Source organism: Coregonus clupeaformis, chromosome 17 (genome assembly GCF_020615455.1).
Source record: "Coregonus clupeaformis isolate EN_2021a chromosome 17, ASM2061545v1, whole genome shotgun sequence".
Taxonomy (NCBI): Eukaryota; Metazoa; Chordata; class Actinopteri; order Salmoniformes; family Salmonidae; genus Coregonus; species Coregonus clupeaformis.
In genome coordinates this window covers 55983737-56055543 of record NC_059208.1, presented here as the reverse complement: position 1 = coordinate 56055543, position 71807 = coordinate 55983737, and the positions used below count along the sequence as shown (strand labels likewise).

Sequence of the window (71807 nt, the reverse complement as noted above, 5' to 3'; positions counted from 1 at the left end):
CCCGTTCTGGGACCCAGGGATGTATGTGATTTTAAACACAAACCGGGCTAGAAACATAGTCCAGCGAGCCTGGCGAGGATTCAGTCTCCTAGCTGCCCGGATGTACTCCAGGTTACGATGGTCAGTTAGAATGAGGAAAGGGTGTTGAGCCCCCTCGAGCCAATGCCGCCACACCTTTAGGGCCTGGACCACGGCTAACAGCTCCCTGTCTCCTACGTCATAATTCCGCTCCGCCGGACTGAGCTTCTTACTGTAAAACGCACAGGGACGGAGTTTAGGTGGAGTGCCAGAACGCTGGGAAAGAACGGCCCCTATCCCGGCCTCTGACGCGTCCACCTCTACTTGGAACGGTAAAGAGGGGATCCGGATGCGCCAACACCGGCGCCGAGGTAAACAGGTCCTTCAGTCTCCCAAATGCCCTGTCCGCCTCAGCTGACCACCGCAAGCGCACCGGACCCCCCTTTAACAGAGACGTTATGGGAGCTGCCACCTGTCCAAAACCCCGGATAAACCTCCGGTAATAATTTGCAAAACCCAAGAACCGTTGCACCTCCTTCACAGTGGTTGGGGTCTGCCAATTATGCACAGCTGACACCCGGTCTACCTCCATCTTCACCCCTGACGCAGACAACTGGTAACCCAGAAAGGAGACCGACTTCTGGAAAAACAGACATTTCTCTGCCTTGACATATAGGTCATGCTCCAACAGCCGCCTCAATACTCGGCGCACCAGGGCTACATGCTCAGCACGGGTAGGACTATACACCAGAATGTCGTCGATGTACACCACTACTCCCTGTCCCTGCATGTCCCGGAAAATCTCATCGACGAAGGATTGGAAGACTGAGGGAGCATTCATCAACCCATATGGCATGACTAGATACTCGTAGTGTCCGGAAGTCGTGCTAAACGCTGTCTTCCATTCATCGCCCTCTCGAATGCGCACCAAGTTATATGCGCTCCTAAGATCCAATTTTGTAAAGAACCGCGCACCGTGCAGTGACTCCGTCATAGTCGCAATCAGAGGAAGTGGATAGCTGTACTTCACTGTGATCTGATTGAGACCGCGGTAATCAATACACGGGCGCAGACCTCCATCCTTTTTCTTTACAAAAAAGAAACTTGAGGAAGCGGGTGAAACGGAGGCCCGTATGTATCCCTGTCTAAGAGACTCAGAGATGTACGTCTCCATAGCCTTTCTCTCCTCTTGAGACAAGGGATACACATGGCTCGCGGGAGAGCTGCTCCTGACTGGAGATCTATCGCACAATCCCCCGCCTATGAGGCGGCAGCTGCGCCGCCCGAGTCTTACTGAACGCCAGTGCCAAATCCTCATACTCGGGGGGAATCTGCAGTGCTGGCATTAGATTCGGACTCTCCACCGAGGTCGCCCCTATGGAAACACCCAGACACCGCCCCTCACATTGAGCAGACCACCCTTTAAGAGCCTTCTCTCGCCACCTAATAATAGGGTCATGAGTCATCAACCAGGGAAGACCCAGCACTACCGGATACGCAGGAGAGTCAATCAGATAGAGCTGAATTCTCTCCTCATGACCCTCCTGCGCCATCATCTGAAGGGGTGCTGTGACCTCCCTAATCAACCCAGACCCTAACGGATGGCTATCTAGGGCATGGACGGGGAAAGGCTTATCCACTGGAAGGAGGGGAATCCCTAACTCTATACAGAACTGGCGATCTACAAAATTCCCAGCTGCGCCTGAATCTACCAGCGCCTTATGCTGGGAACGAGGTGCAACCTGTGGGAAACAAACAGGCAAGGTTAGGTGCACGACAGAAAGCTCTGGGTAAGCAGGGCGCCTACTCACCTGGGTGGACCCCCAATGCGTGACCTGCCTTCTCCCTCACTGGAGGACCCGCCCCCAACACCTAGCCGCGGTGTGCCCTCCACGACCACAGTTGGTGCAAGGGCCGGGTCCCTCGGGCTCCTCCTCCTCCGTTCCCTAGCGCCAGCACCTCCGAGCTCCATAGGGCTCGGCTCGGAGGTGCTGGAGAGTGGAATGGGCAACCCCCTCCCGGAACGTCCACGGGTGGCGAGCAGGGTATCCAGCCGGATGGCCATGTCGACAAGCTGGTCGAAAGTCAACGAGTGTCCCTGCACGCCAACTCTCGCTGGACGTCCTCCCGGAGGCTGCAGCGGAAATGGTCGATATGGGCCCGCTCATTCCACCCTGCATCAGCCGCTAGGGTCCGAAACTCCAAGGCAAAGTCCTGGGCGCTCCTCATCCCCTGTCGGAGGTAGAATAGACGCTCCCCCGCCGCCTTCCCTTCTGGTGGATGGTCGAACACAGCACGGAAGCGGCGGGAGAACTCCGCATAGTTCGTGGTAGCGGCGTCCATTCTCCTCCACTCGGCGTTGGCCCACTCCAACGCCTTGCCGGTGAGACAGGAGATGAGGGCTGAGACGCTCTCGTGTCCCGAGGGCGCCGGGTGTCACGGTGGCGAGGTAGAGCTCCACCTGCAGCAGGAACCCTTGACACCCGGCAGTGGAGCCGTCGTACGCCCTCGGGAGCGAGAGCCGAATCCCACTAGGTTCCGGAGATGAGACAGGAGGGCTGACCGATGGGGCTGGTTCGGTTCGTGGAGGTGTGGGAACCCCGCTGGTCTCCCATCGGTGCAGAGTATTCATCACCCCCTCCAGGGCATGACAGACCTGGTTGATGCGGTCCTCCTGGCCACGAAGACGTTCAGCCATCTCGGCTGTCGGCTCGGTCGCTCCTGCTGATTCCATGGATATGATGCGTGATTCTGTCAGAATGGTGTGTGTAGATGAGTGGAAGGAATCAAGCGCAGGAACCAGGATGACTACAACCGTCTTTTATAGTACTGTTCAACACGTGAACAAAAATAGTCGCCTACCCAACCGGGTGGCGCAAACAATAACGCACAAAACACAGTGCGAAAAATACACAGGAAAAGCGCACGCAGTGCGAACTCTCGGGACACGCCAACAACGAGAGAAATAAACCATCAGAGGCAGTCTGACAACAAACAATCACGCATAACACCTGACCCACACACACGAAACTAAATAGGGAAACAATTAAGACACAAATAAGGGACAGGTGTTATGAACAGACAAAACCAAATGAACATGAAACATAGAACGGTGGCAGCTAGTACTCCGGAGACGACGACCGCCAAAGCCTGCCCGAACAAGGAAGAGGAGCAGCCTCGGCCGAAACCGTGACAATGAGGCAATACCAACGGTTACAGACCGAGAGGATTCCAATGAGGCAATACCAACGGTTACAGACCAAGAGGATTCCAATGAGGGAATACCAACGGTTACAGACAGAGAGGATTCCAATGAGGCAATACCAACGGTTACAGACAGAGAGGATTCCAATGAGGCAATACCAACGGTTACAGACCGAGAGGATTCCAATGAGGCAATACTAAAAAAAGGAGAGAGGTTTGGAGTAGTGTACAATACACCCATACTGCACTACTACTACTTATTCCCTATATAGTGCACTACTACTACTTATTTCCGATATAGTGCACTACTACTACTTATTTCCTATATAGTGCACTACTACTACTTATTCCCTATATAGTGCACTACTACTACTTATTTCCTATATAGTGCACTACTACTACTTATTCCCTATATAGTGCACTACTACTACTTATTTCCTATATAGTGCACTACTACTAATTATTTCCTATATAATGCACTACTACTACTTATTCCCTATATAGTGCACTACTACTACTACTTATTCCCTATATAGTGCACTACTACTACTTATTTCCTATATAGTGCACTACTACTACTTATTCCCTATATAGTGCACTACTACTACTTATTCCCTATATAGTGCACTACTACTACTTATTCCCTATATAGTGCACTACTACTACTTATTCCCTATATAGTGCACTACTACTACTACTTATTTCCTATATAGTGCACTACTACTACTTATTTCCTATATACTGCACTACTACTACTTATTCCCTATATAGTGCACTACTACTACTTATTTCCTATATAGTGCACTACTACTACTTATTTCCTATATAGTGCACTACTACTACTTATTTCCTATATAGTGCACTACTACTACTTATTTCCTATATACTGCACTACTACTACTTATTCCCTATATACTGCACTACTACTACTTATTCCCTATATAGTGCACTACTACTACTTATTTCCTATATAGTGCACTACTACTACTTATTTCCTATATAGTGCGCTACTACTACTTATTCCCTATATAGTGCACTACTACTACTTATTCCCTATATAGTGCACTACTACTACTTATTTCCTATATAGTGCACTACTACTACTTATTCCCTATATAGTGCACTACTACTACTTATTTCCTATATAGTGCACTACTACTACTTATTCCCTATATAGTGCACTACTACTACTTATTTCCTATATAGTGCACTACTACTACTTATTCCCATATAGTGCACTACTACTACTTATTTCCTATATAGTGCACTACTACTACTTATTCCCTATATAGTGCACTACTACTACTTATTTCCTATATAGTGCACTACTACTACTTATTCCCTATATAGTGCACTACTACTACTTATTTCCTATATAGTGCACTACTACTACTTATTTCCTATATAGTGCGCTACTACTACTTATTCCCTATATAGTGCACTACTACTACTTATTCCCTATATAGTGCACTACTACTACTTATTTCCTATATAGTGCACTACTACTACTTATTCCCTATATAGTGCACTACTACTACTTATTCCCTATATAGTGCACTACTACTACTACTTATTCCCTATATAGTGCACTACTACTACTTATTCCCTATATAGTGCACTACTACTACTTATTTCCTATATAGTGCACTACTACTACTTATTCCCTATATAGTGCACTACTACTACTTATTCCCTATATAGTGCACTACTACTACTTATTTCCTATATAGTGCACTACTACTACTTATTTCCTATATAGTGCACTACTACTACTTATTCCCTATATAGTGCACTACTACTACTTATTTCCTATATAGTGCACTACTACTACTTATTCCCTATATAGTGCACTACTACTACTTATTTCCTATATAGTGCACTACTACTACTTATTCCCTTTATAGTGCACTACTACTACTTATTTCCTATATAGTGCACTACTACTACTACTTATTCCCTATATAGTGCACTACTACTACTTATTCCCTATACTGCCGATCTCATTCTCATCACTCCTGTCTTGTCAATCACACACACCTGGTGCTCATTCCCCTAATTAGTATGTGTATAAGTGTTCCTTCTGTTCCCCTTGTCTTTGTGAGTGATTATTGTGAGAGCATGTTACTCGGTTGAGCTACTCAACATTGTATTTATACCAAGGTGGATGTTTTCCCTTGAGCTTGTTCCTTTTGACGCTTGGGGCGTTTGATATATGTGAATGCATTAAACTCTGGACTTCGGTATTTTACCTCCTGCGCCTGACTCCTTCAATCACTCACCCGATATGGAGCCAGCAGGAGAAGACCGCATGCCTGGAGTTGTAGCAAGGGTTCAGGAGCATTCATCGATGCTAGCCAGCTTGGGAGAAGCGATGGATCGGGTCCTTCAGGCAGTTCAACACCTGGAGAGAGGAGGACCCGATCTCTCGAGACCAGCTGGTCAACCGCATCCCGCTACCTACACCCCAGCCCCTGAACGGATCCAGATATCCCGGCCACCAGCGTTTGATGGGACGACGGTGCTATGTAAGGGATTTTTACTCCAGCTGGAGTTATACTTCTCCAGCATCAGACCGGCACCCCTGGAGCGGGAGAAGGTATCTGTCCTCGTTTCCTGCCTTTGTGGGAAAGCCCTGGAGTGGGCCAATGCGGTGTGGAATGAGGGAGGTTCCGCGCTGGAGGACTACGGGGAGTTTGCTCGCCTCTTTCGGGCAGTTTTTGATCACCCGCCTGAGGGTCGAGAGGCGGGCGAACGAAGGCAGGGGACGAGGACCGCACAGGACTACGCACTGGAGTTCCGGACGCTGGCAGCGGGGTCTGGGTGGAACGAGCAGGCCCTAATCAACCATTTCCAGTGCCACTTAAGAGAGGACGTCCGACGGGAGCTAGCCTGCTGGGATGCCATGCTATCATTCTCCCAACTGGTAGACATGGCCATCCGGCTGGATAATCTGCTGGCAGCCAGAGGACGTCCTTGTAGGGGTCTGCCCGTTCTCACTACGGCGCTAGTCGATTAAGGTGCAGCTGGGAACTTCATGGACAGTGCACTTGCACGCCGTCACAGCATTTCATTGGTTCCCCTATCCATTCCACTCCCCATCAGAGCACTTGATAGTCGACCATTAGGGTCCGGATTGGTTAAGGAGGTTATGGGTTCAGACACCATGATTACGCAGGAGACGCATGCTGAGCAGATCAACTTTATGATTATTGAGTCTCCTGCTTACCCTGTAGTCTTTGGTATCCCGTGGTTAGCCCTTCACAACTCCAAGTTCTCATGGCTGCAGAGGGTTCTTACGGGGTGGTCGCGTGAGTGCCAGGGTAGGTGTCTAGGTGTTTCCGTTGGTGCAACTACGGTGGAATACCATGATCTGGCGCTTGCATTTTCCAAGACGCAAGCGACTAAATTACCACCTCATTGTGAGGGGGATTGCGCGATAAACCTTCGGGTAGACGCTGTACCTCCCAGGAGTCATGTGTATCCCCTGTCGCAGGCTGAAACGGAGGCTATGGAAACATACGTCACCGAGTCCCTGCGCCAGGGATATATAGGTCCCTCCACTTCACCTGCCTCCTCAAGCTTCTTCTTTGTGAAAAAGAAAGATGGCGGTTTATACCCGTGCATTGATTATCGACCACTCAATAATGTGATGGTACGATTCAGTTATCCTCTTCACCTCATTCCTTCAGTGATTGAGTCAATGCATGGGGCCCATTTTTTCACAAAATTAGACCTCAGGAGTGCCTACAACCTGGTGCGTATTCGGGAAGGGGATGAGTGGAAAACAGCATTCAGCACAACCTCAGGGCATTATGAATACCTGGTGATGCCCTACGGTTTGATGAATGCGCCATCCGTTTTCCAGTCCTTTGTGAACGAGGTGTTTCGGGACATGCTTGGTCGCGGTGTCGTGGTCTACATCGATGACATCTTGGTGTATTACGCTACGCGCGCCGAGCATGTGTCCCTGGTTCGCAAGGTACTGGTCCGACTGCTGGAGAATTATCTTTATGCCAAGGCAGAAAAGTGTGAGTTTTTCCAGCAGTCAATCTCCTTCCTCGGATACCGCATTACTACCACAGGTGTGAAGATGGAGGGAGACCGCATTTCAGGCGTGCGTAATTGGCCGACTCCAACCACGGTAAAGAAGGTGCAGCGCTTCCTTGGCTTTGCCAACTACTATCGAAGGTTTATTCGAGGCTTTGGCAAGGTCGCAGCTCCCATTACCTCCATTTGAAGGGTGGGCCGTCCCGGCTCTGCTGGTCTGCTGAGGCAGATTTGGCCTTCAATACATTGCGGGATCTGTTCACCTCAGCCCCGGTACTGGCACACCCCGATCCATCACTACCGTTCGTAGTGGAGGTGGATGCGTCTGAGGTAGGGATATCCGCTGTACTATCCCAACGTTCGGGCACGCCACCCAAGCTCCGCCCCTGTGCCTTCTTTTCTAAGAAGCTCAGCTCGGTGGAGCAGAACTACGGCGTTGGTGATCGTGAGCTGCTGGCTGTTGTCCGAGCTTTGACGGTGTGGAGACATTGACTCGAAGGGGCGAAACACCCTTTCCTCGTCTGGACAGACCACCGTAACCTGGAGTACATTCGGGCAGCGAGGAGGCTGAATCCTCGCCAGGCCAGGTGGGCCCTCTTCTTCACCCGGTTTGATTTCACACTCTCATACATTCGTGGGTACAAAGAACGTGAAGGCAGACGCACTGTCTCGGCTGTGTGATACAGAGGAGAGGCCCAGAGACAACACCCCCATACTCCCGGCCTCATGCATTGTGGCACCTGTAGTATGGGTGATGGACGCGGATATAGTGCAGGCATTACGCACAGATCCATCTGCACCGCAGTGTCCAGCTGGGCTGCAGTACGTGCCTGTGCTTATCCGTGATCGTTCAATCTACTGGGCACACACGTCACCCTCCTCTGGTCTACAGTTATAGGTCGTACAATGCACTGCCTGACCGAGGAGTACTGGTGGCCTACCTTGGCTAAGGACGTGAGGATGTATGTGTCTTCCTGCTCAGTGTGCGGCCAGAGTAAGGCACCTAGGCGTCTCCCAGCGGGTAAGCTACAACCTTTACCAGTTCCACAACGACCATGGTCTCATTTAAGTATTGATTTCCTCACTGATTTCCACCCTCACAAGGTAACACCACTATCCTGGTCGTTGTGGACCGCTTTTCAAAGTCCTGCCGCCTCCTTCCTCTGCCCGGTCTCCCCACGGCCCTGCAGACTGCGGGGGCTCTGTTTACTCATGTCTTCTGGCACTACGGGGTACCAGAGGATATAGTGTCTGACCGGGGTCCGCAGTTCACGTCTAGAGTCTGGAAGGCGTTCATGGAACGTCTGGGGGTCTCGGTCAGCCTGATCTCTGGATTTCACCCCGAGAGTAATGGGCAGGTGGAAAGGGTGAATCAGGATGTGGGTAGGTTCCTGCGGACCTACTGTCAGGACCGGCCCGGGGGAGTGGTCGGTGTTCCTGCCATGGGCAGAATATGCTCAGAACTCTCTCCGCCACTCCTCCACTAACCTAACACCCTTCCAATGTGTTTTAGGTTACCAAACGGTTCTGGCACCGTGGCACCTGAGCCAGACCGAGGCTCCTGCGGTGGATGACTGGTTTCAGCGCGCGGAGGAGACTTGGGACGCTGCCCACGTTCACCTCCAGCGCACCGTGCGTAGTCAGAAAGCCAATGCTGACCGCCACCGCAGGGAGGCCCCGGTGTTCGTACCGGGGGATCGGGTCTGGTTCTCGACCCGGAATCTGCCCCTCCGCCTGCCCTGCCGGAAGCTGATCCCGTGGTTTGTGGGGCCGTTTAAAGTCCTGAGGAGAATTAATGAGGTGACATACAGGTTGTTACTCCCCCCTGATTACCGTATTAACCCCTCATTTCGTGTCTCTCCTCAGGCCAGTGGTAGCTGGTCCGCTCCAGGAGTCTGAGGTGCGGGAGGTGCCTCCACCTCCTCTGGACATTGAGGGGGCCCCGGCGTACTCGGTCCGTTCCATCCTGGATTCGAGGTGTCGGGTGGGGGGCCTTCAGTATCTCATGGAGTGGGAGGGGTACGGTCCGGAGGAACGGTGCTGGGTCCCAAGGCGGGACATCCTTGATCCCTCCCTGTTGAGGGATTTCCACCGTCGCCATCCGACTCGCCCTGCTCCGCGTCATCCTGGCTGTCCCCGAGGCCGGGGTCGGTGCACTGCTGGAGCCGCGCGTCAAGTGGGGGGTACTGTCGCGATGTCCACCAAGGGTGCCCCTCCTCCTTGTTCGGGCCGGCGTTCGTCGTCACCGGAGTACTAGCTACTGCCGATCTCATTCTCATCACTCCACTTGTCATGTCTTGTCAATCACACACACCTGGTGCTCATTCCCCTAATTAGTATGTTGTATTTTACCTCCTGCGCCTGACTCCTTCATTTCACCTCGTCACACCGTGGGAAGGGCAGACTACTTTCCTAAACAAGCTTTCAAATTTCACCCAATAAAGGAACAATTCCCACTGTCAGTAAGCCTAGAGGTTTTTCAGATGTTCAACTGCTTTTGTACTCAATCTGCTTCAATGCTCAAGATTTCATAGATTTGAACTGCCTAGAACACAGCTGCTGTACACGTGACAATTACTTCTATAGTGAATGTGGGGCAAAAAACAGCTACTGAAATGATTAGTCTGTCTAGTTATGTCACTACATTATGGCGGTGTGTGTTATCCATTTAATAAGGGAGGTTTTGGTGATCATATCACACATTTTGGAGGTTCCTAGTACTTTCCCTGTTCCACGACAATAATAAAATGTGTGAAAAATGTACATTTTCCAAAGGTTTAGCATTGTATATATGCCAAATATTTAGTCCGTCATTCTCATCATCGTGTTGTTTTGATTCTGAATTGCAGGGAGGGTAAAGCAAAGTCGCTGTGCGAAAAACGCAATAGAATAGAACCCAGGAGAGATGCCAAGTGAGTGTCTCCATTGTAAAGGTCATCGTCACCAGTATGTCCACTCCTCTGCCAATGACCTTTTAAATCAGGAACAACCCTGATCTAGCCCGTAGAAAGAGTAGAGTACTAATAGCAATACCACCAATTCTATTCCTATCATCTACCCCCGTTACCCACTTGTCCATGTCACACCCTGGCTCTGGGACTCTTTATTTTGAGCCAGGGTGTGTGCATTCTATGTGTTCTGTTTCTTTGTTTGGGTATTCTAGTTGTTCGATGTCTATGTTTGCCTGTGTGACTCCCAATCAGAGGCAACGAGTGTCAGCTGTCGGCTGGTTGTCTCTGATTGGGAGCCATATTTATACCGTATGTTTTCCCTTGGGTGTTGTGGGTTTTTGTTCCTTTACGGTCATTGTTACTGTGGACTTCACGAGTCGTCATTTGTTTTGGTTTTTGTGCGTTATTATAATAAAGTATGATGTTCGCTCAACACGCTGCGCATTGGTCTACTCCTTTTGAAGACGATCGTGACAGAAAAACCCACCATACCAAGACCAAGCAGCGTGTCCAGACGGAGGCAGACTGGACATGGGAGGAAGCGCCGGGAAAGGAGATGGAGAGGCTGGCGATGGCCCAGGTGGGCAAAGTGTGGTCCTGGGAGGACATGCTCGGGGGCAAGGGACCTTGGGGTAGGATCAAGGCCCTGGCGAGAGAGGAGCAGCGGCGTCAGCAGTGCCATCGTCAGACGGACGAGAGGCACCCCCAATAATTTTTTAGGGGGGGGCACAGGGCATGGACGAAGGGGCTGACGGAGGCAGAGAAGGGGCGTATTCAAAAGGCCACCAGGTTACGGGGGCCACTGGTCAAAGTAGGGAAAGGAGGTTTAGAGGCACGGCGAGAGGTACTGGGGTGTGTTACCAGTCCGGTCCGACCCGTTCCAGTTCCCGGAGTAGAGCCAGTGGTGTGTGTCCCCAGTACGGTCCGGCCTGTTACGGCCCCTCGCACCAAATGGACGGTGCGCGTCTCCAGCCCGGTCCGGCCTGTTCCTGCCTCTCGCACCAAGCCTACGGTGTGCGTCGACAGCCCTGCCCGGCCTGTTCCTGCTCCACGCACCAAACCTACGGTGTGCGTCGACAGCCCTGCCCGGCCTATTCCTGCTCCACGCACCAAGTCTACGGTGTGCGTCGACAGCCCAGCCCGGCCTGTTCCTGCTCCACGCACCAAGCCTACGGTGTGCGTCGACAGCCCTGCCCGGCCTGTTCCTGCTCCACGCACCAAACCTACGGTGTGCGTCGACAGCCCTGCCCGGCCTATTCCTGCTCCACGCACCAAGTCTACGGTGTGCGTCGACAGCCCAGCCCGGCCTGTTCCTGCTCCACGCACCAAGCCTACGGGGTGCGTCGTCAGCCCAGCCCGGCCTGTTCCTGCTCCACGCACCAAGCCTACGGGGTGCGTCGTCAGCCCAGCCCGGCCTGTTCCTGCTCCACGCACCAAACCTACGGTGTGCGTCGCCAGCCCAGCCCGGCCTGTCCCTGCTCCACGCACCAAGCCTACGGGGTGCGTCGCCAGCCCAGCCCGGCCTGTTCCTGCTCCACGCACCAAGCCTACGGGGTGCGTCGTCAGCCCAGCCCGGCCTGTTCCTGCTCCACGCACCAAGCCTACGGGGTGCGTCGTCAGCCCAGCCCGGCCTGTTCCTGCTCCACGCACCAAACCTACGGTGTGCGTCGCCAGCCCAGCCCGGCCTGTCCCTGCTCCACGCACCAAACCTACGGGGTGCGTCGCCAGCCCAGCCCGGCCTGTCCCTGCTCCACGCACCAAACCTACGGTGTGCGTCGCCAGCCCGGCCCGGCCTGTTCCTGCCACTCGCACCAAACCTACGGTGCGCGTCGCCAGCCCGGCCCGGCCTGTTCCTGCCACTCGCACCAAGCCAGGGGTGCGAGTCGCCAGCCTGGTCCAGCCTGTTCCTGCTACTCGCACCAAGCCAGGGGTGCGAGTCGCCAGCCTGGTCCAGCCTGTTCCTGCCACTCGCACCAAGCCAGGGGTGCGAGTCGCCAGCCTGGTCCAGCCTGTTCCTGCCACTCGCATCAAGCCAGGGGTGCGAGTCGTCAGCCTGGTCCAGCCCGTTCCTCCTACTCGCACCAAGCCAGGGGTGCGAGTCGTCAGCCTGGTTCAGCCCGTTCCTGCTACTCGCACCAAGCCTGGGGTGCGAGTCGTCAGCCTGGTAAGACCGGTCAGCTGCTCCACAACGGAGCGTAAGCAATCCGCTCCGTCAATGTCCAGTCCAGATCCAGCCAGCGGGGTCAGACCGGACCAGGGGCGCTACGGGGGAGTTATGGAGGGGTGGTGGTCGGAGCCGGAGCCGGAGCCGCCTCCGAGGAGGAATGCCCACCCAGCCCTCCCCTGTTTGGGGTTTTGTTAAGACGCGGTCGCAGTCCGCGCCTTTAGGGGGGGGTACTGTCACACCCTGGCTCTGGGACTCTTTATTTTGAGCCAGGGTGTGTGCATTCTATGTGTTCTGTTTCTTTGTTTGGGTATTCTAGTTGTTCGATGTCTATGTTTGCCTGTGTGACTCCCAATCAGAGGCAACGAGTGTCAGCTGTCGGCTGGTTGTCTCTGATTGGGAGCCATATTTATACCGTATGTTTTCCCTTGGGTGTTGTGGGTTTTTGTTCCTTTACGGTCATTGTTACTGTGGACTTCACGAGTCGTCATTTGTTTTGGTTTTTGTGCGTTATTATAATAAAGTATGATGTTCGCTCAACACCCTGCGCATTGGTCTACTCCTTTTGAAGACGATCGTGACAGTCCACTGAACTACTGCTGTATCCAGTTAGAATGAGGATAGTATTGCATCTCTACATCTCTGTAGCTGTTTCTTAATATGTAGCCTGAAAATAGATTTCAACTGCATGTTAAAGGGGCAATCAGCAGTTGCTACATCCATTTTTTGACTTATAAAGTAATGATATCTACCCATTGATTCCTGAAGAAAATAACTTACAATGTCTCATGAGCTTATTTCAACTGTCATACCCCTTCAGAACCCATAATATAGGCTTGTTTTACTCCAATATGTGTAAACAAAACGTAAACAAACAGTAGATAGCCTCAAAACAAAATCATACAACTACAATGTTAATATCATGGATAGTCAGTCCTTGTATCCAGAGCTCTGTCTATGTATTTGAGAGTGGTTATATTTCTCCAGGCCCATCCCTCAGCTTTATACCAAACCAGGGGCGGGGAGAGGGCTTTGTTATTGTTTCTAATGCTGATTGTTGCTTTAAAGAAGCAGGGTGGGAGTCATCCTGCTACTATGTCCTATCACGGTGTCACGGTATATAATATACAAATAATATGCTTACATGAGGAAACAATCCTACTGCAGCCCTTGGTTCAGTCTATCATCATCAGTAACCAATTCCAGTTGGAGTAAGTTGTTACCTTTGTCCTTTCACTAGGGCTGCCTCCTAACTCCAGTAGCCTGTCTACTACAGAGAGGCAGTTCTCCCTCATGGAACTCATCAGGAGACTCAAGCCAGACTCCTGGAGAAGAGAAGAATCAAACATATCTATCTATCTCATTAGCATATCTATCTATCTCATTAGCTGCCTCAATAGAATGGAATAGCTATCCATCAACATTTCATAATTCGAATCAATTATTTGATATGCTTGAAATCAAATGTTTATTAAAAAAAATATATATATATTGTTGCTGTTGGCAAATTCTGTTGTTTTGGTATAGCCCACAAATATGTGTACACTATCAATTTGAGAAAAAATATTTCTGTAATGAATAGCGCAAATATACACTGAGTATACAAAACACTAGGAACACCTTCATAGTATTGAGTTGCACCCCCCACCACCACCCCCTGTATTTTTGCCCTCAGAACAGCCTCAATTCATCGGGGCATGGACGCTACAAACTGTAGAAAGTGTTCCACAGGGTTGCTGGCCCATGTTGACTCCAATGCTTCCCACAGTTGTGTCAAGTTGGCTGGATGTCCTTGGTGGTGAACCATTCTTGATACACACGGAAAACTGTTGAGTGTAAAAAACCCAGCAGCGTTGAAGTTCTTGACACAAACCGGTGCGCCTGGCACCTACTACCCCTTTCAAAGGCACTTAAATCTTTCGTCCTGCCCATTCACCCTCTGAATGGCACACATATACAATCCATGTCTCAATTGTCTCAAAGCTTCTTTAACCTGTCACCTCCTCTTCATCTACACTGATTGAAGTGGATTTAACAAGTGACATCAATAAGGGATCATAGCTTTCACCTGGATTCACCTGGTCAAGAGCCGCTGGCTGGACCCAGAGTCTCAGACATCTTTTACATACCATTCGTTTTAAACTGCAAAATGTACATTACCACATCTCATGAGAATATATATATATATATATATAATTTATTTTTTGTGCGTGGCTATAAACTCTGTCCTCGTGGCAGGTGGAATTCCGAAAGTAGCATTCTGATTGTAGAATTTGTGCTTCAAGTTTACCCGTCTTTGTAGAAGGTAGAATAAGGTGCATATCCACCGCCCCTATCCGCACCACTAGTAAAACTTTTCGAACTCCGCCTTTGTGCTCTTGTTACCTTGGATTCGTCTGTGTATTAGCCAAAAAGCCCACTTTTCCCGCCAAACCACGAGCTCTATTTTGTTGGCTAAACATGATGATGATGTGGTTCTCTGTAGCTCAGCTGGTAGAGCACGGCGCTTGTAACGCCAAGGTAGTGGGTTCAATTCCCCGGGACCACCCATACACAAAAAAAAAATGTATGCACACATGACTGTAAGTCGCTTTGGATAAAAGCGTCTGCTAAATGGCATATTATTATTATATTATGATCATGGAGCTCTGATAGGGCTCTATCCTCTTCCTCCTCCATCTCCTCCTCATCTTGTGTGTGTTTGTGTTATTAGAACAATTTTAACCTTTATCTGGGATTAGAATAAATCATTTGTTTTATTTTATATCTAATCAAAAACACAATAAGCACTTTGATGAAACGGAAGAGTTAATTCAAATGTTGCAAAAATATTTTGGGACTGACACAGTGTTACACTGTTGCAGTTATGTTTTTAGACAATGGCATGGTGTTATAATGTTGCAGACCCTCATGACAGACAACCATGCCGGAGATATTAGAGATAGGAGGAGATAGGAATTCTATTGGGCAATTCATTGGGAATTTATAGACCCCTTTCCAGTACACAACACACTGACGTCAGGTACAGATGTGCGCGACTCTTGGCGGCAGTAAGAAAGCCATCGCCATCTGCGCCCATTCAACATAGCCTAGATTCACGTTTTTATTACTTCTAAACAAAATATATTTTTTGTTTTCTCATACGCTTGCAATTATGTTTTGATTCTTGCTGAACAGTCGCTAAGATTATATTTGGTTGTGATCTTTGTAAAATAACTATTTTGGATGCAGGAGTTGTTTGCTACAGTGCAAACGCTCATTGACATAGGCTGTAGCAAAAGCTAGCCAAATAGCCATTTTACTGGTTGAAGTTAGTGTTTTTTAAGTATAAGGCAGTTGATTTGCCATGATGACACAAACATTATATTAAGCAGGACATTCATACGAGCCTTAAAATACAATTATAATCCAAACGTAGTGTGAAATGCACTCATAAAGAACATGTAAATAGAGGCTTTTTTTTTGCTGGCTTTCTATAAGAACTCCCCCATGTTCTGCCACCAATTTACGCGCATCGTCCTCTTAGCAAACACAGAAAGGGCTCCACAGGTTACCTATATTGAGTTTCCCATCTCCTCAAAAGTGTCTCTGGCACCGCTAAAGCTTTGTGTTACCATGGTAGCTGATATGCGTCAACAATGAAGTCCGCAGTGATAAGGGGGCCGCGTTACATTTTATTGCAACTTAAAAATACAAAAGGGGAGACGGCAAGCAAGTGCATGGTTTATATTACCGGTACAGACAGTGGTGCTGGACGGCAATACTTTAGCAAAATTTAGGTTTTTCTGAAGTTCCTTTTCATAGAAGACGCGTATCTTTTTGGACATTTTGCGAGGCAGAACGAAGGACCATTATTTTGTGCCACACGGAACTTGGAGTTGAAGCACAAGCTAAATCAATTAGCTAAACTAAAGTAACGTTAGCAACAAGTAACAACACATGCGCATGAGACGGTGTTATAAACGCGCAGAACATGTTCAAAAACACATTTCAAAGTGGATTCCTATCGATCTTGTATAGCATTGGGAGCAAACCTCTTCAGATATGGGATAAAAAGGTAAGCAACGATTTACACAAGTTTACGGAGGAATTTGCTTGCTAGTTTGCTAATTTGACAAGGCTAGCTACAGTAGGCAACGTTAGCTAAAGCTCTATTGCAGGGCTTGGTATGGTGCTAAGCTCCAGAGAGCAAGGAGCTAACTTTAGCCATATAGCTAGCTAGAAAACCAGTTTGCGCATGACAATGCAGTAGAAATCTAGAAGCTAGCTATTAGTAGCTAGCTGATTTGTGGTCCTGATAAACTGTCCTGTGTCTAGTTAGCACTAGGTCATTTCATGCTGTAAGATTGGTTTTAGCTCAAATTTGACAGCTACTGTGTTGTCATTGTACTCCTCGTGCCACTGTCATAATCAAGCCTTAGCTAGCTAACTAACGTCAGTTTATTAGCTAGGTTAGATACCCATTAGTTAATCAGGGTTTGCCTAATCGTCCTGGGTTCACATTCAATAAAACACATTTCTTAAAAGTAGAAGTACACGCGAGCTTACCCATTTCAAAATGTTGTTATAGGTCAGGAACGGCCACATAAAGCGGATTACAGACAATGACATCCAGTCGCTGGTGCTTGAAGTGGAGGGAACAAATGTCAGGTAAGCTTGTTCCATGTTCACTAGCCTGTTTTGTCACTTCCTCAGGCAACCACATCTAACTATTTGTCCTCAAATTCAACAGCACAACCTACATAACATGTCCGGCAGACCCAAAGAAGACACTTGGCATCAAACTACCATTCTTGGTTATGATCATAAAGAACTTGAAGAAGTATTTCACCTTTGAAGTCCAGGTAGGTTATCATCCAAGTCAACAATCAGATCCATTGTGTGTGTATATATATATATATATATATACAAAGAAAGCTATACGTTATTGTAAAAAATGTAAAGCAATTCCTTATAGACAAGAATGTCTGACACTATAGGGCTAACCCGTTCTGCGCTGGCTCGGTTAAAGGTTGTTCTATTTATATTATTATTTACAGTACGGTTCCAGCTATTATGGTGGATGCGTAACCAGGCCAGTCCAGTACAGCTCGCTTCGGTTTGGCTTAGTGGTGTGAAAAGGGTACAAGTGATCAGTTTGACTGAGCTCTCCCTTTCCAATCTCAGGTGTTGGATGACAAGAATGTGAGGAGGAGGTTCCGGGCCAGTAACTACCAGAGCACCACGCGGGTAAAGCCCTTCATTTGCACCATGCCCATGAGGCTGGATGACGGCTGGAACCAGATCCAGTTCAACCTGTCCGACTTCACACGGCGGGCCTACGGCACCAACTACATCGAGACACTCCGTGTACAGGTCAGTCAGAAAGGCTCATGGACCAGGGTCATGGTCCAAGATACATTATACAGATCTCTTACCTAGCCTGGTCCCAGATCGGTTTGTGCTGCATTGCCAACTCTTATGGTCATTGTCATGCCAAGTTTGGTGACCATAGGAGTTGGCAAGACGGCACAAACAGACCTGGGACCAGGCTATCTCTTATGTCAAACTTTTAAATATCAGTTAGGCTATGTTTGGGACAAGATTAAATGGCACATTGCAATACCTTGCCTGTATTTTTGTTCCAGATCCATGCAAACTGCCGCATCCGGAGAGTGTACTTCTCTGACAGACTGTACTCAGAAGATGAGCTCCCTGCAGAGTTCAAACTGTATTTACCCGTACAGAACAAATCAAAGGTGAGCACAAATGATGTCAATTTCAAGTTGTGAAAGGTGTCCATTTTGTCATAATGTAGGCCTACAGCCAATGTTTCCTCCAATATTTTTCCGGCACTGAGCAGATTTTTGGTCTGCTGAGCGCAAACTTTAGCAAAAATTATATTCCAACCTCTGAGGCTGTACCTGCTTAAGTTACAGTTAACAAGTATGCTACTGTGGCTATTTGATCATAATGAAGGCCTACCATCCCCCCCAAAAAATGGAGAAAATGCATCCCATAACATTTTAACATGGAACTAACTATTGAAATAGTGAATAATAGTTATGATACAGCCTACAGTAGCAGTGTGGTGCTATTGGCTTCCTATCTTATTTATGCCTGTCTAAAAATACAGCACTGCCCCTTTAAGACATAAAAAAGCTCTTTACCTGACTCGTTTTTCAAAGATGGCTAGAAATGTACACGTTTTGTGCCCTTTTAGGAAGCAATCACAACCCCATTGCTAACCATAAATTAGCTATAACTGGGCTAATAACGCAATAACTAGCAAATAATATCTTGCTTTGATCTCAAAACAAGCACATCTACTCGCGACCGCTCGTGCCTGTCAATGCAATAGAATCCTCTGACGATGCGCTCTGCCTAAAACTAAATCTGACTGAGTCGTGCATAGTTAGTTTTGTTTCGGTATGTTGCATGGAAAGGGGTTAATATTATGTTGACTCGAACACAGTAGAGGGAAACGTTGATAGTGTAAACTAATGGGGAAAACTAGTGAAGTTCAGTGAAGTTCAATCTCGTGCGTCTTCGCGGGCTGGTATTTTTTCTGCACTGTGCACGGACAGGGAACATTGACTTATACTGGCTACACCCCAAATAGAAAAGTACAATATGGATTGCAGTTCTTGTAGCTAATTGACATGTTTGTCTTCTGTATTTTTATAGCAGTAGGGCAGCTGAATCGATTCTCCTCCCCCATACCAGATGTGAATTTTATCTGCGGATTGTCTGATGAATTTGTTGTAATGTTTGTTTTTCTTTTTCATATTTTGGAACCTTGCGATTGTTTCCTAAAGTCTTGTTTTTCTGCACAATAAACATTTTATATGCACAATACATGCAAATTGTTTAGCATAAAAATTGGCAATTCCAATTGGAACCCTCAATTATTGTGCAACAAATGAATGTAATTGACAAGAGCACTGGACATTATAAGCTCATGGTTATTACTATACGTTTAAGAAAACAAATAGCCAGGTTACAGTTCCACAGGCAGGATTTTATTTCACTGGTGCAGTTGCTGCCAATGAGAAGAGCTCAGAGCAGTGACAGCAGCTGAGGACTGTATCTAAAGTTACAAAAACTGTTGTAGCACAGGGAAGAAGAGAAAGAAAAACATGCCCTGTTCTGGGACAGTCTCCCAAGGAATGGGAGCAGCACAGAAAACATGCCCTGTTCTGGGACAGTCTCCCAAGGAATGGGAGCAGCACAGAAAACAATCTGCCCTCTCTCACCTACATACGCAATCCTATCTGACTTCACACTGGTATTCAAGGTTCTGGAAACGTATCACCCACTAGATTTGGGTGCTTAAAATGGATCTGAAGTTGAGTTACTACAGTATAAACAAACCTTTATCAAATATCACATTTTGTCAAAGGGGAGGCTTTGAAAATACCTCTTACCTGCCTAACAAATATACACTATGCTTGAAATTGTAAATGAAAAACCTTCCTGAATAAAAAAAAAAGTGAAATGAAAGATGCATAATAGCGAACTCAACCAATATTTATTTCCTACAATACATGACAATAGAAACTGAAAGGAAAAAGAAAACGAAGCACTTCAGAGTAAATCAAACTAAAGTGAGAATACAGGCTGGATTTGGTTTATGTGGCTCAAGTAGAGATGTCAGGTACACGGGCATGAATGAGTAGGCTATTGGCTGAAGAAAAGGCATGTATATAGTGTCATACTGAAACCATGAGGGGTTTAGGGGGCAGAACTAGACTACAGCTCCAGAATACTAGTGGCAAAGCAAAGGTTCACTGAAGTGCAAAAGGTCTGGAATGGAATAAAGGGAGAAACGCATACTGTATGTTTGGTACAACACAATCAATATTGTTTTTCTATGGTTATTACTGTTTGGATCACCAGCATCTATTCATGATAGGATGGCAATAATTGGCATACAACATCCAACTTATTTGACAATACACTGTACTTTAGATTATATATTCAAAGAGCATCAACAGAGCTTAAAAGAGCACTCGTCTATTTAGTTTATTATTATTTTGTATTTTTTTTTTTTTGGGGGGGGGTAGATCAGCTTTAATACTGCAGATTGTGGCTTCCATCAATGTAATTGTCTGCATCATTTCCAATCCCCCATATATTTTTTGGGGTAAATATACATCAAATATATAAATATTTTCCCCCTAACCCTACCACCCCTTCCCTAATTGGAGTAAACGAATGGACAACAACATTTAGGCTTCTACTTCCAGTTTATACATACTATATACATTTTACGGACACAGTATAATTTACAATAGTTATCTTTTGTTTTTAGTCCCACCCTTCAGCTACACTCAACCCCTCCCATTTATCTCTGAACACCATCCAGTTTTGATTTCTATTTGCCATATTTTTCAACTGTGCTGTTTCATAAAAGTTCTGAACCTTTCTATTCTCAGTTTCTACAGATAGTAATTTAAAGATAACATTTTTTGCTAAGAGTATTTATATTATTGATCGATTGACTATGACTTTTTAAATCACCCAGCAGTGCTATTTGCAAAGTTAACTCCAGGTAAATGTTGCAATTCTTCAGCCATTCCTGAACCTGCGACCAAAAACAAGCTACATATGGACAGTACCAAAACAAATGATTGTCTCTTTGCAGCAAAATCTGCAGATATGGTTGGTTGTATCCCCCATATATAACATTCTATTGGTTGCAAGAATTTTGTATAATAATTTGAATTGAAAAACTAAGTTTTGAATCCGGCGTTGTTTTGTGTATCAGTTCATAAACTATGTGCCATGGAATCAGCACATCAAAAATCTCTTACGAACTATTTTGCAATCTATATGGCACAGCTGTACATTTTTTGGTCCTTAAATGAAACTGGTAAAAAATTTTATTTATCACAATTTTCTTTAGCCAATGTTGGTCTTTAATGCAGGGCCGACAGACAAGTTCCTTACTTTCTCCCCCTTCTTCTTGCCTCTTCCATTTTTGCAGTAATGCGGCAGTTAGTTGGTTGTAATTTAGTTGGTTGTAACATTTCCATATTTTTGTTAGCTGCATGTGTGACAACTCCACCAGTCCTATTTATGATATCATTTACAAAGATTATAGCGTTTTAAAACATATTTTCAGAAAATATTGTTTTTTCGTCCATTTATTAGCAAACAGCATGCATTGTAGTGCAAACACATTAGTTTCACAAATCACATGTAAAAACAGATTTTGCTTGACTTATGTACAATACATGTGTTCACACAACTTCAAATAAAATACTCAGATCATTAAATAATCAAAGGCAAGAAAGACGTGTCAAACGCATGAGAAAAAGCAGCACACCGATAGTAAGATTTATCTACAGGGATGTCTGCATTGATCTTCATAGTTGTAGACTAAGAAACAGAGAAAAGGCGTACACATTTTCTCTAGTTGTCAGGGCAGTGTTTCACAGCAATGGTAGGACGGGAGCCAAGTCTCTCTGTGGTGTAGAAGTGCATTAGAGAAATGGTGCCTGGAGGCCAAAATATTTACATGGTGTAACATTCTTACTATTCAGTCAAGCTTCATATAATATATTTCTCTTTCAAAGTAAACATTTTACATTCAATTAGTCCTTTAGTATAATGTATTGCTCCTCTGCTTGCGACCAACTGTTCATGATGGTGACATGTAATGTATTACGTAGTAGTCGTGGACGTACATCAGCACGACGACGGGCTGGCCAATGATGAGCGAGATCCAGACTGCAGCGTTGCCATGGTTACCTCTCAGGAAGCGGCCAACAAACCAGGCGAGTGGAATCTGAAAGGTCAGTTTAGGGGGAAACCGTCCTTTAACACTAAACTCTAAAACCAAGTACTTTAAAATGTGTGTGTAACCATTAACAGAGGACCATGTCGTCCAAATCCACTGTTGGATGATGAAAATTAATTTTGTTTTTGAAAGAAAAAAAGTTGTCTGACCTGAGACATCATGCCCATGAACGCCCACAGTCGGAACATTTTCAGTGGAACGCTCACCAAGTACTGAAAGAGAGGGAGGAGGATTATATGATGCAGCCTTTAACACCGACATGTACAATCAGGTAAGTCAGTGTGTTAGATGGCATCACAATCACAGCCACCCACACGAACCTCGTGAAAGAAGGCGGAGACCAGGAAGACTGCCGTCTGGGCGACCCACTTATTCGCACCTCTCCTCATGATGGGTTTGTAAAAGTGGCTGTGGAGAACAACGTATGATGAAAATAAATAATGTATTAGTTGGGAACTGTAGACAGTAACCAAGAGCGTACTTTACAGTACATCTTAAAACCATCCATTATAATGTCACAGAAGGTTACGGCATTTAGTGCACACACACACACCACGATGCGCACGTCTACTGCCATAAAGTTAGTGCTGTAGGTGGTGGTATTGTTCCAATCACAATGTTATTTCTTCAACTCCTACTCACCGGAGGCACCACTTGTGCACAGGAATGTTCCAGTTAGCCCAGAAGTAAGTGACCGTCTCAGAGTTCCTACAAAACAACAAGTGACTGGTTCAGAGGTCCTACAAAACAACAAGTGACTGGCTCAGAGAGACGGTTGCAGTTCAACATCTAGTTACTACTGTATATGAGATGGAGGGAAAGGGGGTGCAGGGCAGCTGTTGAAGTAAAAAATCATTTATTGAGAAGAGTTTTGACTAAGCTATTTTAACATTACATCTAGCACTACATGTAACCCAAACCGATGGCACAATTCACATGGTATCACTGCACGAATAACACAAACTAAAAACAAATACAAGGCTAACTGGGAATCATCATCCACTTACCACCAGTCCCGGTAAAACTCCCTGTCACCGAACCGCATCAGCTCAGCTACGAAGTTCATGGAAGAGTGGAAAAACCAATAGAAAAAGATGAGCCAGATTAAATGATTGGGAACCTGTTGGGGTAGAGGGGAGAGGAGTGGAAGCCTTGTGCCATTAGACAGTCTGGACATGAAGGATCATGTACATATAAGCTTACATCTTTTTAGTTATAATGTAGGTCCGGTTTCCCGGACACGGATTAAGCCTAGTCTTGGTCTAAGAAACACTGAATGGAGAATCTCTATTGAGAATGCTTTTCAATCCTGGACTTGGCTTTGTGTGTGTATGGGAAAATGGTAATGTATGGAGATTTGTGAGAGTCAACCAACATATCTTTTCACTGGGAAAATATGACAAAAGTGAAAAATGACAGATGGATGAAGTGTTAGGTTTGTATGGAGACTAGGGCTGACCCCAATTAGTTGACTGGTCAATTGTTTGGTCGATAGGATGTTGGTCGACCAATAATTATCATTTTTACCCCCACAATACCACTTGACAGAGCAAAAACAGTTGAGACATTTTTGCAAACCTCATTGGAACTAAGGGGCCTAGCGCGAACCATGAAAAACAGCCCCAGACCATTATTCCTCCTCCACCAAACTTTACAGTTGGCACTATGCATTCGGGCAGGTAGCTTTCTCTTGGAATCCGCCAAACCCAGATTCCTCCGTTGGACTGCTAGATGGTGAAGCGTGAAGCCTCAGAAATTGCAGCCGAAATAAATGCTTCAGATTTCAAGTCACTGACATCTGAACATCAACTGTTCAGAGGGAACTAGGTCAATCAGGCCTTCATGGTCGGATTGCTGCAAAGAAACCACTACTAAAGGACACCAATAAGAAGAAGAGACCTGCTTGGGCCAAGAAACACGAGCAATGGACATTAGACCGGTGGAAATCTGTCCTTTGGTCTGATGAGTCCAAATTTGAGATTTTTGGTTCCAACCGCTGTGTCTTTGTGAGATGCAGAGTAGGTGAACGGATGATCTCCGCATGTGTGGTTCCCACCGTGAAACATGGAGGAGGTGTTATGGTGTGGGGGTGCTTTGCTGGTGACACTGTCTGTGATTTATTTATAATTCAAGGCACACTTAACCAGCATGGCTACCACAGCATTCTGCAGCGATACGCCATCCCATCTGGTTTGGGCTTAGTGGGACTATCATTTGTTTTTCAACATGACAATGACCCAACACACCTCCAGGCTGTGTAAAGGCTATTTTACCAAGAAGTAGAATGATGGATTGCTGCATCAGATGACCTGGCCTCCATAATCCCCCGACCTCAACCCAATTGAGATGGTTTGGGATGAGTCGGACCGCAGAGTGAAGGAAAAAAATGACATTCAGGTTCCCAAGTGCTCAGCATATGTGGGAACTCCTTCAAGACTGTTGGAAAAGCATTCCAGGTGAAGGTGGTTGAGAGAATGCCAAGAGTGTGCAAAGCTGTCATCAAGGCAAAGGGTGGCTATTTGAAGAATCTCATATAACATATATTTTGATTTGTTTAACACTTTCTGGGTTACTACATGATTCCATATGTGTTATTTCATAGTTTTGATATCTTCACTATTATTCTACAATGTAAAACATAAAGAAAACCCCTTGAATGAGTAGGTGTGTCCAAACTTTTGACTGGTACTATATATGAACTCAGCAAAAAAAGAAACGTCCCTTTTTCAGGACCCTGTCTTTCAAAGATAATTCGTAAAAATCCAAAGAACTTCACAGATCTTCATTGTAAAGGGTTTAAACACTGTTTCCCATGCTTGTTCAATGAACCATAAACAATGAATGAACATGCACCTGTGGAACGGTCGTTAAGACACTAACAGCTTACAGATGGTAGGCAATTAAGGTCACAGTTATGAAAACTTAGGACACTAAAGACGCCTTTCTACTGACTCTGGAAAACACCAAAAGAAAGATGCCCAGGGTCCCTGCTCATCTGCGTGAACGTACTGTGAGACGCCTAAGACAGCGCTACAGGGAGACTGGACGGACAGCTGATCGTCTTTGCAGTGGCAGACCACGTGTAACAACACCTGCACAGGATCGGTACATCCGAACATCACACCTGCAGGACAAGTACAGGATGGCAACAACAACTGCCCGAGTTACACCAGGAACGCACAATCCCTCCATCAGTGCTTGTAGGCCTGTTGTAAGGCAGGTCCTTACCAGACATCACCGGCAACAACGTCGCCTATCGTTGAAGGAATGAGCGTTACACCGAGGCCTGTACTCTGGAGCGGGATCGATTTGGAGGTGGAGGGTCCGTCATGGTCTGGGGCGGTGTGTCACAGCATCATTGGACTGAGCTTGAAATCTCAACGCTGTGCGTTACAGGGAAGACATCCTCCTCCCTCATGTGGTACCCTTCCTGCAGGCTCATCCTAACATGACCCTCCAGCATGACAATGCCACCAGCCATACTGCTCATTCTGTGAGTGATTTCCTGCAAGACAGGAATGTCAGTGTTCTGCCATGGCCACCGAAGAGCCCGGATCTCAATCCCATTGAGCACGTCTGGGACCTGTTGGATCGGAGGGTGAGGACTAGAGCCATTCCCCCCAGAAATGTCAGGGAACTTGCAGGTGCCTTGGTGGAAGAGTGGGGTAACATCTCACAGCAAGAACTGGCAAATCTGGTGCAGTCCATGAGGAGGAGATGCACTGCAGTACTTAATGCAGCTGGTGGCCACACCAGACACTGACTGTTACTTTTGATCCCCCCTTTGTTCAGGGACACATTATTCAATTTCTGTTAGTCACATGTCTGTGGAACTTGTTCAGTTTGTCTCAGTTGTTGAATCTTGTCATACAAATATTTACCCATGTTAAGTTTGCTGAAAATAAACGCAGTTGACAGTGAGAGGACATTTGTTTTATGGCACAGGAGACACCTGTCTGATTCGGGCCCATCTCAGTGAACTCATCCATTGCAGAGCCCGAGACTAATCCATTGCGGCCGCAGGAATGGCACAGTCCAAGGAGAAGGGGAGCGTGGCTAATATGCACAATGCACGTCTCTCTCCAGAATGCACTGTCTCCCACCAATTTGTTGTTTCATAACTTAATTGTGTGAGTTGTTTGTGTTCGATTGTCAGTGTCTATCAATTCCCCATTACATAGGCTATATCACCAGTAGTACATTTACCATTAATTTCTATAATTTGTAATCTACACTGAAAAATATAAATGCAACATGTAAAAGTACAATGTTTCATGAGCTGAAATAAAATATCCCCAAAATGTTCCATAAGGACAAAAAGCTTATTTATTTTACATTCTGTGCATACATTTGTTTACATCCCTGTTTGTGAGCATTTCTCATTTGCCAAGATAATCCATCCACCTGACAGGTGTGGAATATCAAGAAGCTGATTAAACAGCATGATCATTACACAGGTGGACCTTGTGCTGGGGACGCTCTAAAATGTGCAGTTGAGGGAGCGTGCAGGAATGTCCACCAGTGCTGTTGCCAGAGAATTGAATGTTAATTTCTCTACCATAAGCCGCCTCCAATGTTGTTTTGTTTGCAGATGTCAACATTGTGAACAGAGGGCCCCATGGTGGCATGTTATGGGCAGGCATAAGCTACGGACAACGACCACAATTGTATTTTATCAATGGCAATTTGAATGCACAGAGAAACCATGACGAGATCCTGAGGCCCATTTATTGTGCCATTCATCCGCCGCCATCACCTCATGTTTCAGCATGATAATGCACAGCTCCATGTCGCAAGGATCTGTACACAATTCCTGGAAGCTGAAAATGTCCCAGTTCTTCCATGGCCTGCATACTCACCAGACATGTCTCCCATTGAGCATGTTTGGGATACTCTGGATCGACATGTACAGTGACAGTGTTCCAGCAATAGAATTTTGATTAACCCCATGACAATGATTGAGATACGAAGACATTGTTATACATTTTATTAAACTGTTTCACGAAAATGTGCATATGAACCATAACTGGCACGCAGATCAGTAGAAATTGTATGATAAATTGGCATTCCACATGAGAAAGGTTGCCGACTCCTTGTGTAGCCCATTATCAGCAACTTCAGGAGAGTAACGGCAGAATCTGCGAAAGCCAGCAGGAGCGAGAGGAAGATGGTCGGGTCAGGTAGATTTTTTCTTCTGGTTGTCTTGATCTCTGGCTCCCTCTTCAGTCATTTGTGTCTTATTTCATCAAACCGTGTGCGTAAAGCATCAGACAAACTCAATACATATATACTGAACAAAAATATAAAAACACAACATGCAACAATTTCAACGATTTTACTGAGTTACAGTTCATATAAGGAAATCAGTCAATTGAAATAAATAAATTAGGCCCTAATCCAGGGTTCTTCAATTCCAGTCCTGGAGGGCCGAAACACCTGTTTTTCATCCTCTCCTTCTAATCAGGGGCTAATTCAGACCTGGGACACCAGGTGAGTGCAATTAACTACCAGGTAGAAATAAAAAACAGAAGTGTTTCGGCCCTCCAGGACCGGAATTGAAGAACCCTGCCCTAATCTATCGATTTCACATGACTGGGCAGGGGCAGCCAGGCCCAGCCAATAAAAATGAGTTTTTCCCCACAAAAGGTCTGTATTACAGACAGAAATACTCCTCAGCAATTCTCTGACAACAGCTCTGGTGGACATTCCTGCAGTCAGCATGCCAATTGCACACTCCCTCAAAACTTGAGACATCTGTGGCATTGGGTGACAAAACTGCACATTTTAAAAGTGGCCTTTTATTGTCCCCAGCACAAGGTGCACCTGTGTAATGATCATGCTGTTTAAATCAGCTTCTTGATATGCCACACCTGTCAGGTGGATGGATTATATTGGCAAAGGAGAAATGCTCACTAACAAGGATGTAAAAAAAAAAAAAAAAAAAAACTGTGCACCAAATTTGAGAAAAATAAGTTTTTTGTGCATATGGAAAATATCTGATTTTTTATTTTAGCTCATGAAACATGGGACCAACACTTTACATTTGTGTTTATATTTTTGTTCAGTGTAGTTGATTTTATTCAAACACATAGAAAATATATGGAAAATCAATCAATTGGTCAGACAACTTTCTGTCAACAAATATTTTTTTTAGTCGGGGACAGCCGTAATGGAGACATGGGTTTAGGTTATGTGGTCTGTATTTGTACTCACAGCCAGTTTCAACATGCGCTCCATCATTCTGGAAAAGTCCATATCCTGCCATAGGGGGTACATGAAACAAAGTCACCCCTAAGCACAAAGAAATGGAGCAGTTGAATAGACAAAAGTCCAACAGACAAAGGATGTTAATTTTCACCTGGAATGGTTTCATGGAATTCTGAATGGTCGGCACTATCCACTGAAAAAAGAACATCCACATTAGTGCATCTGTGAGACATGGTTAACATAAAAGTGTATCTTGTTATTTGGGATAATAAAGCCACCCATTAATTAAATAATTAATCTGGTTTGATGAGTGAAAATACACCAAATATTAACCAAGGTAATGTCAGTATGGACAACACATAATGAACGTACCTGTTGTACCAATCCAATCAGTAACTGTATGAAGAAAAGCTGGAAAATATTTCAGATCATGTTTTTAGATTTGACACAACATCTTTAAAATGTATTAAAGGGGCAATCAGCAGTTGCTACATCCATTTTTGGAATGTATGATATGTACCCATTAATTCTTGAAGAATATAACTTAATAAATGCCTCATGAGATTAGTTAGTTTTAGTCCAATGTTTGTAAACAAAGTCAATGCAAACATACACTGTATAGCCTCAAAACATGGTTAAAAAATATCATGGATGGTCAGTCCTTGCATCCATAGCTCCAACTCTGAATTTGAGAGTGATTTACATTTCTCCAGCCACATCCCTCAGATTTGTACTGAAACAGTGGTGGTGAGAACACTTTAACTGCTAATTGGTGCTTTAAAATATATGTTTTCATGATAGTAGGGTGCATGTAAATAGCATATTCCCAGGTCTCTCTGTTTTCCTGATATGATCTTTGACCTCACCATCTCAAAGAGTCTCCTCAGCAGGAAGCTCTTGCGTATCCGTGGTGACCGGGGGAAGTTCAGCTCATAGCAGAGTGTTGGGGCGAACACAAAGTAGTAGATATCTGTGGAAGGAGGACAGTGAAACACACACACATTAAAGTCATTCATTCATCATACACATTGTCTTTTGAAATAAGAATTTTGTACGTAAAAGATACGTTTATTGGATTTGAACTTTTTTCAACTGTACATTGCAACTAGCTACTAGTCATGATGTTCTGTATCTCTTTCTGTTCTGACCTCTGTGTGTGAGATTTCCAGGGTAGGACACATGAGCATGTACAACTGACCCATTGGACCGGGCCACAGATGGACCTATGGGGGCATAGAACGTGTGGATGAAAAATACAGATTATTTCTTACAGCAGTACTTCTATACAACCAATAGATGGCGATGGCAGCACAGTAACGTTTCAGAAAGCGTGACATTGCTGCATACATGAAGGTGCATCTAATCATCTGTGTGTGTGTTCGTATTTATTCAGGGGGCAAAATATACATATTTAAACAAACGCTGAAAGCTTTTCGCAATAAACAACAACCCAGCCAAAGAAACAGGTCACATAAGTTACTCATACAGCGATGAGTCATACAGCTCATTAAATACCTGTCTATTTCCCCTCACGTCTTGGAGAGGTCAGCGTAATTATACGAATCCTGGGATAGCCAATCAGATCTCGGGCAGCATCCGTGTTATCGAGAGGGCGCAAATTGAGAGAAGACCCAGAGCTGTGTGTGTGTGTGTGTGTGTGTGTGTGTGTGAGAGAGAGAGAGAGTGAGAGTGAGTGTGAGTGTGTGTCAACATGCTAATTTGCCGATGCTATCCAGTTCACATTATTACACTAGCAGCACTGGAGTAAAGATCACAAATACCAATGTCAACCAGGTACAGCATTATCCTCTGGCGGGGGTACTGTAGAAAGATGGCAGCCATAGAATTTGAAGCACCTCAAAAATGTTTGAGCTATTTGTGCTTTTACTTAAATGAATGAATGTCCTATTTACGCACGCACACGCGCACGCACACGCACATGCACGCACAAATACACAAGCAAATGCACACACACAGCAAGTAAGGTAGGTAAGTATGAAGGTAAACCTGTATGCTGAGTTAATCTCAGCCTATATTGCCTTCACGTTTTGGCCCTAACGGAGATATGGATTTCCCCTGAGAACACTGCTACTCCAGCTGCTCTCTCGTCATCTGACTACGTGTTCTCTCATAGTCCGAGAGCATCTGGTCGTCGCGGTGGTAGCACAGGGCTATTCATTTATCTTAAATAGAGATTTTCTCTTTTCTCCCTCTCTCACCTGTCTATCTCATTTGAATTCCATGCAGTCACTGTCACTTCTCCTCTCAAGCTTAACATTGTTGTCATCTATCGCCCACCAGGTGCCCTCAATGACCTTGACCAGCTCATTTGTTGACGATGGCTCACCACTAATCGTACTGGGCGACTTTAACCTCCCGATGCCTGACTTCAGTTCATTTCTTTCCACTCCTTTCCTCTTTTGACCTCACTCTTTCCCAGTCACCTCCCACTCACAAGGCAGGAAATACGCTTGACCTCATCTTAATGATAACTACTTTGTTTCCTTTTCTCTCCTCCAACCCTACCCAGATGGTCATGTGTCGCTGCAATCTTCACTCTCTCTCTCCTCTTCTATCCTATCCTCTCCCTTCTGCTAAATTATTGTCCTTCCTGTTTCCCGACTCTGCCTCTTCGACCCTACTCTCCTCCCTTTCCGCATCCTATGACTCTCACTGTCCCCTTTCCTCCCGGGCCGGCTCGACCTTCCCCTCCCGCTCCGTTGCTGAGTGCTTCACTGCGTGCTAACAGAATAGGGCTGTGGGCAGCTGAGCGGAAATGGAGAAAAACTATCATCCTTCCACTCCCTCCTCTCTACCTTCTCTTCCTCTGTATCCGTTGCTAAAGCCACTGTCACTCTAAATTGAAATATTCTGCCTCCAACCCTGGGAAACGCTTCTCCATCTTCCGTAATCCTCCACCTCTTCCCCCTCCCACTCTGCTGACGACATCCACTACTCATTCACTCAGCCTACTGAGCCCACTGATCCCATTCACAGAGAATTCCCCCATGCCTCAACATCTTTCTCCCCTCTCTCTCCAGATGAAACCCTGCGACTAGTTATGTCAGGCTGCCCAACAACTTGCCCATTTGACCCCATTCCCTCCTCCCTCTCTGGAGACCTTCTCCCATTGCTCACTTCCCTTATCAACTCATCCCTGACCACTGGCTGCATCCCCTCTGACTTCAATATGGCCAGAGTCGCTCCCCTCCTCAAGAAACCAACACTTGACCCTGCTCACGTCAAAAACGACAGACCGGTATCCCTACTTTCTTTTCTTTCCAAAACACTTGAGCGTGCTGTCTCTGACCAACTTTCTCGTTATCTCTCTCAGAACGATCTTGAGACCGCTCAACTGAGACCGCTCTTCTCTGTGTCACAGAGGCTCTCCACTCTGCCAAAGCCGACTCCCTCTCCTCTGTTCTCATCCTCCTAGATCTATCTGCTGCCTTCGACACCTTGAACCATCAGATCCTCCTTTCCACCCTCTCAGGGTTGGGCATCTCAGGCTATGCGCACTCCTGGATTGCACCCTACCTGGCAGGTCGCTCTACCAGATGGCGTGGAGAGGGTCTGTGTCTGCACCACATGCTCTCACTACTGGTGTCCCCCATGTCTCGGTTCTAGGCCCTCTCCTCTTTTCTCCTTACACCAAGTCCCTTGGCTCGGTCATATCCTCACATGGTCTCTCCTATCATTGCTATGAGGATGACACTTAACTACTCTTCCCCTTTCCCCTTTCGGACGCCCAGGTGGCGACACGCATCTCTTCGTGCCTGGCAGATATCTCAGCTTGGATGTCGGCTCACCACCTCAAGCTCAACCTCGACGAAACTGAGCTGCTCTTCCTCCCGGGGAAGGCCTGCCTGCTCCAAGACCTCTCCATCATGGTTGACAACTCCACGTTGTCCCCCTAACAGAGTGCAAAGAACCTTGGCGTGACCCTGGACAACACCCTGTCGTTCTCTGCAAAACATCAAAGCAGTGACTCTACAATATCCGTAGAGTACAACTTTTCCTCACACAGGAAGTGGCGCAGGTCCAAATCCAGGCACTTGTCATCTCCCGTCTAAACTACTGCAACTCTGTTGGTTGGGCTCCCCGCTTGTGCCATCAAACCCCTGCAACTTATCCAGAATGCCACAGCCTGCCTGGTGTTCAACCTTCCTACTTTCTCCCATGTCACCCCGCTCCTCCGCACACTCCCCTGGCTTCCAGTTGTAGCTTGCATTATCTTCAAGACCCTGGTGCTTGCCTACGGAGCAGCGAGAGGAACTGCCCCTAAAGTCAGGACAGCAGAGTCCCTGCCCATCTTCCAAAAATGTCCAAAACCCTACCTCTTTGAAGAGTATCTTAAATAACTCCCACGGTGCACCCAAAGCCACCCATCCCGTCCCCCAAAAAGAACCTAGTCTTTTGCTACTAGCACTGACTTTACTGATAAATACTTTGTTGAGGAAAATGTACTTGATATGATGTGATGTGGTTGTCTCACCTAGCTATCTTAAGATGAATGCACTAATTGTAAGTCTCTCTGGATAAGAGTGTCTGCTAAATGACTAACATATAAAGTTAGACAGTGGTACTACTGATCAGTAGTACTCACATGAATGGGAGCGGGTCAGGGTGCGGGCTTTGGTGTGTCTAATCTCTCTGCACCACATGTTAACGTCCTTATACGAGTACAGCTTCATGAAGAGGATGGTGTACACACCCAGGGCAAAGACTCCCCCAGCTGGACAAGAAAAAAAATAGATATTATCAAGCTTTACACACACACTATAACACTATATATTATATATGTGTCTCTTTTAGATAGATCCTCTCTGAGAAAAGCATTTAGTATTTTTGATCAAGGAATACAAGTAGCCTACCGTTGCTCAAAGATGAGACACATTAGAGCTATGAATATGACCATGAAGTGTAAGCAGGCGTATCATGATCAGGCCATCTCACCTGGGGTCATGGAGGTCAGCGTGAGCACAGTGGCTGATGGGAAACAGAGGAGGGTAGTCAGATTGACCAAGTAAAGGAACGCTCCAGTAGTCTCTGAGATGATGCCCTGCAGAGCAACAGGAATTAAAACCATTGTTAACACAGTGGCCTGAGCACAGGATTACAATTACAACTCTATGGGGATCTCTGTGGGCCTGGGGTTGTATAGTGATCTAAGCTGCTGCCTCCAGAATACATGTACCAGTGAGAGTGTGGGTAGCAGTGAGAGTGTGGGTAGCAGTGAGAGTGTGGGTAGCAGTGAGAGTGTGGGTACCAGTGAGAGTGTGGGTACCAGTGAGAGTGTGGGTACCAGTGAGAGTGTGGGTAGCAGTGAGAGTGTGGGTAGCAGTGAGAGTGTGGGTAGCAGTGAGAGTGTGGGTACCAGTGAGAGTGTGGGTACCAGTGAGAGTGTGGGTACCAGTGAGAGTGTGGGTACCAGTGAGAGTGTGGGTACCAGTGAGAGTGTGGGTACCAGTGAGAGTGTGGGTAGCAGTGAGAGTGTGGGTACCAGTGAGAGTGTGGGTAGCAGTGAGAGTGTGGGTAGCAGTGAGAGTGTGGGTTTGAATCCGGCCCACTCTTTCTAGTACATCCTCTTCCCTCTCCTCCCACCTCCTGTCAGTCTTTCACCTATCTAATACATATTAGGGGGGGAAATACAATATAATCCTTATATAAAAAAAACAAAAAAAACAAGTGACCTTCCAAAGACACAAAGAACAGCCCTTGTTGTCAACTAGCTAGAGGAGCCACATTGGTTTTGGTTAGGGGGAAATGCAGAACCAACATAACAGATGTCCCCCTCCATTTCCATCTAACGGATGTCTGAAATGCTTGTGTTCACGAGCAACAGAGAGATTAGTAAGATTTCACAGTGCATCGTTCACATTAGTCCCAGACATTATGGCACGACACTCACCACTGATAGCCTCCGCTCCGTGTACAAAGCTGCCATTATGAACACGTTCGAGACTACAGGAGAGATACAATAAAAACACATTAGACAGCCGTATAATATTGCAACAATATTGTTCCAAAATGAGAACATTTGCCCACACTTGGTGGAAAAACAGTTGCTGGTATTTTAAACAGGTATAGACTCAGGTTGCTAAGCAACAAAAGCCAGATAATGAACTTTTCAAATAAATAGATTTTGGAAGATGTACAACAACCACAATAATATGGTTAGCATGCCAAAGAGGAAACTGGTTTAGGCTATATACCAATGACAAGGCATGGTGCAGGCCAGCTATATGGGTCTTTTAAGAACAGTGAAACCACTTGGATAGGGTCCACCAGTATCCCATATCTATCAGAGAGGAGGGAAAGAGACAAAAAAAAAGTCACATGGATGGATACTATTTTTGTTCACAAGGAGATAGTTATCAAATCAAAATTTGATTTGTCACATGCGCCGAATACAACAGGTGTAGACCTTACAGTGAAATGCTTACTTACAAGCCCTCATGCAGTTAAGAAAGAATACCCCCCCCCAAAAAAATAAAAAATATACAATATAAACTAATACGAAATAAAAGTAACAAATAATTACAGAGCAGCTGTAAAAATAACAATAGCGAGGCTATATACAGGGGGTACCGGTACCGAGTCAATGTGCGGGGGCACCGGTTAGTCGAGGTAATTGAGGTAATATGTACATGTAGGTAGAGTTATTAAAGTGACTATGCATAGATAATAAACAGAGACTACCCAGACAATGCAAATAGTCTGGGTAGCCATTTGGTAGAGCATGGCGCTTGCAACGGCAGAGTTGTGGGTTCGTTTCCCACGGGGGGCCAGTATGAAAAATGTATGCACTCACTAACTAAGCTCTGGATAAGAGCGTCAGCTAAAATGACTTTTAAAAAACATTAGATGTTCAAGAGTCTTATAGCTTGGGGGTAGAAGCTGTTTAAAAGCCTCTTGGACCTAGACTTGGCGCTCCGGTCCCGCTTGCCGTGCGGTAGCAGAGAGAACAGTCTATGACTAGGGTGGCTGGAGTCTTTGACAATTTTTAGGGCCTTCCTCTGACACCGCCTGGTAGAGGTCCTGGATGGCAGGAAGCTTGGCCCCAGTGATGTACTGGGCCGTACGCACTACCCTCTGTAGTGTCTTGCGGTCGGAGGCCAAGCAGTTGCCATACCAGGCAGTGATGCAACCAGTCAGGATGCTCTCGATGGTGCAGCTGTAGAACCTTTTGAGGATCTCAGGACCCATGCCAATCTTTTCAATCACCTTAGGGGGAATAGGTTTTGTCGTGCCCTCTTCACGACTGTCTTGGTATGCTTGGACCATGTTAGTTTGTTGGTGATGTGGACACCAAGGAATTGACGCTCTCAACCTGCTCCACTACAGCCCCGTCGATGAGAATGGGGGCGTGCTCGAGTCCTCTTTTTCCTGTAGTCCACAATCATCTCCTTTGTCTTGATCACGTTGAGGGAGAGGTTGTTGTCCTGGGACCACACGGCCAGGTCTCTGACCTCCTCCCTATAGGCTGTCTCGTAGTTGTCGGTGATCAGGCCTACCACTGTTGTGTCATCAGCAAACTTAATGATGGTGTTGGAGTCGTGCCTGGCCATGCAGTCATGAGTGAACAGGGAGTACAGGAGGGGACTGAGCACGCACCCTGAGGGGCCCCCGTGTTGAGGATCAGCGTGGCAGATGTGTTGTTACCTACCCTTACCACCTGGGGGTGGCCCGTCAGGAAGTCCAGGATCCAGTTGCAGAGGGAGGTGTTTAGTCCCAGGGTCCTTAGCTTAGTGATGAGCTTTGAGGGCACTATGGTGTTGAACACTGAGCTGTAGTCAATGAATAGCATTCTCACATAGGTGTTCCTTTTTTCCAGGTGTGAAAGGGCAGTGTGGAGCGCAATAGAGATTGCATCATCTGCGGATCTGTTGAGGCGGTATGCAAATTGGAGTGGGTCTAGGGTTTCTAGGATAATGGTGTTGATGTGAGCCATGACCAGCCTTTCAAAGCACTTCATGACTACAGACGTGAGTGCTACGGGTCGGTAGTCATTTAGGCAGGTTACCTTAGTGTTCTTGGGCACAGGGACTATGCTGGTCTGCTTGAAACATGTTGGTATTACAGACTCAGACAGGGAGAGGTTGAAAACGTCAGTGAAGACACTTGCCAGTTGGTCAGCACATGCTCGGAGTACACGTCCTGGTAATCCGTCTGGCCCTGCGGCCTTGTGAATGTTGACCTGTTTAAAAGGTCTTACTCACATCGGCTACGGAGAGCGTGATCACACAGTCGTCCGGAACAGCTGATGGTCTCATGCATGTTTCAGTGTTATTTGCCTCGAAGCGAGCATAGAAGTGATTCAGCTCGTCTGGTAGGCTTGTGTCACTGGGCAGCTCGCGGCTATGCTTCCCTTTGTAGTCTGTAATAGTTTTCAAGCCCTGCCACATCCGACGAGCGGAGCCGGTGTAGTACGATTCGATCTTAGTCTTGTAATGACGCTTTGCCTGTTTGATGGTTTGTCAGAGGGCATAGCGGGATTTCTTATAAGCTTCCGGGTTAGAGTCCCGCTCCTTGAAAGCGGCAGCTCTACCCTTTAGCTCAGTGCGGATGTTGCCTGTAATCCATGGCTTCTGGTTGGGGTATGTACGTACAATCACTGTGGGGACGATGTCATCGATGCACTTATTGATTAAGCCAGTGACTGATGTGGTGTACTCCTCAATGCCATTGGATGAATCCCGGAACATATTCCAGTCTGTGCTAGCAAAACAGTCCTGTAGCTTAGCATCTGCTTCATCTGACCACTTTTTTATTGACCGAGTCACTGGTGCTTCCTGCTTTAGTTTTTGCTTGTAAGCAGGAATTAGGAGGATAGAATTATGGTCAGATTTGCCAAATGGAGGGCGAGGGAGAGCTTTGTACGCGTCTTTGTGTGTGGAGTAAAGGTGGTCTAGAATTTTTTCCCCTCAGGTTGCACATTTAACATGCTGGTAGAAATGAGGGGCTTACTACAGAAGCTGTGGTCAAAATGAATGGATCTGCAGTCGTGATGGGAGATACAATTAGGATCTCAGTGATCAACGAATGATGATATAGAAGTTTAACATAGCCTTAGTCTAATAGTTATTTGGGGTGCCTTTAGCTGCAGATACTTACTTTATAAGATTCTCCAGGAAAAGGCGTGCATTGCTCAAGACCTGCAATAGAAGACATTTCGTAATCAGAGGGTGGCAGGTATCCTGGCACTTAAGAGCGTTGGGCCAGTAACCGAAATGTGCCCTTGGGCAAGGCACTTAACCCTAATTGCTCCTGTAAGTCGGTCTGGATAAGAGCGTCTGCTAAATTATTAAAATATAAATGTAAAATGTGCTTTAGGGCTGACTCCATTTAATCGATTTATTTTGTTGAGCAGTGGCAAAACATTATGGCACACGAGACACCTGTCTGATTCACGAAGATACGCCTGTCTGAGTGGAGTAATCCATTGCAGAGTCCGCGAGGATGGCAGACCAGTATCACCCAGTAGTACATTTACCGTTAATTACCATAATTTCTAAACTAAGTTTGTTTGGTTATGGTAATTTATTTTAATGCATTCAATATATTATTATTACAGTCTTACCGTTGTCATTGTAGGAGTGGACACGTTGTTTGCAGAGCGCACAACCTAGGCTACACAATATTTTCTACCTGCAGGCTGCAATCTTTTTATTTGTTGGCTTTATGTAGGCTATTTTTACATATTGACAATGGCAATAGAAGTTACTTTTAGATTTGTATCATTTTCATTTAGATACGAGTTTTGATTAACCACATGACATTGATTGAGATGTGAAGACCTTAAATGAGATGTGCATATGAAAATCATAACTGGCACACAGATCACTAGAAATGTTACAATAACTTGGCATGCCAAATGGAAAAGGTTGCCGACCGCTGGTGTAGCTTATTACCGGCAACTTCAGGAGCTTAAAGGCAGAATCTGCTAAGGCCAGCAGCAGCGGGCAGCAGGTGGAGGAGGGTCGGGAACAGGTTCTGGTTAGGTTGCCTTTATGACAGCTTTGCACACTCTTGGCATTCGCTCAACCAGCTTCACCTGGAATGCTTTTCCAACAGTCTTGAAGGAGTTCCCACATATGCTGAGTACTTGTTACCTGCTTTTCCTTCACTCTGTCATCCCAAACCATCTCAAATTTGGTTGAGGTCGGGGGATTGTGGAGGCCAGGTCAATCTTTTTCTTGGTAAAATAGCCCTTACACAGCCTGGAGGTGTGTTCGGTCCTGTTGAAAAACAAATGATAGTCCCACTAAGCCCAAACCAGATGGGATGGCGTATCGCTGCAGAATGCTGTGGTAGCCATGCTGGTTAATTCTAAATAAATCACAGACAGTGTCACCAGCAAAGCACCCCCACCTCCATGCTTTACGGTGGGAACTACACATGCGGAGATCATCCATTCACCCACACCGCGTCTCACAAAGACACAGCGGTTGGAACCAAAAATCTCAAATTAGGACGCCAGACCAAAAGGACACATTTCCACCGGTCTAATGTCCATTGCTTGTGTTTCTTGGCCCAAGCAGGTCTCTTCTTCTTATTGGTGTCCTTTAGTAGTGGTTTCTTTGCAGCAATCCGACCATGAAGTCCTGATTCACACAGTCCCCTCTGAACAGTTGATGTTGAGATGAGTCAGTGACTTGAACTCTGAAGCATTTATTTGGGCTGCAATATCTGAGGCTGGTAACTCTAATGAACTTATCCTCTGCAGCAGAGGTAACTCTGGGTCTTCCATTCCTGTGGCGGTCCTCATGAGAGCCAGTTTCATCATAGCGCTTGGTTTTTGCGACTACACTTGAAGAAACTTTCAAAGTTCTTGAAATGTTCCAAAGTTCTTGAAATGTTCCTTGCTGACTGACCTTAATGTCTTCAAGTAATGATGGACTGTATTTTTGCTTATTTGAGCTGTTCTTGCCATAATATGGACTTGGTCTTTTACCAAATAGGGCCATCTTCTGTATACCCCCCACAACACAACTGATTGGCTCAAAGCATTAAGAAGGAAATACATTCCACAAATTAACTTTTAAGAAGGCACACCTGTTAATTGAAATGCATTCCAGGTGACTACCTCATGAAGCTGGTTGAGAGAATGCCAAGAGTGTGCAAAACTGTCATCAAGGGAAAGGGTGGCGATTTGTTTAACACTTTTTTGGTTACTACATGATTCCATACAGTGGGGAAAAAAAGTATTTAGTCAGCCACCAATTGTGCAAGTTCTCCCACTTAAAAAGATGAGAGAGGCCTGTAATTTTCATCATAGGTACACGTCAACTATGACAGACAAAATGAGGAAAAAAAATCCAGAAAATCACATTGTAGGATTTTTAATGAATTTATTTGCAAATTATGGTGGAAAATAAGTATTTGGTCAATAACAAAAGTTTCTCAATACTTTGTTATATACCCTTTGTTGGCAATGACACAGGTCAAACGTTTTCTGTAAGTCTTCACAAGGTTTTCACACACTGTTGCTGGTATTTTGGCCCATTCCTCCATGCAGATCTCCTCTAGAGCAGTGATGTTTTGGGGCTGTCGCTGGGCAACACAGACTTTCAACTCCCCTCCAAAGATTTTCTATGGGGTTGAGATCTGGAGACTGGCTAGGCCACTCCAGGACCTTGAAATGCTTCTTACGAAGCCACTCCTTCGTTGCCCGGGCGGTGTGTTTGGGATCATTGTCATGCTGAAAGACCCAGCCACGTTTCATCTTCAATGCCCTTGCTGATGGAAGGAGGTTTTCACTCAAAATCTCACGATACGTGGCCCCATTCATTCTTTCCTTTACACGGATCAGTCGTCCTGGTCCCTTTGCAGAAAAACAGCCCCAAAGCATGATGTTTCCACCCCCATGCTTCACAGTAGGTATGGTGTTCTTTGGATGCAACTCAGCATTCTTTGTCCTCCAAACACAACGAGTTGAGTTTTTACCAAAAAGTTATATTTTGGTTTCATCTGACCATATGACATTCTCCCAGTCCTCTTCTGGATCATCCAAATGCACTCTAGCAAATATCAGACGGGCCTGGACATGTACTGGCTTAAGCATGGGGACACGTCTTGCACTGCAGGATTTGAGTCCCTGGCGGCGTAGTGTGTTACTGATGGTAGGCTTTGTTACTTTGGTCCCAGCTCTCTGCAGGTCATTCACTAGGTGAATGTGGTTCTGGGATTTTTACTCACCGTTCTTGTGATCATTTTGACCCCACAGGGTGAGATCTTGCGTGGAGCCCCAGATCGAGGGAGATTTTCAGTGGTCTTGTATGTCTTCCATTTCCTAATAATTGCTCCCACAGTTGATTTCTTCAAACCAAGCTGCTTACCTATTGCAGATTCAGTCTTCCCAGCCTGCTGCATGTCTACAATTTTGTTTCTGGTGTCCTTTGACAGCTCTTTGGTCTTGGCCATAGTGGAGTTTGGAGTGTGACTGTTTGAGGTTGTGGACAGGTGTCTTTTATACTGATAACAAGTTCAAACAGGTGCCATTAATACAGGTAACGAGTGGAGGACAGAGGAGCCTCTTAAAGAAGAAGTTACAGGTCTGTGAGAGCCAGAAATCTTGCTTGTTTGTAGGTGACCAAATACTTATTTTCCACCATCATTTGCAAATAAATTAATAAAAAATCCTACAATGTGATTTTCTGGATTTTTTTCCTCAATTTGTCTGTCATAGTTGACGTGTACCTATGATGAAAATTACAGGCCTCTCTCATATTTTTAAGTGGGAGAACTTGCATAATTGGTGGCTGACTAAATACTTTTTTTCCCCACTGTATGTGTTATTTCATAGTTTTGATGTCTTCACTATTATTATACAATGTAAAAATAAAGAAAAACCCTTGAATGAGTAGGTCTGTCCAAACTTTTGACTGGTAGTGTGTGTATATATATATATATATATATATATATATATATATATATAAATAAATAAAAATGGGAAGCAGGCACGTGTCTTTCACTGACCTGTGTAAAGACAGACTGACAGGGATGTGACAATTCATTTTTCATTTCTCTAATGTTTTTTGTTGTTGTTTTCAGGTGCTTTTCTGACCCTATGTAGCCAGGTCTCATCTACTTTTTAACTTTTAACTCCTCACAAAGTGTGGCTTGTTTGGTGTCTGCTGTGAAGGAATAACACAAGTCAACTAGTTGATTGATGAAGGCATGTCATCCAGCAAAAGGCAGCCGCGCAGTCATCAACTACATGCACCATTTCTTCACCAACTATGGAGATGGGGAAACACATGTGGACCTGAATTGTGACAACTACAGTGGCCAAAACAAGAACACATTTGTGCTCTGGTATTGCGCCTGGTGGATCATGCACAAGGTCCACCACAGTCTGGACCTTCACTTCCTGATCACAGGTCACACCAAGTTTGCCCCCGACTGGTGCTTCGGCCTTATCAGGCAGCGCTTCAGAAAGACCAGAGTGAACACTTAGTCAGAGATTGCTGGTGTGGTGAAGGACTGTGACAGGGGTCAACATCCCACAGCTGGTTGGACTGGAGGATGGTACGGTGACAGGGGTCAACATCCCACAGCTGGTTGGACTGGAGGATGGTACAGTGCTGGTGGAAAGCTATGGCTGGCTACAACACCTGACTCCGTACTTCAGGCCACTGCCACAGATCAAGCAGTACCAGCACTTCAGGTGGATATCATTTTCATTGCATTGTTATTCTTATCTAAACTTGGGAGGTGAATTGATGTTATGGAAGGTTGTAATGTCTTCCTCATTTTTGGTCTATTTTCCAGTTTTACAGCTTCGATGCTCTGTAGCTTGGTGTTGTTGTCGCCAAGGAGCGTTCGGACTCAGTCGGGACCAGGTTTCAGCTGCTGCGCAACTCTGACGTCCTTCCTCCCATAGATGGTCTGCCTGTACAAGCACCACCTGGACTAGACACAACTAGACAAACTGATATTTTTGAGAAGATCAGGGAGTTTTGCGAAGAAGAATGCATGGACATCACATGCCATGCACCAAAGTCAAGGGCAGGACAGAAACAGGCTCTCCGAATATAGATTCACTTGTTCATGCGTGGTGCGGACGGACCAGTTCTGCACTGGGGGTGAGTTCCCAGTCATCCGGACTATCTGCAGTGCCTCTATGCACATTCACATGACTCTCTCCTAAGCAGAGTATGTGAGCGGAGCTGGAACAGAGCGTGCCCAATTTCACTGGAGTGCGGAGTGAGATTCCCAAAGGCTGGAGCGTCGGCCTTCTCGCCCCGCTCCAATTTTCCTCCAATAGCGCTCACTTCACGAGCTCAGGGCTTGCCCGGCCCAGCATGCATTTGTAGTCTACTTGTGCGCTGCTATAGACCCTTGGTTTAGCTACTGTCATGGAGTTCGCTAAATATTTTCATAAAGAAACTGATAAAACACACAGGTGCTAAATCAAGGTGACTTACAAAGATGAGGACCAAGAGCAAGAGAGGGAGTGCGGTGATGTAGTGTCCACAACTAAAGAATCACTGTGGAATCTGAAAAGACACGCATCCTGAAAGCATGATGGGGTACTTATTACAACGTGCACATGCTAAAAGAAAGGAATGAGGTGGGTAGATAACTAAGTGTGTCATTGTAGCAAAGTATTTATACACTAAAAATCAGATCTCTTAAAAGTTTCCTTCATTTTTGTTCTATTATCTATACAACAGGCCATCATTGATTTTGGCCCAATAGGCCTGGCATATTACCACGTTCAAGGAGCTTTCCGTTTTGATTGAGTTATTTTGCCTAAAAAACGTTAGGCCTACCTATAGAAAAATAAATAAAAAATAAAAAAAACTTTACATCTCTGCCCAGCCTGGCAAGAGTGGCCAAATGAGTGTTTAGCATCCTCAGTGGCTCTGGAAGCAGTGAGAGGATATTCTCTGCTGCTGGCCTGCTCTCCAGGCACCATCGCATGAACCTAAAGCCACAGACAAATGAATTTAAAAGGCTATAATGATTTAATACAAAGAAATGAGATGTTCGACGAGCAGGTGTCCACATACATTTGGTCATGTATTGTAGTTAAGTGTCAATTATGCATGTAGCCTTTGGCTACCTAACCTAACATATACTACATGACCAAAAGTATGTGGACACCTGCTCGTCGAACATCTAATTCCAAAATCATGGGCATTAATATGGAGTTGGTCCCCCCTTTGCTGCTATAACAGCCTCCACTCTTCTAGGGAGGCTTTCCACTAGATGTTAGAACATTGCTGCGGGGACTTACTTCCATTCAGCCACAAGAGCATTAGTGAGGTCGGGCACTGATGTTGGGAAATTAGGCCTGGCTTGCAGTCGGCGTTCCAATTCATCCCACGGGTATCCGATGAGGTTGAGGTCAGGGCTCTGTGCAGACCAGTCAAGTTCTTCCACACCGATCTTGACAAACCATTTCTGTATGGACCTCGCTTTGTGTACGGGGGCACTGTCATGCTGAAACAGGAAAGGGCCTTCCCCAAACTGTTGCCACAAAGTTGGAAGCACAGAATCATCTAGAATGTCATTGTATGCTGCAGCGTTAAGATTTCCCTTCACTGGAACTAAGGGGCCTCGCCCGAACCATGAAAAACAGCCCCAGACCATTATTCCTCCTCCACCAAACTTTACAGTTGGCAATATGCATTGGGGCAGGTAGCGTTCTCCTGGCATCCGCCAAACCCAGATTCGTCCGTCGGACTGCCAGATGGTTAAGCGTGATTCATCACGCCAGAGAACGCGTTTCCACTCCCGACGAACAGTTCTTGTGCTGATGTTGCTTCCAGAGGTAGTTTGGAACTCTGAAGTGAGTGTTGCAACCGAGGACAGACGATTTTTACGCGCTACACACTTCAGCAGTCCCGTTCTGTGTGCTTGTGTGGCCTACCACTTTGTTGCTCCTAGACATTTCCACTTCACAATAATAGCACTTACAATTGACATGGGCAGCTCTAGCAGGGCATAAATTTGACGAACTGACTTGTTGGAAAGGTGGCATCCTATGACGGTGCCACGTTGAAAGTTACTGAGCACTTCAGTAAGGCCAAACTCCTGCCAATGTTTGTCTATGGAGATTGCATGGCTGTGTGCTCTATTTTTTTATACACCTGTCAGCAATGGATGTGGCTGAAATAGCCGAATCCACTAATTTGAAGGGGTGTCCACATACTTTTGTATATATAGTGTACATGACCTGTTAGATAGGGAAACTGTAATATTGATGGTTTATTGACACAGCCTACATACTGTGGATAGATGGAGCCTAGGCCCAGAGCCCTTTCTTGAAATAGAAGACTGGTTAGGCCTACATTAAGCAGCACATGCAGAGGAACCAGCCCTTTCTAACTAGCTGGGCGTCATGGTGACAGAATAATATCCTTGGTGAGCCCATTGTCTTACGTCAAATGGCGTCACTCCTACACAACGCTCGTCAGGCGGAATCTGACGTAAGACAATGTGGTAAGCCATCTGTAAAGGATTGTTGCAAAAAAGGACCGTGGACGTCATGCCCATAGAAATAAAATACATTCTATTTCTGTGGACATGCCTCGCTGTTAGATCTGTTTTCTAGCTAACATATCCCCTCTTGCCAGCAATTTTACACTTGAGTTTCATAATTATTCATTACCGGGTACAAAGAATATAAGGATGATTTCTGGGGAACGTCATAGCGATCATGTTTCAAAGACAGATTAATACCGGCTTTGGAAATTAGACTTCTCTCTCTCAGATGCTTTGAAGACGACGGCAAGCTTTTCCAGCAGTCTCTCTTCAAACAGAAATAAATGGGTGTTTATTTTTAGCTAGAAGACATGGGATTCTGTCCGTATTAATTTCAGTAATTTTCATTTAAGAATTCCTCCCCTCTGTCCGTGCAAGTTAGAAATGCGTATTATTGGATGTTCTGACAGAAAAACGATCAAATACCCTTGAACTTCCAGTCACACATTTGAAGGAGAGCAGGAAAATGTCTACCCTCAGAGGAATAACTAATTCTCACCTCAGACTGTGTCCTCACTTGACCTTACCCTTGGGGACAGAATTAACTGTAGCACGTCATCTGACAAATCAAACACTTGACGGGGGGGGTCATGAGTTCTCTGGCCTCCTCGGCCAAGTCAAATGACAGCTAATGCCCATTGCCCACTCCATTACTGTAACAATGCCAGCAGCCTAGCATACCTGGCAGACCGTGTTTGCACTGTGTCAATAGGTTGAACCTTGCTTATCTAAACAGTGCAAACTTGACTGATCAAAATATCAGAGACTGCATTAAACCTAGCTAAAATGGACCTCCGGTTTATCTAATGGACCTATGCAGAATAATTATTTTGTGCATGCCTGGTTGTGTTGGTTGACCTGTCCGCCTGTAGGCTACATGAGGCAGGCAGAGTGGAGTAGTAAAAGGAGTCCAAATATTTGAAGTGACACATCGTAGAGAGATTAGAGTAGGAACTCTTATCAGCCTCCTCTCACTGAGAGAAACAGAAGGACAACATGTTACAGTGTTAAATACCCACCACGGAGTCTATCTGCCAAAGTGGCAAGAGAGGGGTGGTGACTGTAACGGTCTTTTCCGTTACCGCTACAATGTAAAAGATACGTTTTAGTTTGTTGACATAAGAGCAAGAGAGCGATCAAGAAGTGTGTGTGAGAGTGAGTGGGTGAGTGGGAGAGTTGAACGAGGCAAGCTGTATGACACATGGCCAAGAAGCATCGGCTCTCGTCCGAAGTCCCCAAGTCTCTTCATTGTTCATATAACACTTCTCTCTCATAATACAATATATAAAGAGGGCGAGGGACGAGTTTCCCCACTCTTATCAAACTGATTATCGTTTTTATGTTTTCCGTGCACAGGCGTAGTGTGGATAAAATAAGTCAACAATGTTTACCATTGCTATTGAGAGACAGCTCGGAAAGACATTACCTCACCGCTGGGTTACAACGGTTAACTATGCATGATTCTCACTGTGTAGACAACAGCACACGAGAAGCTGAGATCATCTGCCTAGCTCTGCTAGGTATCAGTACACCTGTAGCCATTGGCAGGAAAGCAAGAAATGTAGGCTTACTGAGATGGACAGATGATCAACTATCCATCCACCCACCCACCCACCCTCAAAGCTGATCAGAGTTGAGTCTTCACAGATCCAATTAATACCCTCCTTGACAGGAGAGAAGTGATTGACAGAAGAGTATTCAATACGGTATACTACAAATTGCAGTCGGAGTTCCAGAGTCTAAAAAGGACAATGTGGGTCCATGCAGATTGATTTTAATAGCCCCAATATGGCTGCTCAGTTGCCAGCAGCATCACTGTATTCTCTGTGGCTCTATCCTCAGGGCACCTCTCCTACAGCAACTGGCTTCTAGCTGAAACAGATCAAAGACCAGACTGAAACCAACAGAGTGACGACGGCTCACAGAGCAACCAGAGGCTTCTGCACAGCCTGCTTTATGAAAATGCAGCAGTGGCCTACTTCTGAATGTCTGTCTTCAAAACACCTTTTAGATCAGGAGATGATTCTGTGAAAGCGGTTTAAGTATAAATAGGCCTAGACGATTTCAGTGGCAAAACAGGGGAAGAATCCCAGGCCCAGATTTGGTACTTTATTTGGGTCCACATTAGCTGTTGGGAAAGCAGCAGCTACTCTTCCTGGGGTCCACACAAAACATGAAACATGACATAATACAGAACATTAGTAGACAAGAACAGCTCAAGGACAGAACTACATACATTTAAAAACGTCACACATAGCCTACGTATCAGTACATACACACAAAATATCTAGGCCAAATAGAGGAGAGGCGTTATGCCGTGAGGTGTTGCTTTATCTGTTTTTTTGAAACCAGGTTTTCTGTTAACTTGAGCAATATGAGATGGAAGGGAGTTCCATGCAATCATGGCTTTATATGATATTGTACATGTTCTTGAATTTGTTTTGGATTTGGGGACTATGAAAAGACCCCTGGTGGCATGTCTGGTGGGGTAAGTGTGTGTGTCAGAGCGGTGTGTAAGTTGACTATGCAAACAATTTGGAATTTTCAACACATTAATGTTACTTATAAAAATAAGTGATGCAGTCAGTCTCTCCTCTATTTTTAGCCATGAGAGACTGGCATGGTATTGATATTAGCCCTCTGATTACAGTGAAGAGGATCAAAGTGCATCTCTTTATCACAGACAGATCTCTCCCCATCTTTACAACCATTGAATCAATATGTTTTGACAATGACAGTTTACAATCCAAGTTAACACCAAGTCATTTAGTCTCCTCAACTTGTTCAACAGCCACACCATTCATTACCAGATTCAGCTGAGGTTTAGAACTTAGGGAATGATTTGTACCAAATGCAATGCTCTTAGTTTTAGAGATGTTCAGGACCAGTTTATTACTGGCCACCCATTCCAAAACTGACTGCAACTCTTTGTTTAGGGTTGCAGTGATTTCATTCACTAGCTGTGGTTGCTGACGTGTATAGGGTTGAATCATAAGCATACGTAGACACCAGGGTTTCAGTTAGGAAAATGTGGGCAGGACATTTAACCGGCAACATTTTAACTTACCAGACATTTGAGAAATTTACCAGACCCATATGCGTTGGGTGCGTAACCTGATTAGGGCGTCCACCCACGGTGCTCAGAATGATAGAAATCACATTTAGAATATGGTCATTCATATTAACAGAACATGCAACTCGAGGATGCAACGATGTGTGGTCATTACCGAATTCTGATGTGCACTTTGAACATGTTAGAATAACTGTCCACATTTACTTTTCCTCAGCCCACAAGACGAGTAACGAACAGTAAAATCACTAGCCTATGTCAATCTACTATAATATAAAAGTCTAGGCTACCTATTCTATTGGTCAGCTTGTCGAAAAAGAAATGGCTTATTCCAAAACAAACTCTGGGACAGTAGTGGGACGATAGATCCTAATTTCATCCAACCAATAGGCCTCGGCTACATTAAAGAAATGTTAAAAAGCAACGAGTCTGATGCAACAGATCAGAACGTTTAGCTTCACATGTTGATAAACTTTTATTTCTTCATATTATAAAGCACAGCGATGTGCACAAGGCAGTAGTCTACGTGTGAATGTTCCTTCCATAATGCAGTTAGCAGGAACACACTGTGGTCAAAAGGCCACTGAACATGCAAGCAGTTTGTGACAGAGATGAAAATATCAGTTAGAAATGTAGAAAGAGAGGAGATCTAATAGGCTACTTTGAAGCAAGGCAAGACATGCCTCATATGTATTAAAACGTTCAGGTTTCAAACAATTAAGTATATGTTTTCAAAATGCATACTGCCTCCAGCTCGTTGCAAAGTGGTGTGTGACGCACTGATGAAGCCTGCCTTCTGTTGCCATTTGACGCAACGTTCAACACAACTGGGAACTCGGAAATCTCAGACTTCAGTGCGTTCAAGACGACTGGGAAAAAAACAAGCTCCGACTGGGGAAAAAAAACATTTTGAACGATCATCCAACTCTGAATTCCAACTCGGGAACTCTGGCCTCTTTCTAGAGCTCTGACTTTCCGACCTGATGATCACTGACGTCATGATTTGACCTCGTATTTTTCAAGGTTCCCAGTTGTCTTGAAAGCACCACAAGATGCTGCAGCAGCTCTTGCGCTGTCTGAGATTTTCCACTCAAAGGCTCTGTATCTGTATGCTGTACGCATGTGATAAGATACATAACAAATATACTGTACACACATGCCAATTTAATTCCACTAAATTATGCAAATTAACCTAAAGACCGATAAGCATGTATTGCCATCAATGAAGAGGTTAAAATGCAATGGAATTTTTTCTTCTTCTCCCGGACAATTGGCCAGCACCAAATTTTATTTATCAGCTTTTCTTAATAAATAAAAAATTAACGGACAAACGCTAGCTATTACCGGCTAACGGGAACCCTGGTAGACACACAGGCTTTGCTTAATGCCAGTGGCAGAGTCCGCATAGCCGTCACCAAGGCAAAGGGTGGCTATTTGAAGAATCTCAAATATAAAATATATTTTAGTTTGTTTAACACTTTTTTGGTTACTACATGATTCCAGATGTGTTATTTGATAGTTTTGATGTCTTCACTATTATTCTACAATGTAGAAAATAGTAAAAATAAAGAAAAACCCTTGAATGAGTAGGTGTTCTAAAACTTTTGATCGGTAGTGTATATATATATATATATATATATATATATATATATTTTTATATTTTTACATTTTAGTCATTTAGCAGACGCTCTTATCCAGAGCGACTTACAGTTTGTGAGTGCATACATTTTTCATACTGGCCCCAGTATGATGATGATGATTATGATGAGTGTGTACCATAGATTAATACATTATATTTCTATGGTGTGTACATGTCCATATTTCCTTAATCATAGGATGTGGATGACAATTGAATGTGCAATTTCCTATGTACAGAAGGCAGACTAGCACCTACCAGCATGACCACGCACCAGTTGAGGATGCCTCTATAGTTACTGTATCCACTGGCTGAGCTGAGCAGGGACTCCTGGAGGACATGGCAGCTGGGAAGACAGTAGTAAGGGGTTGAATCAGGTGGTTTGGTGATGGGCTAGAACAAAAACCTACACACTTTGTTGTGGGTCACCCAGCCAGGACCAGGATTGAGGATCACTGAATTGTGTACAGCCATAGCTGCACCGGTGTAGCATATTTAAATTCACCGCAGAATAGCTACCTGATCTGCAAAGGTAGTCTATAGACATGTGGCCTAGATTTATTTCAAACATGTAGCTAAGCAAAGAGAACATACATTATGTACGTGAACCTGGCCTCATATTCTGAGGAACCTATAGTTAACACCTAAAGCCTTCAATACATAACAACATTCTGAGTGACAAAATATATGACAGGCAGCTAGAGCTGAATACATCAGGGATTGAAGACGTGTCTGTGAGCTCATAAAGCCGTGTGTTATGCTTTACCTGAGTCTTTCGCCGATTTTGCTCCTCTCCTGTTGTGTCCTGACCGCCTCGTGCACCTGTTTTTCCTCCTTCACCTTCCCGTTGCTGTGGCTCGGATGGCTTGGCGTTTTTTCCCTTGCGCTGCCCTGCTTGCTGCCATTGGCATGTTTCGAATTGGCACCCGCTGGCGTGGGGCCGATGGTTGATCTCCTTGTCCTGCGTGTCATCATGGGGACTCTATCGTTGCTGTCGCCCATTTCCTCAATTTGATGCATTCAACCTTGTCTTGCTGGCATTGCACTAGACGTTTCTCCCTCAAGTCTCGGCTGGAAAGTCCAAGCTCGTGCTGTCAGCAAGCTGTAGAGGAGCGGCCTGCAGTCCCTGTTGTAAACGTCAACATTCGGTTGATTGAGGAGGAGCGATAGTTTGTGCGATATTCTACCGGGGCTCGCTCTGTTGTCCAGAGGTGAACCTACAAGGACTTCGGGAGTTGAAGTTATTTTTGTGCTGCCAAGTGGCGCGCCGTTTTAACACTTTTGGGATCAAGTCATTATAAAAAAATAAAAAAAACATATAAAATATGTGAAATATTATTAATAAACATATGTTTTTGCTAAAAGTGCACTCATGGCCACGAATCTGCTTACCAGACGATGAAAGCGGTGAGAACATAAAACTACAAACGCCAATGCCTTGAGCACGCCTTAATATATTTACAATTGACAGTGAATGAGCCAATAAGATGCATAGATTTTTAGAACGCGATCCTTTTGCACCAATCAGATAACATACAAATATAAATCTCTCAAATTATTTTCGGTTGATTTCCTGGGACAAGAGCGGATGGAACAGGAACAGCTGTTCGACAGATGACAGCTCATGCTCTGAATTCGTTTTAATTGTTGTTTTCTGTAGTTAGAGAAACTATTTTAAACCTGGATTTACTTCTGCAAGTGCCGATAGCACAACATATGTACTGTTGATGCTCTATTCATTTTAACAGGATATGAAAAAAGGGAAGAAACACCAGCAAGGTACAGGAGCCAGGGTGAATGGAAATGGAAATGCACAGCGACATGGAGGTAAACTTAATCAATCAGTACTCAGTCATGACCAAATTGCAGATAATGTACCCATATATTACATGTTGAGAATAGTTGTACAGTTGATCATTGAATAGATTCATAGCTTCTCATGTAGCTAGCTCTGTATGAGTCCTCTGTGTCAGCTGGCCAGCTGCCAGACATACTATGTGGAACAACAAAGCAACGTGACCATCGATTGACCCAGAGCAGAACCTGGATGGGATTGACCCATATGAACCATCATTCTTATTGGCAATACAAATGCACATTCTATAATTAATAATCACTCATTCTTTATCAAAACATGTCAACCTGCACAGGTAAAAGTGGTTACTGTCAGTAAAGTTGCCCATGTAGTTGAAGCAAAGCAAGATTGCAATAGATTGGTGGGATACTATTGCTAGTTATATGCGCCACATTTCACATTAGTAACATAGTATTAAGTGTGAAAAGCACACACTTGTAACTTCCATATTGAAATTAAATAGCATTATGTGGAAGGAGTTGACTAACAAAAAGTGATTTCAACATACCAGCATAGACAAGAGCCCTTGCTTGCAGTGGTACTCAAGAAATACTGGGGTTATCATCCCAGCAAACCGTGACCACAGTCAAGACAGTATTGCTAACTGAACGACATGTATGATCTCAATTCATATTTTCTGTTGTCAAGCAGAGCACGAATCGTGGAAGAAGCTGAAGCTGGTGGAGATCCACCAGGCCCTGAACTGTGACCCGGTGGACATTGAGACCCTGCGGAGGGCGGCCATCAGCAAGGGAGGCCTTCTAACAGACGAGATCAGAAGGAAAGTCTGGCCCAAGCTGCTCAGCGTCAATGTGTACAACTTGCCTGCTAAACCTAGTGAGTGTGATGTTTACATGTGAGGAATGGATGCCCATTATTGCAGTTGGCCAATGCCCTGAGAAATGACTGTAGACACTTTCCCTATGACGCCATAGTAGTCTACAGCCATGTCAGCCAAGTTGTACATTGCATTGTGTCAGTATGCGTCTAGCTGTCTATAGTCCGTCGATGTATGTTAATTGTATGTAGCCTACTGAAACCTCATTAAGTTCAAGTTACTTCTATCAACAATGACTCATCCTTAGTCCTCAATACTGTGCAACAAAGGAATGTAAATGCCCCACAAACAACACTCATTGCCTTTGGCAGTAGCACTGAGGAATACTGTATGTTCAACTGAAACCAATGGTTGGGGTGGACACCAAGCAGTTGTGTTTTGATTCCAGCAAAGGATGTCCGAGAGAACCACAAGGACTTCAACCAGGTGCTCCTTGACGTCAGGAGGTCCATGAAACGTTTCCCAAGAGGTAACTCACTCACTGTGCCATAGGATCGAATAGAATCGAATAGAATACATTAGAGTAAAGGCAACTTACTCGCTGCCATGGAATAGAATAGAATGGAAATTACTCACTCACTGTGCGTGCATTTGATCTGATCAGGGGTCAGCTGATACTTCACTGTCTATCCTCCCTTTGTCAGTTAACTCAGGGCCTTACTGGGGGGGCGTCTCAATACTGTTGTTCAGTGGCTTCCTTAATAATTTCCTTATCTCATTACCTTATTTCATTTTCTTCATCATGACCACTGATTAAAGGAGACTTGATTAATAAAACTAAAACCAATATGGTGGAAACAGACTTCAATCCAATCCTTGTATCTACCAGAAACGGGCTGCTTATATCAGTGTCTAGTGTTCTTGAAGGTAAGTAAATGATGAAAGCAAGCTGTTGACAGGTATTGAGACACTGAGGTTGAGACACAAGTATCTGAAGCCGTAGTGATTGCAGCTTGCTGCCTAGACGCTGGTTGTTAATGTATGGATTGAATCAGAGCAATAGAGTTTGCGGCTACCTCTTTTTTTGTTTTGTTTTTAGTATTGAGATACAGCCATGTTTTCTTCCCCTCTCCCCAGGCATGCGTGTGGACGAGAAGCAGGTGCTACAGGAACAGCTGATTGACATCATCCTGGTTGTTCTACAGAAGAACCCTGCGTTACACTACTACCAGGGTTACCATGACATCGTGGTCACCTTCCTGCTGGTGGTCGGGGAGCGCATGGCCATCGCCATTTTGGAGACCCTTTCCAATCACCACCTCAGGTAGATATGAGGATTATTGCTGTTGTTATTGATCTAGGATCAGATCCAGTCCTCCCTGCCCATACTGTATATAATCTTATACATTATGAGGGTTATTGCTGTTGTTACTGATCTAGGATCAGATCTGGTCCCTCTCTGATCCTATATTAGGACACTTACTATGAGACTCTTTATGAATACGTAACGGCCCAGACCTGAGTTCAAATAGTATTTGAAATATTTCAACTACTGTGAGATTTTGCTTGAGCCTGACTGTAATGCCAGATGGGTGTGCTTGGCAATTTTGGGACTATTCAATTGGTTCCATTGCGCCAGGCAAGCTCAATCAAACACAGCTTTTTACTGTTAGTGTTTTACGACGCATGCAACACTATTTAATTTTTATTTGACCTTAAGTATTTGAAATATTTAAAATACTATTGCGACCCAGTTCTGTTATTATACCCCTTATTTTAACATTTTAACACAACAAAGATGGCTTCCCTTCTTTGTGTCCATCATGGCCACATTATGCTCCTGCAGGGATTTCATGGATCCTACCATGGACAGCACCAAGCACATACTGAACTACCTAATGCCAATACTGGAGCAAGTTGATCCACAACTACATGATTTTATGCTGAGGTAATTATTATTTTATTTTTTTGTGTGGATTTGTTACAGAGTTAAAGACCCACTCCAGCCTCCCTAGCACCTCATTTTATCATCTGATTTACTTAACAAATGGCACATCTCAATAGGTGGTCCAGGTATCCACACATCACATGTTAGGTGAAACCTATCTGGTGTATGTGACAGTAAAAAAAATATATATATATATATATATAAATATATATATACTGTACCAGTTAAAAGTTTGGACACACCTACTCATTCAAGGGTTTTTCTTTATTTTGACTATTTTCTACATTGTAGAATAATAGTGAAGACATAAACTATGAAATAACACATATGGAATCATGTAGTAACCAAAAAATTGTTAAATAAATCAAAATATATTTTAGATTCTTCAAAGTAGCCACCCTTTGCTTGATGACAGCTTTGCACACTCTTGGCATTCTCTCAACCAGCTTCATGAGGAATGCTTTTCCAACAGTCTTGAAGGAGTTCCCACATATGCTGAGCACTTGTTGGCTGCTTTTCCTTCACTCTGCGGTCCAACTCATCCCAAACCATCTCAATTGGGTTGAGGTCGGGTGATTATGGAGGCCAGGTCATCTGATGCAGCACCATCACTCTACTTATTGGTCAAATAGCCCTTACACAGCCTGGAGGTGTGTTTTGGGTCATTGTCCTGTTGAAAAACAAATGATAGTCCCACTAAGTGCAAACCAGATGGGATGGCGTATTGCTGCAGAATGCTGTGGTAGCCATGCTGGTTAAGTGTGCCTTGAATTCTAAATAAGTCACCGACATTGTCACCAGCAAAGCACCCCCACACCATCACACCTCGTCCTCCATGCTTCATGGTGGGAACCACACATGCGGAGATCATCTGTTCACCTACTCTGCGTCTCACAAAGACATGGCGGTTGGAACCAAAAATCTCAACTTTGGACTCATCAGACCAAAGGACAGATTTCCACCGGTCTAATGTCCATTGCTCGTGTTTCTTGGCCCAAGCAAGTCTCTTCTTATTATTGATGTCCTTTAGTAGTGGTTTCTTTGCAGCAATTCGACCATGAAGGCCTGATTCACGCAGTCTCCTCTGAACAATTGATGTTGAGATGAGTCTGTTACTTGAACTCTGTGAAGCATTTATTTGGGCTGCAATTTCTGAGGCTGGTAACTCTCTAATGAGCTTATCCTCTGCAGCAAAGGTAACTATGGGTCTTCCTTTCCTGTGGCGGTCCTCATGAGAGCTAATTTAATCATAGCGCTTGATGATTTTTGCGACTGCACTTGAAGAAACTTTCAAAGTTCTTGACATTTTCCGGATTGACTGACCTTCATGTCTTAAAGTAATGTCTTTGCTTATTTCAGCTGTTCTTGCCATAATATGGACTTGGTCTTTTACCAAATAGGGCTAACTTCTGTGTACCACCCCTACCTTGTCACAACACAACTGATTGGCTCAAAGCATTAAGAAGGAAATAAATTCCACAAATTAACTTTTAACAAGGCACACCTGTTAATTGAAATGCATTCCAGGTGACTACTTCGTGAATCTGGTTGAGAGAATGCCAAGAGTGTGCAAAGCTGTCATCAAGGCAAAGGTTGGCTACTTTGAAGAATCTCAAATATAAAATATATTTTGATTTGTTTAACACTTTTTTGGTTACTACATGATTCCATATGTGTTATTTCATAGTTTTGATGTCTTCACTATTATTCTACAATGTAAAAAATTGTAAAAAGAAAGAAAAACCCTGGAATGAGTAGGTATGTCCAAACTTTTGACTGGTACTGTATATTAAAATATGTGTTTACTTGTGCCCTTTAGGGAAATTGGAAATCCAGTTTCCCAGATTATTTGAGAAAAGATCTGATCGCAGGTTTGAATGGCAGATGACAAGCGAGGTAAGGCTGCAAGGAATACAGTGGGGGAAAAAAGTATTTAGTCAGCCACCAATTGTGCAAGTTCTCCCACTTAAAAAGATGAGAGAGGCCTGTAATTTTCATCATAGGTACACGTCAACTATGACAGACAAAATGAGATTTTTTTTCTCCAGAAAATCACTTTGTAGGATTTTTTATGAATTTATTTGCAAATTATGGTGGAAAATAAGTATTTGGTCAATAACAAAAGTTTCTCAATACTTTGTTATATACCCTTTGTTGGCAATGACACAGGTCAAACGTTTTCTGTAAGTCTTCACAAGGTTTTCACACACTGTTGCTGGTATTTTGGCCCATTCCTCCATGCAGATCTCCTCTAGAGCAGTGATGTTTTGGGGCTGTCGCTGGGCAACACAGACTTTCAACTCCCTCCAAAGATTTTCTATGGGGTTGAGATCTGGAGACTGGCTAGGCCACTCCAGGACCTTGAAATGCTTCTTACGAAGCCACTCCTTCGTTGCCCGGGCGGTGTGTTTGGGATCATTGTCATGCTGAAAGACCCAGCCACGTTTCATCTTCAAAGGTTTTCACTCAAAATCTCACGATACATGGCCCCATTCATTCTTTCCTTTACACGGATCAGTCGTCCTGGTCCCTTTGCAGAAAAACAGCCCCAAAGCATGATGTTTCCACCCCCATGCTTCACAGTAGGTATGGTGTTCTTTGGATGCAACTCAGCATTCTTTGTCCTCCAAACACGACGAGTTGAGTTTTTACCAAAAAGTTCTATTTTGGTTTCATCTGACCATATGACATTCTCCCAATCCTCTTCTGGATCATCCAAATGCACTCTAGCAAACTTCAGACGGGCCTGGACATGTACTGGCTTAAGCAGGGGGACACGTCTGGCACTGCAGGATTTGAGTCCCTGGCGGCGTAGTGTGTTACTGATGGTAGGCTTTGTTACTTTGGTCCCAGCTCTCTGCAGGTCATTCACTAGGTCCCCCCGTGTGGTTCTGGGATTTTTGCTCACCGTTCTTGTGATCATTTTGACCCCACGGGGTGAGATCTTGCATGGAGCCCCAGATCGAGGGAGATTATTAGTGGTCTTGTATGTCTTCCATTTCCTAATAATTGCTCCCACAGTTGATTTCTTCAAACCAAGCTGCTTACCTATTGCAGATTCAGTCTTCCCAGCCTGGTGCAGGTCTACAATTTTGTTTCTGGTGTCCTTTGACAGCTCTTTGGTCTTGGCCATAGTGGAGTTTGGAGAGTGACTGTTTGAGGTTGTGGACAGGTGTCTTTTATACTGATAACAATTTCAAACAGGTGCCATTAATACAGGTAACGAGTGGAGGACAGAGGAGCCTCTTAAAGAAGAAGTTACAGGTCTGTGAGAGCCAGAAATCTTGCTTGTTTGTAGGTGACCAAATACTTATTTTCCACCATAATTTGCAAATAAATTCATTACAAATCCTACAATGTGATTTTCTGGATTTTTTTTCCTCAATTTGTCTGTCATAGTTGACGTGTACCTATGATGAAAATTACAGGCCTCTCTCATCTTTTTAAGTGGGAGAACTTGCACAATTGGTGGCTGACTAAATACTTTTTTTCCCCACTGTACATGTTCACTTTGAAGTAATTCTATCAGTTTTCCCCAACTTCAAACTCTGATTCATGAGCTAACGTTTTGAAAAATGTTCAGTTTATACCAGTGGAATGTATTTTGTTTTATGATGTGTTAAAGAAAAAACTTTCAGATGTTTTACCTTGTGAAAATATATTTTCTAACAGCAAAATTAGTTTTTATATTTGCAGTTGCGACCTAATGATCGCCGCCCATATTCATGAAGGCTCTCAAAGTAGAATACTGATCTAGGATCAGGTCCCCCATGTATATGTAATTGTATTCATTATGATCCAAAAAGCAAAACCGATCCTAGATCAGCACTCCTACTCTGAGACGCAGGCCCTGCTTCTTTTCTCCTGAAGGGGGCAGTAGAGTGTACATGTTTGTCTCGGAAAGGCAGGTCGTCGCAGCCAGGATATTAATTACAATCGAGTCAAACAAAGATATGGAGTAAAATCCATCCTATTGATTGCATCTATCTCTCTCTACCTGCCTTGCCATCCGTGTGTAGTTAGTATGAGAAAACAGAACAGAGGGATAGAGAATGAGAAAAGGATGGAAGACTGTGGATTTCTTATTTATTTGATGCGTTTGTATAATTGATGGTCTGACAAGAACGTATACCACGGTGGGATTTAATTGGGAAGACTTTGAGTTAAGAACGGGCCCTGGTTTCCTGTCTCCACAGCTAGCTGTCAGCCAGTCAAAGGATTCCACAGCCTTCCACTGTGCTGTCACTGTGTTCTCTGTTCTCTCAATGTCACGTTGGCTCTTGATTGTCAACCATCTTAAGGTTTTCTCAACGTCAATATGATGCGCTGCACTGGCAAGTCACAACGAGCTATGGTTGAGGACTTTCCTTTCTGCTCGCTAGACATGTTTTTCATCCAGCTCAGAGGAAATGGAATGCAGCAGATAAGGATCAATGTTTTGACTCAAAACCTGAAGCTGTGTTTTATTTGACTGCTAGTCAAAGTGTGACTGTAACCCTCTTAAAACCCCAGTGTGTAGTGTACTAAAACACACTACTACAGTATTTTATACTGTCCTCGTTTTATTTGCACTGTGTGTCCTAGGGATTGTGTTGGAATTTTATGGGGTAACCTGTATCACATAAACCTCTAGTGTTGTCCTTCCCTCCCTCACTCCCTCCCTCACTCCCTCCCTCCCTCCCTCCCTCCCTCTTTCTCTGTTGCGTGCAGAGCGTCCCCAGGCCCTGATAGAAAATAGTTATTTGTGATAGTGGCCCCATGTCAAATGCAGAGAATAGGATGATTTAGTGATAAATCTGAATAAGGGTGCATCTTGGTAGACGGGCTGGCGGGAGGGAGGTCTGCTCTGGTCACTGTAGCCTAGTGTAGGGCCATGAGCCGAAGGGTGCAATCTGGGATGCAGCCTATCTTCCTATATAGTGGACTACTTTTGACCATAGCTCTATGGACCCTGGTCAAAAGTACAGTAGGCTAGTGCCCTACCTAGAGAATAGGCTGCTATTTGAGACAGAGCCGAGGAGACGGAAGCCCACAGGTTTAATGGTGTCTGGCTCTGCTGCTGTCACTGCTTTTAGGCTACCTTTTAGGCTACCTTTTAGGCTACCTTTTTAGGCTACCTCAATAAATATTTGATGCTAGAACAGTTCTTTAGCCTAGTTTTTATAAGTAGGCATTACTTAATTTTAACAAAATGAAAGGTTTACAGAGGCAAGACATTTGACAACGCAATGATTGTTGCTGTTGTGGTTTCCGTACTAAATGTTCAGTTAGCTATAGGGCTGCCTACGGATGTTAGAAACAGGATTTTTGTGAGAGGTACTCGAATACAATGAGTTTTTCTCCTGCCAAGCCCACAAATAACAACTCAGAAAAGGGTGGTTCCACGCCAGCGGGAGCGGTAAATATTTTGGGTATCTCAGATTGTTCTGGCAATTCTCACATATAAACTTCATTGGGAGGAAGGACATTTGAAATGCTTTTTACATTTGTATCACAAACCATTTCTGAGAAAATCATGATGAAAGCAGACATTTTAAGCCCTTTCTAGATTCCTCTTGTAAGACCCTATGATCTGTGAACCGTACATGATACAGACAACATCTTGTAGTCATTATACTCCTTATAGGGTTCTCTAACATATGGAGTATGTCTAGATTCTGAAAAAAAAAAAATCACAAATGTATTCAACATTACAAATAATATCTCGACTACCTTTTTTTATTTTTTATTTTAAGACATTAAAAAGCACAATTGCTAGAATTGCCAGAACAATCTGAGATACCAAAATATTTTTCAGCTCCCGCTGGCGTGCAATCACCCAAAAGCCATTTTCGGCTCCTAAAATAGAGCTGCATTAAGAGCTGGATTCCAAAGGGCTTCTGTAGTGAACCATGGCTAATGCCTTGCCTTTAGGACTGGGCTCTCTGTACTCTATAATTACATCATCAGTGTGTGACCGTACTTACTCACAGAAGCTGGCATAGGCATAACTTGTGTCCCCCCAAATGGTACCCTATTTCTTATACAGTGAGGGGAAAAAAGTATTTGATCCCCTGCTGATTTTGTACGTTTGCCCACTGCAAAGACGTGATCAGTCTATAATTTTAATGGTAGGTTTATTTGAACGGTGAGAGACAGAATAACAACAACAAAATCCAGAAAAACACATGTCAAAAATGTTATATGAATTGATTTGCATTTTAATGAGGGAAATAAGTATTTGACCCCTCTGCAAAACATGACTTAGTACTTGGTGGCAAAACCCTTGTTGGCAATCACAGAGGTCAGACGTTTCTTGTAGTTGGCCACCAGGTTTGCACACATCTCAGGAGGGATTTTGTCCCACTCCTCTGCAGATCTTCTCCAAGTCATTAAGGTTTCGAGGCTGACGTTTGGTAACTCAAACCTTCAGCTCCCTCCACAGATTTTCTATGGGATTAAGGTCTGGAGACTGGCTAGGCCACTCCAGGACCTTAATGTGCTTCTTCTTGAGCCACTCCTTTGTTGCCTTGGCTGTGTGTTATGGGTCATTGTCATGCTGGAATACCCATCCACGACCCATTTTCAATGCCCTGGCTGAGGGAAGGAGGTTCTCACCCAAGATTTGACGGTACATGGCCCCGTCCATCGTCCCTTTGATGCGGTGAAGTTGTCCTGTCCCCTTAGCAGAAAAACACCCCCAAAGCATAATGTTTCCACCTCCATGTTTGACGGTGGTGATGGTGTTCTTGGGGTCATAGGCAGCATTCCTCCTCCTCCAAACACGGCGAGTTGAGTTGATACCAAAAGCTCCATTTTGGTCTCATCTGACCACAACACTTTCACCCAGTTCTCCTCTGAATCATTCAGATGTTCATTGGCAAACTTCAGACGGGCCTGTATATGTGCTTTCTTGAGCAGGGGGACCTTGCGGGCGCTGCAGGATTTCAGTCCTTCACGGCGCAGTGTGTTACCAATTGTTTTCTTGGTGACTATGGTCCCAGCTGCCTTGAGATCATTGACAAGATCCTCCCGTGTAGTTCTGGGCTGATTCCTCACCGTTCTCCTGATCATTGCAACTCCACAAGGTGAGAGCTTGCATGGAGCCCCAGGCCGAGGGAGATTGACAGTTCGTTTGTGTTTCTTCCATTTGTGAATAATCGCACCAACTGTTGTCACCTTCTCACCAAGCTGCTTGGCGACGGTCTTGTAGCCCATTCCAGCCTTGTGTAGGTCTACAATCTTGTCCCTGACATCCTTGGAGAGCTCTTTGGTCTTGGCCATGGAGGAGAGTTTGGAATCTGATTGATTGATTGCTTCTGTGGACAGGTGTCTTTTATACAGGTAACAAACTGAGATTAGGAGCACACTTAAAGGGAGTGCTCCTAATCTCAGTTTGTTACCTGTATAAAAGACACCTGGGAGCCAGAAATCTTTCTGATTGAGAGGGGGTCAAATACTTATTTCCCTAATTAAAATGCAAATCAATTTATAACATTTTTGACATGCGTTTTCCTGGATTTTGTTGTTGTTATTCTGTCTCTCACTGTTCAAATAAACCTACCATTAAAATTATATACTGATCATTTCTTTGTCAGTGGGCAAACGTACAAAATCAGCAGGGGATCAAATACTTTTTTCCCTAACTGTATAGTGCTACTTTTGACGAGAGCCCTATGGGACGTAGCCTTTGTTTTATCCACACATTTCACTAAGACATCCATCCCCACTTTGGAGGCAAATACAGGTTAAGTGCTGGGCTGTCCTGAGGTCATCATCACAAAAAAGATGAAGATATTATTTACCCCCCAGGCAGGATGAGGAGATTGGATTTGACTGTACATCAACCAGTGGAGGCTGCTGAGGGAAGGACGGCTCATAATAATGTCTGGAACGGCACCAAGGGAATGGCATCAAACATGGAAACCATGTGTTTGATGTATTTGATACCATTCCGCTCCAGCCATTACCACCAACCCATCATCCCCAATTAAGGTGCCGCGAACCTCCTGTGACATCAGCTAGTGGGACTTCAACTGTTGTATTTTAATTAGCCAGTGTACAAATTAGCTGTTGATGTCGCTGTTGCTTTTTATAATGAGAGGTTGAGCAATGTTGTTGCTGTTTGTTCCCTCTGTAAAGTGTATTAAGACTCTGTGATGATGCACTTTGAATAACACTTCACTTGACTTGTTCACATGGCCTAGGGTGGTCTAGCGTTCACAGCTGCTGCCTCTGGAAAATATCACTGCAGCATGGGTTGGAATCCGGCCCACTGCTATTTCAGCACACTCTCTCCTCCATCTTTCCTCTACCTTTGACTACACTACATGACCAAAAGTATGTGGACACCTGCTCGTCGAACATCTAATCCCAAAATCATGGGCATTAATATGGAGTTGGTCCCCCCCCTTTGCTGCTATAACAGCCTCCACTCTTCTAGGAAGGCTTTCCACTAGATGTTGGAACGTTGCTGCGGGGACTTACTTCCATTCAGCCACAAGAGCATTCGTGAGGTCAGGCACTGATGTTGGGCGATTAGGCCTGGATCGCAGTCTGCGTTCCAATTCATCCCAAAGGTGTTCGATGGGGTTGAGGTCAGGGCTCTGTGCAGGCCAGTCAAGTTCTTCCACACCAATCTCGACAAGCCATTTCTGCATGGACCTCGCTTTGTGCACAGGGGCATTGTCATGCTGAAACAGGAAAGGGCCTTCCCCAAACTGTTGTCACAATGTTGGAAGCACAGAATCTTCTAGAATGTCATTGTATGCTGTAGCGTTAAGATTTCCCTTCACTAGAACTAAGAGCCCTAGCCCTAGCCCTAACCAAGAAAGACCATTATTCCTCCTCCACCTTTACAGTTGGCACTATGCATTGGGGCAGGTAGCGTTCTCTTGGCATCCGCCAAACCCAGATTCATCCGTCGGACTGCCAGATGATGAAGTGTGATTCATCACTCCAGAGAACGCGTTTCCACTGCTCCAGAGTCCAATGGCGGCGAGCTTTACACCACTCCAGCCGACGCTTGACATTGCACATGGTGATCTTAGGCTTGTGTGCGGCTGCTCGGCCATGGAAACCCATTTCATGAAGCTCCCAACGAACAGTTCTTGTGCTGGTTTTGCTTCCAGAGGCAGTTTGGAACTCGGTAGTGAGTGTTGCAACCGAGGAAATATAATTTTTATGCGCTACGTGCTTCAGCACTCGGCTAGAAGTTTCCACTTTACAACAACAGCACTCACAGTTGACCGGGGCAGCTCTAGCAGGGCAGAAATTTGGCATTCTATGACGGTGCCACGTTGAAAGTCACTGAGCTCTTCAGTAAAGCCGTTCTAGTGCCAATGTTTGTCTATGGAGATTGCATGGCTGAGTGCTCGATTTTATACACCTGTCAGCAATTGGTTTGGTTGAAATAGCCAAATCCACTAATTTGAAGGGGTGTCCACATGCTTTGGTATAAATATATTGTACTTCTAGCCTATCCAATTTTTAAAAAAGAATAATAACTGACTTGACTTCGTGTTTTGCTGCAGGGCCGAGGTGGGCACCATCTTTGCTCTGAGCTGGCTCATCACATGGTACAGCCACGTCCTGTCTGAGTTCCGTCACATCCTCAGGCTCTATGACTTCTTCCTGGCTTCACACCCCCTGATGGCCATCTACTTCGCTGCCGTGGTAAGAACCACCATTTGAACTGTGACCTCTCTGTTTATAGAATAGAATAGTAATAGAATACAATATAATAGATAAGTTATTGTCTATTTTGTGAGTATTGGGGAAGTGATATCTCGCCAAACTTCAAATTTGTGTTTCTAGCTCTGCCCTTTGTAAATGGAGTTGTTTTGTGACTACTTGTCAGCAGCAAAGGAAAACAAAACAACACGTTTTTCAAAAAGAAAAGGCAAGGATTTCTCTCTTCTCACTGACACACACACACACACACACACACACACACACACACACACATACACAGGAATCCAGGGCACTTTGTTTAAAGCTAGACCAGTTAATGAAACAACTCTAATGAACTCACCAGAGCTTTGGTGTGGAGGACTGGCTGTGTTTGTGCTAGATTGCGTTAAATGGCCCCTTTCTTCTCCTCCATAAGCCTACCCCCTGCTAGATACTGGAGCTGCACACAAACCAAAGGGGGCCGAGGCCTTTTGAAGTCGGGATAACAAATCAGTCAGGAAATGTAGTTCATCCTGCCTCTCAGGTTACTAGACACAGTAGTTCATCCTGTCTCTCAGGCTACTAGACACAGTAGTTCATCCTGTCTCTCAGGTTACTAGATTTACTCACTGCACATTTCCCGGGATAGCACACAGTCTGGTGTAGAAGTCTGAGGTACATGGTAGACGTTGGTGTAATATGCATGGGGTGGCAGGTAGCTTAGTGGTTAAGAGCGTTGTGCCAGTAACCGAAAGGTCGCTGGTTCTAATCCCCGAAAAATCTGTCGACGTGCCCTTGAGCAAGGCACTTAACCCTAATTGTTCATGTAAGTCGCTCTGGATAAGAGCGTCTGCTAAATGACTAAAATGTAAATGTAAATGTCGATTTGAAACGTATTAATTGGGTTTTAACCAAGTGTAGCTAGACTAATTGTTACTAGACTAATTGTTACTACTCTCTACTGAATGGTTGAATGGGACAGAGCATGCTAATATTCAGTCTCCTTTGTAGATCGTCCTGCACAGGGAGAAGGAGGTGAAGCAAACCGAGTGTGACATGGCCATGGTGCACCAACTCCTGTCCCAGATCCCCCAGGACCTGCCCTACGAGGAGCTCATCACCCAGGCCCACTGCCTCTTTACCTGCTACCCGCCCTCCCTGCTGGCCAAGTGTGCTGCGCTGCAGTCCCGCAAGAGGTGAGTGGGTCAGGGTCTTCCTGTATAACTTACAGTACCTTTGGGAGGGGAGGAGACTGTGCTTCAACCAACTAGTCCAATGTTAATGCTACTGTTGCTAGGATCTGTGATCTAAAGAACAGCGCAGAGGCTCCTGCTACATCTGGCTTAGGAATGAAGGGAGATGTGGATCCTGCTAGTCACTTGGTAACGGAGGAGACATTACCTGGCACCAAATGTAGCACAGTCAGATTGAGCTTGTAGACAGTGGAACATTAACTAGAGTGTAGACCGAACAGGGGGTTCCATCCAGCCTGCAGACTCTTGGATGTCTGTCTGCTGCAAGGGATGGGATTTTACTGTTCAGGCCTGGCGTGGATCCTCTAGACCATGGTTCTTCAATTCCGGTCCTGGAGGGCCGAAACACCTCTGTTTTTCATCCTCTCCTTCTAATCAGGGGCTAATTCAGACCTGGGACACCAGGTGAGTGGGGTTAACTACCAGGTAGAAATAAAAAACAGAAGTGTTTCGGCCCTCCAGGACCGGAATTGAAGAACCCTGCTCTAGACCCCTCAAATTCAGATCTGAACCTCGAAGCCAGTTCCACAGCTTTAAAAAAAAAAGGTACGTCCGGGGGGCAGGAGGGGGACGGGGGGGTCAAGTAGCTGACTAGTGGTGGCTATTCAGCAGCCTGATGGTCTGGGGGTAGAAGCTATTGGCCAGACTGTCCGTTTTAGCCATGATGATCCTATACGGCCCGCATCTGAGTGATGGAAGCGGGGAGAACAGGCCGTGGCTGAGGTCCTTGATGATCTTCTTGGCCTTCCTGCGACACCTGGTGTTGTAGGCGTCCTGGAGGGCAGGCAGTGTGCACCCAATAGAGCGGCTGAATGTACCACCCTCTAGACTACAATATTCAGATATCCAACAATCCGATTTTAATCTGAACTGGCCTGAAACATAGGGAACGTGAGGGGAGATGGTCCTCTCTGTAGTATTAGCAGTAGATCCAACTTTGTTCAGACTGAGAGCAGAGCAGAGTAGAGCAAGTACTCTGTGGTCCTCTAGGATGAGTTTCTCCACATGTCCAGCAGGTGGGGTTGTTGAGCACCAAGTCCCCCAGCCCACGCCACAGAATAGACTCCCCATGATTCTGGAGCTGATCCTCTTCCTCCTTAACGTCTATTGTGATGTGGCTGACGTTCAGTCCTGCCTGTCTGCATCCCAGTCCTTTGTATGCAAACGCTATGTGTCAGTCTGTGAGATTGAGCCTGTAGATCCTTGCGGTTTTCTCATTTTTTCCCCACAGGTAGGTTGCTAGGCTCACTTTTACGATGCTATCAACACCAGCGGGAGGTAATGAATACCTTTACCATGCCCGCAAGAGCAATGTTGTTCTCCCTCGTGGACAGAAATCCCATCTAATGTTTTGGATCAGTGACAGAAATCTGGTTCACTTTAGATCTGACAGCTTTTCTGCTTCTCTCGCTGCCTGCCTTTGCCTGTCTGTTGACAGAAAAGGTTGTGGAGAGGGATGGGATGGTTAGTAGTCTGGGTTTGGGATGTCTTCTCTTCTCTTTTTAACGTCACACTCGTCACATCACAGAGAGAGAAAGGGGGAGTTATTTTTGGAGGCCCGTTGTGCGGGCGCCAGCTATCCAATAAACAAGCCTATTCCCTAGGTAGTTATGGGGCTGTCTGATTTAGCATGCTAAACCCCCATCTCCATCAGAGGGAGGGGGTGGGGGGGGGTAATTTGGGAAGGCTGAGCCGTGTGGTACATGCCCCAATATTGTTCTTGGGGCGGAGATGAAATGAGCAGCCTTCACCGCACTCCAACCCCTGGCTTCTGGCTCTATTTTTCTGACTGACCTTAGAATGGGCTACAATGGGGAGAATGTGGTTAGAATGGGCTGCAATGGGGAGAATGTGGTTAGAATGGGCTGCAATGGGGAGAATGTGGTGATGTAGTGTTCTCCCTCAAGCTTTTTTCATGCCTCTTCAGTGACAATTTCTTTAGGATTAAGAAACATCAAATCCAACTGAATATAGCCTACCACTTTCTTACTGCAGAAGCTGCCACCTGTAACCTAGCCAGTGCATCAGCTCCTTCAGCAGCAGTAGGCTGACTGACTGGCTGGTTGAGGGGGCTCCCCTCCCGGCCTTCTGGGTTTGCTGTGTGAGGTGGCTGGCCCAGCAGGACTGTGATGTAGCCAGCTTGGCCTCCACTGAGGCTGCGGTGGGGGGCTGTGATATCACCTCAGGCACATCTCTGAGCCAGGTGGTGGGGGGTTGAGGGGGGATGGAGTTGGGGATGGCACGGCAGTGGTTTCTGCGCAGCGACAGCGAGCATGCTGGGAAGCACAGAGGCGTTGGAAAGGGATTAGCCAGTTAGACCTTGTGCACAATCACCTCTGAAAGAGCTCCCTCCGACGAGAAACGGACAGTTGCCTCAGCACAAATTTTTCCTTCCTCTCTATCATACTCAGTCTAAAAACCGGGGTTTCATACGCAAAGGCAACGTATGATTGTGAACAAGTCAGTGTGTTAACCTCCTTGAAGGTTGTGACGTTGTGTGATTTGGCGCTGATTCTGTGTGTGTACCATACCTCATCACGGGTGGTGAGCGTCGACATACCTCCCTGATCACTTCCCCTCTCTGTAGCCCGTATCCTTCCACCAGCGCTGCAGTCATCCCTCGGTCTGTATCCTTCCACCGGCGCTGCAGTCATCCCTCGGTCCGTATCCTTCCACCGGCGCTGCAGTCATTCCTCTCCGGGGGTAAATGACATTGCTGACAAGAGGCCTTGAGTGACAGCCAGATACAAATGTCTGCCTGACGGGCAATGTAGCGACACTGACAGTGCCACGCTCTCTGGATGGCTGGTTGCTTCCTTCCTGTAGTAAGAAGTGCTGAGTCAGTCCAGTCAGGCAGGGTGAGGCTCATCTCACAACAGGTGACGTCGGGTAGAGAGATATGACATCTAGAAGACAGGGCCATAATAGTTAATGCACACAGAACGTTTTGCACTGGAGAATTAAAAGTAGCATTACTTATTGGACATTTCAGGTAGAATTCTCCCTTTCAGTCCGTTTTCTTCCGTTTTGGTGTCAAATGAATACGACCCTGGAGAGCTTGGCTGAATGAGAGTGGGCTGTGGGGGTCTCCTATACGAGACTTGGCATTAGCTCCGTTAAGGAAGGTCATGTTGGGGGGTGGGGGGGATCTCTAGAGATAGACTCAAAAGTAAAGAGGGAGAGAGCAAGCGGGGGGGTAGTGTTGCGTCACGCTGCACGGCTGAGAGAGCAGCTCCCGGTGGCACCACGACAAACAGAACAGGGCCTGTCGGTGATGACTCAACCACACTGGGTCACGAGGACAGCTGCATGCTGAATCACCCATCTGACCCCTGTTGTGTCCTTACTTTACTTCGGCCTAGGGAATAGGGTGCCATTTGGGACGCATCGCTGGTGTAGTAATGCTAAACATGAATACAGAACTACTGCGGCACAGGAACACTGACTACAGTGTGCCACGGTCACAGAGAATGACTGGCGGGCGCAGGATGGAAAGCTCACAAGGCCAATAGCCAAATTCCTTTTGAAATGGCCCTGTATCCCTGAAATGACAACATACTTCACTTCAAAGATAAGACACTAGCAAAGCCACCTCAACCTGTCAAAATATTTTCCCAAACTCCCTTAAAGGGAAAGTTTAAAAGTTAATTGCTCTGCTGTTACCTGTCAGCTATTTTCAGCCTGGGAGCATTAGCAAATTATACTAATGAGAGAGAGAGACATGGGAGAGAGGGACACTCAAAGTCCTCCTTGTAAATCTTTTTTTTTTTAAGGAGAGCGAACGAAAGACTTAGACGAACGCATGCTCGGGGTACCATTTTCCAAGAGGCGGTTTTCTGTCATTAACCGTCCTTTTTTGTTGTTGTTGCAAGGTTCATAATCGGAGAAAGAAGGCATTTGCATTTCGTGTTGCAGCGCAATGTTCACTATTACTTCTAGCGGGATGATAATGAAATGGAAGTGAATATTTGATGATTTTTTTTAATGATGTTTTTCTCCAAACTGTTGAGGAGGAGAAGAAGAAGAGATTTTTTTTGTGTTGTTGCTGTGGTCTTACCCATTAGCACTAGCTGGTTCTTCTGGTGTTGTGTTGCTATTGTAATTGAGAAAAGGCTGTAGCCAAATTAAGTGTATTTGTTGAGGCCATAGGGCACTGTTCCCTCCAATCTTTCCTCCCTCCCTTATGGAGCGTTTACTTTTTTCACTTGTCTCTTTCCCTTCTGTCTTTCTTATTGACATTTGTTCGCTCTGTCTTTCTCTGTAAGGCCTTCTCTCCCCTTTCTCCTACCACATGAACAGTGGTAAACAACGGGCAACTTCCTGTAGTAAGACAACTCGTATCGTGAAGTGCTGACCCTATATATTTGTCTACCGTTTCAGTATTCTTGTAAGCCATAAACAACTCATCAGTGATGAATAACTGTTATGTGAAAGTGTTTCTCTCACATCTTATCAGACAACAGTATCTACTTCTGTCTGTCTCCAGCATCACCATCAACTGTTTCAAGGCCTTCCAGACGGCCACTGAGCAGCAGCGGCCCGACTCGGTCCTCCGTCGGCAGCTCCTCCGGGCCCGAGGCCTCGGGGGCCCAGACTCCCAGCTGGTCCTTTCCAGGGACACGCAGCCCAACCAGGCTGCCAACCAGCTCGTCAAGATGGCCGTGTGGGGCATCTCAGCCACCCTGGGGGCGGCCGCTCTGGCTGTGGCCCAGACCGTCCTGGACTGGGCTCCTGACTTCTTCTGATGGACATACTGCAGCCTGCCGTTAAGGAGTAGGGGGGAGGGAGATGGGAGGGAGATGGGAGGGAGGGAGGGAGGGAGGGAATGAGATGCAAGGGGGGGAAGCTAGTGCCGAACAGGTTGTGTCACTCACACATATGTAGACCACCAGCCGAGGGGAGGGGTGGGGCACCCCAAAGAACCTTGTGTGCCAAAATCAGTTCCATTAAAACAAAGGGGAGAAAAAAAGCATATATTTATTCAGTAGGGTTTTTATTTATGTATTTTACTTGTGTTAATATTGGGGAATGAAAGGTAGCCAGTAGATGAGTTTTTGTAATGATAAGCATTTTTGAGTGCCAGCCTGTGTGCCGTCAGCAAGTATGTCTGGAGAGAAAAACGCGCCGCTAGCTAATTCACAGCAGCAGGCACACAAATGATTAAAAATACTGCTGAATGCCTTGGGTTGCGAGCGACGGGAGCGGTTCATTAGGGGGTGATTCAGAGAGGTCGACTCTACAGAGAGAGGGAGAACTCCATTTCTGCTTTAAAATGGCACTTTAAAGTAACTGGGTTCACTCCACTTAGTCGACGGTGATTGAGGATGTATGCATATAACACCCAAACACTACCAGGAGTTGCATACTGTACATTGAAAGGGAGGAATGCGTCCCAAATGGCTCCCTATTCCATATTCTAGTGCACTACCTTTGACCGGGGCCTGGCTCTGGACTGTATAGGGAACAGGGTACCGTTTGGAATGAAATAATAAAATGTCCAAACTCATGCCTCCAACAACCCTCAAGAGTACTGCTGTCAGTAGCCAAAGACTTGTTCGGTTAACTGGACTAGCTGGATAGCCCTGCTGACTTTGAAAGTATATTTTTATTACATGTTTTTACAAGAATCTTACTCAGACAATGTGTATCCGTCCAAAGAAAAACACTAGTTTCAGGTATTGCATTCTATTGGTTCAACGTTCTCACTCTTTATGGAAGGAGACCCTCTGAAACGCTGAACATACTTTAAAGGTCATAATGTTACAATGAATGCTGTTTGTGTGCACCCCCTGAATTGTAGGAGTGTTATTGTTTTCATGTGCAATTTGTCTTTGGTGTTCTGTGTACCTTGGAGGTGATGGATGTGACAACCAATGGGCAGCTGTTGCTTTGCCCCAAGTTAGTTCAATCATTATTACATTAAAGACTGCCAGGAAGGTCAAAATGTTTGGTTCTGTAAAACGTATGTCTGTACCTTGCAGCCCAGTAAGACGCTACTAGCCAAGCCAGAAAGGCACAGGCCGTATTTTATTGAATGTGAGTTTAATTATTGTCCCTGGCTATTGGCATGGGTTTGGCCCAATCATTCACACTGGTGTACCACTGGAATCCATTTAATTAATGAAGCTAACAAACCTCATTTTTTTTATTACCCAAATTTGACAACATTTTAGATGTTTGACATGTATGACACTTGTATCTTTTAAATTGTCATAGGTTGTTCTTAAAGGGATACTTTGGGATTTTGGCAATGAGGCCTTTTATCTATTTAACCAGAGTCGGATGAACTGGTTGATAAAAATGGTATGTCTCTGTGTCCAGTATGAAAGAAGTAAGAGGTAGTTTCCCGAGCCATTGCTAACTAGCGTTGACGCAATGACTGGAAGTCTGTGGGTATCTGCTAGCATGCTAGTAGCATCGAGTCATTGCGCTAACGCTAGTTAGCATTGGCTCGGGAAACTATAATATAATATAATATAAACTACCTCTAACTTCCTTCATACTGGACACAGAGACATAAAAATGGTATCGACAAGTTCATCTGACTCTGGGGAAGTAGATAAAGGGCATCATTGCCAAAATCCTGAAGTAACCCTTTAAAAAGCTGCTTATTAATAGTTTTTATATGATTATCAGTCATTTCTTATGATTATTCATTGATTTGCTCATTATCTTTTGCTAGATTTTAAGATGTGTTTTGCATGCATTACACATCAACTTTGCAAGGAAAGTAACATTATAAAT

The 71807-nt window shown here is 45.1% G+C and overlaps 3 protein-coding genes across 4 annotated transcripts; 2 read left to right on the top strand and 1 right to left on the bottom strand.

The window, feature by feature from the left end:
• Positions 1–16021: 16021 nt before the first annotated feature.
• On the top strand, positions 16022–19221 carry LOC121586774 (cilia- and flagella-associated protein 20). Of its 2 annotated transcripts, none has more exons than XM_041903747.2 (6): positions 16022–16441; positions 16955–17034; positions 17117–17228; positions 17551–17739; positions 18012–18122; positions 19054–19221. In XM_041903747.2, the coding sequence occupies exons 1-6, from the start codon at positions 16358–16360 to the stop codon at positions 19054–19056; spliced, it is 579 nt and encodes a 192-aa protein (XP_041759681.1). In that variant the 5' UTR covers positions 16022–16357; the 3' UTR covers positions 19057–19221. The 2 variants fall into 2 exon arrangements, with proteins under 2 accessions (XP_041759681.1, XP_041759680.1); XM_041903746.2 differs by having other exon boundaries at positions 19051–19221.
• A 2275-nt stretch (positions 19222–21496) lies between these two features.
• LOC121586773 (diacylglycerol O-acyltransferase 1) lies at positions 21497–50958 on the bottom strand. Its single transcript, XM_041903745.2, has 17 exons — positions 50345–50958; positions 49837–49924; positions 37493–37533; positions 34591–34676; positions 34287–34339; positions 33332–33437; positions 32982–33110; positions 29524–29598; positions 29242–29345; positions 28748–28786; positions 28527–28568; positions 28382–28426; positions 23176–23288; positions 22811–22876; positions 22489–22576; positions 22318–22380; positions 21497–22156 (listed from the first exon to the last, which is right to left on the bottom strand). Exons 1-17 carry the CDS (start codon positions 50596–50598, stop codon positions 22010–22012), a joined length of 1539 nt encoding a protein of 512 aa, XP_041759679.1. The 5' UTR covers positions 50599–50958; the 3' UTR covers positions 21497–22009.
• A 178-nt stretch (positions 50959–51136) lies between these two features.
• Positions 51137–69839, top strand: LOC121586772 (TBC1 domain family member 20). The gene is made up of 8 exons (XM_041903744.1): positions 51137–51405; positions 52085–52270; positions 52660–52740; positions 53349–53535; positions 54058–54159; positions 63672–63813; positions 64822–65006; positions 69550–69839. Exons 1-8 carry the CDS (start codon positions 51330–51332, stop codon positions 69806–69808), a joined length of 1218 nt encoding a protein of 405 aa, XP_041759678.1. The 5' UTR covers positions 51137–51329; the 3' UTR covers positions 69809–69839.
• The last annotated feature ends 1968 nt before the right edge of the window (positions 69840–71807 follow it).

Excerpts from the sequence above, each read along its gene's own strand:
- LOC121586774 (XM_041903746.2), top strand. The coding sequence starts at position 16,358 with ATGTTCAAAAACACATTTCAAAGTGGATTCCTATCGATCTTGTATAGC. Across the intron at positions 17,229-17,550 it reads ATTTCACCTTTGAAGTCCAG|GTGTTGGATGACAAGAATGT; the intron begins GTAGGTTATCAT and ends TTCCAATCTCAG. Across the intron at positions 17,740-18,011 it reads TCGAGACACTCCGTGTACAG|ATCCATGCAAACTGCCGCAT; the intron begins GTCAGTCAGAAA and ends TTTTTGTTCCAG.
- LOC121586773 (XM_041903745.2), bottom strand. The coding sequence starts at position 50,598 with ATGCATCAAATTGAGGAAATGGGCGACAGCAACGATAGAGTCCCCATG. Across the intron at positions 34,677-37,492 it reads TTCCTGGAGAATCTTATAAA|ATATGGGATACTGGTGGACC; the intron begins GTAAGTATCTGC and ends CCTCTCTGATAG. Across the intron at positions 28,569-28,747 it reads TGATTGGATTGGTACAACAG|TGGATAGTGCCGACCATTCA; the intron begins GTACGTTCATTA and ends TTCTTTTTTCAG.
- LOC121586772 (XM_041903744.1), top strand. The coding sequence starts at position 51,330 with ATGAAAAAAGGGAAGAAACACCAGCAAGGTACAGGAGCCAGGGTGAAT. Across the intron at positions 51,406-52,084 it reads AAATGCACAGCGACATGGAG|AGCACGAATCGTGGAAGAAG; the intron begins GTAAACTTAATC and ends GTTGTCAAGCAG. Across the intron at positions 54,160-63,671 it reads CTACATGATTTTATGCTGAG|GGCCGAGGTGGGCACCATCT; the intron begins GTAATTATTATT and ends GTTTTGCTGCAG.